General features: G+C 41.1%; 2 protein-coding genes across 6 annotated transcripts in view; both read right to left on the reverse strand.

The window, feature by feature from the left end:
• The window catches only part of si:dkey-40c11.2 (drebrin-like protein A), a 30990-nt gene extending 23208 nt beyond the window's left edge, over positions 1-7782 (reverse strand). For both annotated transcript variants that reach the window (XM_046035090.1, XM_046035089.1), the window contains exon 1: positions 7462-7782. In XM_046035090.1, coding sequence (XP_045891046.1) covers positions 7462-7547 — 86 coding nt within the window. In that variant the 5' untranslated portion in view covers positions 7548-7782. The remainder of the gene's footprint in view (positions 1-7461) is intronic.
• Positions 7783-15833: 8051 nt separating this feature from the next.
• rhobtb4 (Rho related BTB domain containing 4) lies at positions 15834-60205 on the reverse strand. Of its 4 annotated transcripts, none has more exons than XM_046035094.1 (12): positions 60164-60205; positions 59317-59455; positions 37068-37269; positions 36655-36758; positions 30966-31151; positions 29789-30608; positions 28647-28866; positions 27444-27562; positions 23574-23724; positions 23219-23307; positions 22889-22994; positions 15834-22177 (listed from the first exon to the last, which is right to left on the reverse strand). In XM_046035094.1, exons 3-12 carry the CDS (start codon positions 37257-37259, stop codon positions 21999-22001), a joined length of 2166 nt encoding a protein of 721 aa, XP_045891050.1. In that variant the 5' UTR covers positions 37260-37269; positions 59317-59455; positions 60164-60205; the 3' UTR covers positions 15834-21998. The 4 variants fall into 4 exon arrangements, with proteins under 4 accessions (XP_045891050.1, XP_045891051.1, XP_045891049.1 ...); XM_046035095.1 differs by lacking the exon at positions 60164-60205 and adding an exon at positions 59526-59690; XM_046035093.1 differs by lacking the exon at positions 60164-60205 and having other exon boundaries at positions 59317-59690.
• Positions 60206-61861: the final 1656 nt, after the last annotated feature.

The raw sequence follows: 61861 nt of genomic DNA on the forward strand, positions 1-61861 counted from the left end.
AATTGTTATGACTCTTAAAGGGAGGTACACAGTTTGTTTAGAGAGCTACAGGGGAGTGGATGGGAACATAATTTATTTTCTAACACCTGACATGGGAGGAGAGGAAAGGAGAGGAGAGGAAAGATGATAAACTCTCTAAAATCGTGGTCCACTGGGATCACTCTGGCATTTCCTGTGCATGCTGTCTCACACTGCTACACACACACACACACACACACGTCACAGTTATGGGACCATTAAAAACATGATGGCATCTCATCTCAGCCATTTCCTTCATTTAAACAATGCCGACTCTCAAGTGTCACATTTCCACTTAGACCCCGTTTGGACTGTCTACCCTGATGCCTCTCTAAGTGCTTTGATCTTTCCCTCATTCCTCTTCACACCTCCACCTGTCTTCTCACATTCCCCTTTTCGTAGCTCTGTCACTACCTGAACTTCAATCATTTACTGATACTGCTTTTCAACAACCTCTTGTCAAGACCACCCTGCTGAACACATCTGCGCTCACTGCAGTTCTTTCATTTTCCTCTCTCGTGTTGTCCTTTCTCAACTTGTTATTCTTCTATATTTCTTACCTAGTGTCCTTGCCCATTCATTTCCACCCGCTTCCTCAGTCCCTCCCCACTCATCTCCCCCACTTCATTCAGTCTCTCTCAACAAACAACCAAGCTTTCCCACCAGGGTCGTCAGGACAACGGAGCCGACTCTCCTCACCCACTCACAACCCAATCCCACCACCAGCAAGTGAACAAACAGGACAGGAAAAAGGAAAGTGGAGTTCCCAGTAAAGGGCCTGCATCCAGTGTGATTTTGCTGCAAAGTGCTCATAGTTAACCCCCAGACTATCACGATTGTGACCATGGTGATTCTTGGAAACTATGGTAAAGAGGGAGCAATTGCTTAAGTAACTCAGCAAACCCAGGTGATGATTCATTTTTACCTCATAGTGTCAAGACAGCTATGGGAATAACAGAGGGGTGTGTCCTTATTGAATTGTCTCAGTGTCTGTCTGTGTGTATATGTCAATGCACACTTGTATAAAATATGTATGAAAGTGTCAGTGCGTGTGTCTGATGATCTCATAACTGTGTAATTAAGAGCAAAATAACAATAAATATGTTATTGTCTGTCAAAGGATTTAATGGCTGTCTGACACTGCTGATGTTGTGCTTGGCAGGCTCACAAAAAGACAAGCCACAGCAACACAGAACATGACGAGACGTTTCAGCATGCACTTGGTTCCTTCCTTTTACCACATTCAACATTTAGTTAGCTAACAATGCCCAAAAGAAAAGAGACAGACTTTTGAAGACACCCTAACTTTTCTTTCTAGATTCACATAATTGGTTGATTTCTGGCAATAGGCAAAGCAACGCACCTCCTATCTCTCCAACAAGGACCTTTAAGACCTTTAATCTTTCGTAAATTAATGAGGTAATATTTTTTTACACAGCTGTGTGGGAGCCACTCTGGAGTTGTGTAAGCAGCACAAGAGAACATTGTGCCTCACTATCAACTGCTTCAACACTTTGCAATCCAAGCATGGCAACAACAGTAAGATAGGTAGCTGTCATACAACAATATGAGTCCCAGTGTGGTGAGTGCCAAAGGCTTGGTGTCACAGATCATATCTTTGGCAAACTCTGCAGCTCACAAGAATATATTTCTACGATATCATATTGTTACTCAGACATCCATTAAAAGTGCCTCAGCTGGGTTTAGGAAACACACACCATGCACGACATTCATCCTCTAGCCAATGTTTGAAGAAACGATGACATAAAGATGTTTTTAGACTATCTGACACACCCTTGGAAATCCCACTTTGTCTGCTGCACTCAAGGCCCATTAGTTAGATTAAACAAACAATTCACCTCAATCCAGCTTCTACTTTTCATAGTATTTGCATGAAAAATCCATCTGGTTTCAGAAAGACACAGCCAATGTTTTCCAGCAGTGTCTCAGCCTTGATCGTGAACTGCAAAGGGAAACAATAAGATATTTGTTGTGTTCACTGCTGTAGGCAAAAAAAGGACAGATTTCCAGTGGAAACAATGTGCAGAGGGCATCTAGATTAAGGTCAGCTGCTCTGAGGCACTTGAACAAACAAAAGGAGGATTTGATAGAAAGGTCGCGCGTGAGGACATTATTGTTCATGACAATCTTTATACAAAACCTATACTATAATAAAAACAGAGATGCCACACACCGGCCGGATACAATGCCTTTTTCAAGGTAGCACCTCTTTTGTGTTAATATTCTTTATGCTATTTTGTTCCCAATAGAAAATTGACACCGTGAAGAATAACAGCACTGCAGTGACACCGAGTCATGAAACATTAATCACCAACCTTTTGCATCTTATATGGGGCAATTACGAGTCACACTTCAACACGGTGTCAATTTGTGGTCTTGCACCTAACAGTTTGCATGCTAAGGAACCCAAGCATACAGAGACACACACAACACACACATACAGTATAACCTTCTGTAGTCACGTCTCATCATGCCCGAGACCTACTATTACCCTGCAGCTTCATCTTAGACCCCAGTTAAATCTAAACAACGTTTAAGGGTGTAGTAAGCAGTTGTTTAGTGATTACTGTTAGAATCATTCTCTAAGTTCATCTAAACAGAGATACATATAACAGCCATTACAGCCATCATTGTCATCATCTTCCAACTTGCCACCCACCGACATGCTCACACAAGCAGCTAGGTGAGCTGAGGGCACCCTTTTGTAGAATTTGCGAAACATGTCAGGTGCAAACCTTCTGTCTTTGGGAATTATGTTGGTTGTGTGCAATAGCTTTTAAAATCCTTTATTTAACCAGGATATGCCTGCGCCCTAATGTCACACCAGACACACTTCAATGTCCCAAGTACTGCTCCGTTCAGCCCAAGTTAGTGCTCAAGTGCCCCAGTCCTCCGATCAGGCCAAGTTCCTGTCTTGCTACCTCTTGCAGCTGTGATGTGACCTTAGTGTAAAATTACTCCTAATTCTGAATCTTTTGTCATTTTCACTGTTGCCCCTTACAGAGTGTGTGCACACCATGTTATGGAAGGCATTCACGATATTTGATTTTAGGGATTATGCAATATTTCAGTAAACATCTTATATACATATACATCTTATATTGTAAGTTTTTCACTACAACAAAAGTGTGATGAGCGATATGATGCTCGCTGCCTTGGAAACCGGTGGAGATCAATCTTACACAGATAGCTGCAAAGTAATATACAAGAAGCAGAGAGAAAGAGAAAGACAGGGAAAGAGAGAAAGAGAGAGAGAGACAGAGAAAGTGTGGACTGGGCATTGGTTCAGTGTAACTGCCCGTTGACTTTCCATTTACATATACTGCTATTTATATCAAGGATAGATCAAACGTGTCCTGTTATCGTTCAGCCTGATGACAACACTGTGTGCTACCTTTGAATCCGTACCGTGACCAGCCAGAGGAAACCAACCAGACTGCTTGTTTTCCTTCTGTGGGATTCCACAGTCAGGTAATGGATTGTGAAGGATTTGTTTTAACGTTAAAAGCTGGACAATAGTTCATGTGATGACAGCTAGCATTAATATGCCATTTAGTCTCTTTTTGACAGTTGGGTCTTTGAAGATAATTAAGGAACTGAACAAAAAGCAGAACCTGTGCAAGGAAGTTCAGGCAGTGAGTAATTTCTTGATAACAGTGTGATGATAATGGTTGTTCATCCTTTCAAACAAGAAAGCACCTAAACACATGCAGAAGCACTTAAGCATGTGCATCCACACACAATGGCAGCCTTGCGTTTCACCATCCCCCCTCCCATCCTCTCCCCACACCCATAGGTGTATTCCATGTAGCACGTAACTTTAGAGGAACTTTTCAGGTCTTGGTTAATCATGCATGAGCCTGTGGAAATTTTGGCAAGTAGCAGCAACACAAACACTGCGGGCCTATGCTGAAATAAAGGATCCCCCATTTATCATCAACAGGACAGTCCCTTCACAAGAGATCAGAGGCCTACTGAGGAGAGGATAGTGTGTTGCTTCTTAAATGAAAATGGGTTAGCTCAGTGACTTATGTTTCCCACCGACTGTCAGCCATTTATACAGTGTTACTGAAATATGTGTTGAAAAAGGTGAATTTCTATTTCAAACAATGCTAAAATGAAAACGTAATATAAGTAATTCCATGACAACTACCATTTGGTAACAGATCACTTTGCAGCTACTGTTCTGCCAAAAGAAGGTCACAAGTGAAGCCTTTATAGCATTTAACAATTGTTCCTCTTAATTCTTACATGTTCAAATTTATCTGGTGAAGTTAAATCTGGGCCAGTAAGAAAAAAACACCCCAAAACAGGATTCATGAATGTTGTCTCTTTCAGCAATCTAGTAACAATTATATTACAATATAAACCACCTAAAAAATTCTTTAACTTCACTTTCTAAGCAGCTTCCTTTCTTTCTGGAAACATGGCTACAGCACGTTTCATTCATGTATAATAGAACCAGACTTTCAAACCAAAATGAATGAAGACCAGACTGATTGGTTTCTGAATACTCTGTCTGAACTCAATCATTTTGTTACTACAATGAAATCAGATATTTACTTTATGTGTCACTGCCTATTGACTGTAATAGCCCCTGCAAGAGAACATAGTGAAACACGTAACACATTCTCAAAGTGTGGACAAGAAAGAAGCCTATGTAGAAGGTGTGTTCAAAGTCACCAGGGCCCACAGATGTCTGGATACAGCCCACACCCAAGTCTGATGAAGAGAGGTCAAACTGCTCCACAGCTCAATAGGAATTCCCATCTGATATGCTTTGCAAGGCTGAAACAATGCTGTAAACATTTTTCTAAACTGATTTCTACCCCTCTTTTACATGCTTGGCTAAGCTGGTGCTGCACTATATTTGCTAGTTGGCAGTAAGGCACCTCTGGTAATTCATGCTGCTTTGGAAAATTGCTCTTATTTACAGGGTTGCATTGGCTTGGAGTTGAAAATGTGTAAAATGTGCTGAGCGAATCACTGACTGGGGTATTTTATTGAAATGTACTCATCCTTTCATATAAAATGAAGAGCAAGGGCTTACATGAAAGATGTCAGCATAATTGCTTACAAACATTTCTTTTTGTGTGTGACCTTACCTAAAGTGCATATTTGAATAGTTTAGTTTGGTGAAAACTGGACATAAATCACAATTTCAAGAATTAGACAGTGTCCTTCAGAACACACATTTTCACTGCTTCTCTTTCTCTCTGCCTCTCAGAGCACACACAAACACAAAACACATGCAGACTGTGCAGGATTCCAGCCTACGAGTGAGACACTTTGTAATCCTCAGCGGTCTGGGAGAGCAAAGAGAGACCTCCAAGGCTGTATGTTGAGCAGGGACGTCTGAATGAAGGATGCATTGAAATTGCTCCTCTTTTTTTCAGTCTAACCCACAAAGGATCTGTTTCCCATTCAGGACACAAGGTCATTAGATAATACACACACAGACCTCAAGGCCACACAGTAAGGGCAGGGTCGTTCAACAAAACAAGCCCCCTACCCCTCTCCATGCAATCTTCACAACACCCCAGACTCACTTTAATAGTCTCTGCGGGATGCATAATGCACACCCAGAAACAAATTTATTCACATGCAAACTCATAAAATCCCTTCAACACACACACATAGACACATGCGAGGTGGGTATCTGTTTCCGTGAGAATCATGACATCATCCTGTCCGCTTCCCACCTCTCTATTTAGTCACAGTAGAGTTATTTAGCTTTCTAAGTGGGCTCAATGAATGTGGGGAGATTTCTCTCTTTCTTTTTGTTTTTATTACCTTGCACAAGTGTGTGTGTGTGTGTGTGTGTGTGTGTGTGTGTGTGTGTGTGTGTGTGTGTGTGTGTGTGTGTGTGTGTGTGTGTGTGTGTGTGTGTTCATTGTTTGACAGCCGGTGGGCTGGCAAACCTTTAGAGATTTTCCAAATGTAAGAAAGAATGGAAAGTGAGCATGTTCTGCCTGGATGGGGAACTTCTTTCCACCCCATTCATGAAGATGTCAGATTTCAGTTTTTCAAGGTTAACTCATAGTCTTCTGAGTTTTGCCAAGTTTTCATGGCATCATGAAAAGCCAGGAGGAAGGTAGGACGATAGTGGGCTGGGTAAAATGTGGCAGAGAGAGATGTGAAGCAGAGGAAGATGAAACAGAGGTGGACAGACTCTGTCCTCTACTTCTGAGCACTTGTGTGGGCTTGGGCCTTGACCTGCTTTGCTAAACTATAACTTCATCAAAGTGAGTGGATACATGGAAAGAGTGGGGTCATAGTATATCTTATTCTCCCTGAGTTTAGCAAGCGACAGCATGGCTGTGGCTGGAGATGACAATACCACACACGCAGTATAAGCGAAAAAGAATATGGAGAGAGAGGATGAGACAGACGGGCCAAGTTAGAGATTGGTATTGTTTGGAAAAGCTGGGTGGGTCACCATAGTTACAGACCTGCCAAACTCTGTGACAAAAGGACAGAAAGAGCAAAGTGTCAGGTGGTCAGGTTATGGCATGATATGGTCTCATACATGCCAGAGCAGAGTAAATGAAACAAATGTGTTATTCCAATGTGTTAAAGAATCAAATAAAGTGAGCTTGTTCTTTTGGTATTTGCTTATACTGGAATTGGTCAACTGGTCTAAATACTGGCTCTGTATATGTTTCAAGGTCACTCTGCAGGTTGGTCTTTAAAATTCTGTTCCTAAATAACCTTTATTTATTGTACTCATGGTTGTTATTGCTCAACATTTAAATTAGTATTATTGGTTAGTAATGTGGATGGTACTCATGCGTGCTGTCGGTCAAATTAAAGCCTGCCTGAAAACCAACCCCTCTCAGAGATCAGCACAACGGCAGAAACATGATCCTCAGCACAAAGAATGAAGCCTTACAGCTCCTGGGGGAGAATAGCAAAGTCATGGAGCGCAAGGCCCGGGTGAGGGCAGCGGGCTGCCGGCCAGGTGCTGCGCTTTGAGCCACAGCAGCCGCCTGACGTGCGTCCCGGACGGCAATCCACACCTCGCATCAGCTCTCCAAGGGGAGGGAGAGTCAATACATCCCTTTGTAACTAAAATACCCTGCATGCTTTTCTCATCGCTGGACTTGTAAATAAATATAGATAAGGTTGCGTGCTGTCCCCGTGCTGGCCACCTCCGTATCCCTTACCGGATTAATTAAAATCCAGACTTTGCTTATGCAACAGGCAACCTGGCTATGCGCAAACGGCTCGACTCGTTCAGTGAAACAAGATGGAGAACATGAAACTTTCATGAAAGTTACTGATTCTACTTTTCTTCGTTATTTTCGATTTATAAAGAAGCTAGATCATAAAGTTGACATTTACTCGTTTATGTTCTGATGCAGACAAAAATTAGTCAGTTATGGCAGGCAAATGCAAATTTGTTCAAGAGCACTATGTTACCAGTTGGTGGAAGAACGGGGGTTGAGGATGTCCTCTTTGGCCGTGAGCAGTGACAGGCTGTAGGTATCAAGGTTGACCGTGCTCATGATGGCAAAAGTTTCAGACTACTCCCGCTGCTTCTCTCTTCACTGGTCCCGACGGTTTTCGGGGTTGGAGTATCTGCTGAAAAACAGCCACAGCGGGAACACTGAGGGTCGTTGACGGCCGTGAAAACAGCAGTAAAGGTATGCAGGTTCATGCAAAATGGGCTTAAGTTCCAAATTCAAGAGGTCTGTGCTGGCGCTGCGCACTCACAGCGTGGAGGAGACTGCGACTGCACACTGGTCTTTGTGCAGCGGGGTAGAATAAGTTTTCACTAAAAAGCCCCACCTCCTGTTGAGAGAGTGGAAACCATAATGACTTCACTAGCTGGGTCACTTGGAAGAAACGCAACCACGCTTCACGTACAGATCATAATTATCTCATACACTCCCCTTATCCTGATATTTACTATATCCTAGTATAGGAAGGCAACTTACTTGCCCTTCAACTGCCTTACACTGTGACTAACATGCACTTTGCTGTGTTAAAGCAAAACAGAACACTGGAGTTATTGCACCACCTCACCACTATTTACACAATGCTGCTAGCAAATGAATGATAGCAGAGGGTCAACAGCATGCGACAATCCAATAAAATGATTTATTTTGTGAATTATTGTAAGTTAACAGGATTTGTTGATGTGGTTCAGAGGGGGCTAGTGGGGAAGTGCGGCAGCTTTGGATCTGTCAGTCTCTCTTTGTCTCTTTTTGTCTTTGAATCGGCCCCCACTGGCCCTTGGCAAACTCCAAAGAAGCCATTTACAGTGCAAGCAATCTCTGGACAAACCAAAGAAGGGCTAATTTCATGGGAACTGAGTCTAAAGCAGGCAGCACATAAAAAAAGAGCAGGGGAGGCTGTTTCAGTATTTAAGAACGGTCTGTTCAATGGTTGCCCAACACTTACATACACACAAACTGACCAAACGCTCATGCATGCACACACACAAACACTGCCATGCATTGATGCTCAAGCTCACACACATCTACATACACACATAGGCCTGCACATTCACTGGTATTTGACTGTGGGTCAGTGGCATGGGGGTTTAAGATCTTGGATTATGGGAATGTTCCTGAGCTCTGTAATTTACTTAGCAGCCATTTTTAGATAATCCAGGACAGATGTAGAGGATAAAATTCACAGGTTTTTATTTTCTGATGTGGCAGGCTCAGGCTGGATTTGACTTCATGAAATCTGATTTTAGGTCACTTTTCCTAACAGTTAATACTGCTAAGATTTGACCTGGAAACACACCACAGTAGCTAATGAGTAATCCTCTGGTGAATATGGGATTGACACAGTCACCCAATGCAATCACTCATGAAAGTAACCACTTCCTTTTGAGGCAAAAGGTTTCCATTTCCATCATTGTATTCCCCTTCCTTGAGTTGCATTTTTCACTGTCAGGGCTGCAGCTGGTTTTCAATAATGCCAGAGCCAGGGAAACAGTTAATTGGTCTACACTGTAAATACAATGCAAATTTTTAATAATTCAACACCTTTAGTATTTAGATTAGAGGAGAAAGAGCCACTGTGAAAGAAAGGATATCAAGGAGTAAAAATAATGACAACAAATCTGGCGTGATGCTTTGTAAACTGTTAAGCCTCACTGAATCCATTTGTGTTTCTCCCCAAAAAGCCCACATCTGGTAAACCCTTACTGTAAGTTGTGTGAAAAATGTTGCAGTAGTTGTATAATCAAGCATGCAGCATACATAGACTCTGCTATTTTGGCCAAAGCTTGCATGCCAAAAGGACAGGGGGCATGACATCCCTATGCCGCTATTATTCTTACAACTTCCTGCTATTAGAGGCTCTCCTGCCCTTCCAGCCTCTCAGTGCTTCTCCGTGGATGTGATCTGCAGTGCTGTTATGCTCCACTTCAGAGGACTTTGGCATTTCCTTTGCTGGGGTGCGGTGGCAGCTGTTGTTGGAGATGGGATCTAAATGTGGGAATGATTGTATGTCCAGTGGGGATTTGGATATGTGTGTGTGTGGTGGGGGGGGGGGCTACAAATGGGGATTTTCTCCTCATTTACTTTCTTACTCTTTCTCTAATTCACATGCTTTTTGTCCAGCTTCCTGCCTTACTGACATAGTCTAAACTAACAGTGTGTGGGTGACGGAGTGTTGAGGGGTCCTGTCACATGCAACATCCTCCTTAGAGCACTCTTAAATTCTAAATCCATTCATGAACAAGTCTGTTCCAAGTCTGTTGACAAAATGTACTTCTGCTACCAAACAAACCACTACCATGTAGGCATGGATTTGTTCAAATCCTGTTTTCCTGGGGAGTATCAAGGCTTGTGTGGCAGGTTTATGTGTTCCCAGACCTGATGGGTGGTGTTAAAAGGTCAGATATGTGGCATATGTGGTATATCAGGGGTCACAGCTTGAGCCTTGTCCTCCTGTTGTCCAACACATATTACACCAATAATATGTTTTTCCATTTCCCCTCTCTGCATGCTTTGAGAGGCCAATACCTACGTAACTCTTTATGTGTGAGCAGCATGTGCTATCATATTTGCGAGTGTATGAACAGTTGCAATGGTTGTAATCTTCTGTTCAAGATGTCATAAATATAGCCTTTTCTATGACATTATCCCATTGCCTTGTGAATCTATTGAATTTTTCTTCAGTGCATGTTGTGCCATTTGTGCCAGCTGCATTTCAAACAAGTCAGATCTGGCTGTACATGGTATAATTTTTTCATCCCATGGAAATCATCAAGTACTGTAGCTCGTGTCGTGATTATTAGTGAGTTATAGAATAGAATTTAACCAAACGTCAGTACATTTTACATTTTTATGTTACTTCTTTCAATAAGAGAATGCACATGTTTTTTTTTTACTTCAGCAGACTAAAGACACTTTGGCATAATTGTCTCTCCTCCTCCTGTAATGGTAATGCTGATCTCAGCGGAGGAGTTGTGTTATTGCTTTCCTGGAGGTAGATAACGAGGTGGATGAAGGAGAGGCTCACTAATGGTGATGATACAACTGATTAGAAGTTAGTCACAAATGGTGTGCCAGTATCATAGACAGCTGAACCAGCAGCTGATCTTTCATGATTTAGCCTTAAAAGACATTTGAGGTCAATGTGGGTGTCAGACAGGTGTGAGAAGAGAATGAAACATCAGATATATGTTGCAATGATGGAAACAAAAGGCACTGAGAGAAAAAGAGAAACCTCGCCCTGAATGACACAGAGATCAGAGGTCTGCTGTATGCAGATGACTTAGTGTTGCTTTCACCTACTAAAGAAGGTTTGCAGCAGCAACTTAATCTCCTGCAGAGATTCTGTCAGACCTTGGCACTGACTGTAAACACAGCAAAGACTAAGATAATGATTTTTCAGAAACAATCCAAAAATCAGGTTTACACACACAATTTCTATTTAGACACCACTGAATTACAACATACAAAAAAATACACTTAGCTTGGCCTCAACATTACATACACAGGAAACCACAACATAGCCATGAAAGATCTGAGGGACAAAGCAAGGAGAGCTTTCTATGCAAAAAATAGGAAACATTAAAATCTATATTCCAACTGAAATCTGGTTAAAGATTTTCCAATTTGTACTAGAACCAATTAATCTATATCACAGTGATATTTGGGGACCAAAACAATCATAGAATCTTTGCACAGCAAGTTCTGTAAGAGCATCCTGCAGGTGCAGAGAAGAACACCAAATAATCTGTGCAGGGCAGAGCTCAGCCAATACCCCCTCCTTTATACAAAAAAGATCAATAAAATTTAATGATCACTTATATTCAGTTAACCCCCAGACATACCATCACAAAGCCCATAACATGCCAAATCTGAAACCAGAGAAGAGTCCCCTGAGCCAGCTGGTCATGAGGCTCTTTGGTTCCTCATGCCACGAACTGAGGACAACCAGTGGAAACTCAGACTAGACTGATAAATAAAATTTTCAATTTATTTATTTATGTTATTTATATTTATGTTATATATTTCATGGGTTTATTTGTTTTGGGGTTTTTTTACATTTCACATTTTTCTTTTCTTTGATACTGATTTTTTAATAATATATTGTTGAGTCTTTATTGATCCTAAACATAAATTTACTTCTGTATACTACTGACCTACTGTATGACACACACACATACACACACACACACACTCATTTATTTTTTTTATTTTATTTATTTGATTAACTGTATTGAATTCACAGCACATTCATACACATACACACGCTTATTTTATTGATTTTATTTACTGTATGAATTGAATAGTTCTATTTTATTATCCTTGTAGCTTTGGCAATATTGTTCTTTCATGCCAGTAAAGAAAATTGAAATTGAGAGAGAGAGAGAGAGAGAGAGAGATGCTTTTATTTTACAATTGTTTGGCTATATAAATGTCTGTTTCCCATACCAATAAAGCTACAATGAATTCGAATTTGAGAGAGAAAGAGAGGTCTACACATTCTCTCTGAATCCATGTGTCTTCTGATCAGGCCTCCAGGTGAGGTCACTGCTCAGCTATGCGCCTTCACAACAACCCTGAGATATCTTTCCCTTGAGCCTGAGTGTGTACATGACTGTGTGTGTGTGTGTGTGTGCGCATGCGTGTGTGTGTGTGAGTCTATGTGAAATATGACAAGCATAAACAAATATCATGGTTATGTGGAAATAAAAAGAGACCAAAGTTCGCTGTTAAAAAGAAGGAGCTCCACGTCTGCTTTGCCCTTAAATTAGACCACGGTGTCAGGATGACAAAGTATTCATAAACTTTACTTTGAGAGGCCCTGATTTAGAGGTGCATGCATGTGTGCGTGTTGGGGGGGTAGACAGTTTTGTTTATGGAGCAGACCTAGGGGAGGTCTGGACCAACAACATGTAGATGAGACACACTTGGAGGAGGGTGAAATATACAGAGGAATGTGCTGTCACTCTTCAACCAATAGACCTCCTTTGTACGTTTGGTATTACCGGTTGGTTCACTTTTTTATTGAAATGTCCATGGCATGTGTGCTTGTGTGTGTTTGAGTGTGTTATTGTGTCCTTAAAAGCTTTACAGCTTTGAAAATACATTCTTGGCTTTGATCAGCTTAGATTGTGAAAACTAAAAAGTGCTGTCCCAGGTTTGATCAAGTCTGAAATGTAAATCTGCTTCCCACTCCTCCAACATATTCTTTGAAGACCTCCCTCAAGAATCAGCAAGATTACAGTTTTTTTTACAATTGCTAACCAGCATTTACCTAAACTTAAGATACTTTATCGAAACTCTTAACATAGCGATACACCTACCTCAAGCAATTAACCAAATGGTAAATTTTCTTCATGTTTCGGCTCTATCTGCATATAGTAGAAATATGAAATCCATTGTTTTTGTAATTCAGTTTCCTTTTTACTGTAAACCACCCTACATTTTTGGCTTGACAGGTCGAATGTGTGCATTTTTGGCAACAAACTATGTAACTATGTAACAAACTATGTGAGTCATCTTTACTTTAACGTACAGTAGATAAAAAATGTAAGTGACTGAATTACAGAAGTAAAAGCTTTATTAGCAACCTGAAATTGCTGCCAGGGATCAACACGTGTAAAAAATACTGTCAAATACAAATGCCGTCTGGCTCTGCCATCACGTCATCAAGAATTCTCAGTCCCGGCTGTTCTCATCTGTAACACACGATGGTGAAACAAACTACCACATGCCATCAGAGCAAAGATGTACCTCTCTATCTTCAAGAAGCTCATGAAAACTCATCTCTTCCTGAGAACACTTCCTCTTATAACACCACTAACCACTAACCTCTGCACTTCCTGTGCTCTTCTTCTTCTATCTCCCTTCAATTCTCTTGTATTGATTTCACTATTCGTTAACTCTTACTTCTTTCCCATGGTATTTACCCTATTGATGCTGGGTGTGCTAATAGCACTTACTAGTATTTATCGTCACTTGTAAATCTCTTACCGCAATGATGCTTTATTGATGCATATGTTGTTCCTCAAATGTAAGTTGCTTTGGATAAAAGCGTCTGCCAAATGAGTAACTGTAAATGTAAATACACAATTACATTGAAACAAAAAAATGCACAGAAGGGATAGAAACAAAAATGCCTGTCCTGTTCTAATCCATATTATCTCCAGCATTTGGCCACATGTTCTCATCCACATCACATCTAATGTCATCTCTCGCTGTGGACCTTAGATAGAAACACTTTCTGGTTAAGCTACTCCTCTCCCTGGGCCAAATATTCTTCTCCCTTGTTCAGACATTAGTCTTTCTTTCTCACCTCTTCTGTGTTGTTCTGTATCCACATTGGATAAACTCAACTCCAGTCCCCTTTTTGCTGCATTATGTATGTAACTGAAAGAACTTCAACACCTGTCTATGTCTCGAGCAGGCCGATGTTAAGCTATGTGTGTTTAGAGTTTTGAAAATGTAACTGTAGATTGGACAAAATTATGTTAGCGGTTGTAAAAAACTGTAAACTAGCTGATTGCTTCAGCTTTTACCTGTATGGCCCATGAAGAGCCCCAATAAATTCACACTGTGCTATTCTATAATGTAAGACAGTGTTTTGTCTTGTGCTCTCAAAATCAGATCATCTTATCTGAGGGAACCCTGGAAAATGAGAGCCAGATGTGGTGATGTCAACGCGTGTCTCTGACTCTCAAGTTGTGTTCTACGAGGCTGCGGTCCATGAGCAGGGGTAAGGTTGGTGGGAAATATGAGCACAGCCCACAGATCAAGTAGCTGACGCAGCATACAGGTCTGTAATCAGTGCTCAAACCGATGCTTGTGACCATGGATGATGCTGAGGTCGCTGCAATAAACACACGCTAGTAAATTCCTGCATTTACTAGAGAATGAAAGGAAAACTATAGCTTTGATAAGAGTTTCTTGGTAGGTAGCTAACTGGTGTGTTTTCCTGGAAGGGTCTGAATGACACACACGCTTCAAGTTGACATGTGGACAAAAAAATTCCACAACCCGCAACTGCCACACCTTCCCTCGTCACTCTACTAAAGTTACACATCGTCAGCCACATCACTAAATGTCACCATGGCAACACTCAGCCCTCTCCCCCCATGTTTCTGTGGCTTTCTGTGATCCTTTACCAGACTTACTCTATTAAAAGTATCAGCTCACAGCATGTTGCCTCTGATGATGCATTTGCTCAGGGAGCCACTTGCGCAAGTTGCTGACTCAGTCTTGCTTTCATCCAAAGTTTCAGGAAAATGTAATGTGAGAGGGAAACTGCTTGGAGATTTTAAAGACAGCTTTTAATACCGAAACTGAGCAAATAAAGCCTTAATGATGACACAGAAGCCGATTGTGTTTTGTAAAATTTGTAAAGGTTAAAGTCAAGGTCAAGTTTAAGCTATATTTTAGTAGTGCAGGGAGTTAGTGCAGGGACCTCCTGACAGCAGCTCAGTCGCGTGCATGGTATATCTGAGGCTTTTTAAAAAATAAAAAAAATATGTTGCTTTAACATGTAGAAAACAGATTATGAATGAATATTTTTTCTGGATTTCACACTCTATGTTGCGTGGTTGTTTTTTTCCACTAGGTGGCAGAGCTGCATCAAACTTGCAGTGTGTGAGTTTGCTTGCATTGTGGGAGACAATGGGCCTGGAATCTACTGTGTTTGTTTGTTTGTTTTCTTTTTCATTCTTTGAGACTTTAATACATTTTAATATACTGTAACCAAGAGTTCATTTGAAAAAACAGATCTGCATTAATTTTCCTAAATTAGGTATTTTAATTGTGTACCTTAGGGAATCAAATATTTTACATTTCAAAGTGATTTGCTAGAACTGGAATGACCAAATCAGATTATTTGACGCTGGTGAGTATTGTGATGTGAACTGGTGATTCTAATAAGTTGATTAAATATGATATATCTATACAAAATCAATTAAATAATATTGGAATGGGGATCTGGATGTTAAAGGTTTCAAAAGTTTCAACAGGCAGCTAAAATTATCATCACTTAACTTAATTGCCTGTTTTTGTATAGCCCAATGTTGTATTTAGCACTTTGCACTGCTGTCCATTGGTAATCATGTGGTTAAATTTAAACAAGTGTTTAATCACATATTCTGAAACTGGCTGTTCTGGCTATTCTTGATTTTACAAACTCTATAAACAAAAAAAAATAATCCATTGTCCTATTTTGGAAATTCACATTTTTCACATTATTTAATATACATCAGGCGCTGTATCTTAAAATTGAGTAACAAAGTGGAACAAAGAATATACTCTACTCTATGAATTACAAAACACACGATAACAAGCATGTGAGACAAGTTCAAAAGATTACCAGTTTTAATAAAATCCATGTCAAACATCCAAATGGCAAAAAAGGAAAAAAAAAACTTTTTTTCTACTTTTGTTTTTTGAAATTTTGTACAAATCACAGTGGTTCAAAAATATTACAAATTTTTTGTTTCAAAACATCGTTTGCACAGCAGCAAAACATTCTGATTGTTGTATATTTGCTTGAAAGCCCTTAATAGTTTGTGAGTGTGGTGTGCTCTTTCTTTTGCCTTTTTATTGAAATACACACAATAACATGAGCAGTAAATGTAAATAAAACTCACGTGAGTCAATGGAAACAAAAGTGCATAACAATACTATACAGTATATATGATCCACCTAAAAAATTACAGTACAGACCAGGGGTTACTCACACCATGTGTGTCTATATAAACACCCCCCCTGTCCTGGACCTCCCTGTGCATACAATCCTAAGTATACACTAGCTTAGTAAATAGATACAGTGTGGTGAACAGTTATACGGTGAGAGGTTAATTCCAGTTGGGACTCATATCAATTTACAACACTGTACTGTACTTTGGATAACAACTATCTTCATTAAAGCATAATACATATAGTTGTCACAGGTAATTTCCAACCAGTAGTTCACAGATGTTGTTCCCCAATACACTGACTTTATGTATGATTGCAACACAGTTAATTGCAGCTATATAGTGGAAGCAATAGGGTATACTATTGAATTTGGCTTAGAAAGAAAGATAATTAAATAATTAATTAAATTTTGATCAACAAAACTGTTAGTATAAATACTTAGCATACTTATCAAAAAAAGTATTAGGCTACATAATAGAAAGTGCAGGCACCTGAAAGAGTGGGAAAATATTATTTTAAAACTGCTGGTTTGCTGGTTTCTTGGTCATTTCATAATTTTAGTTATTTTTTGCTTAGCTTTTTACAAACTGAACTTGTACAGCTCTGATCTATCTTATCATTGGAAGAGATCATTATTACAACAGCAGGAAACTATGCTAAGATCCTGTATATTAAAGAAAGCTGCCTACTTTTAGTTATGTGCTCGCATGTGTGTATTTCTTATTTATTTATTCTGAGCCCAGAAGGCTGCAGGTGCAGTGCCGTCAGCCTGTACAGAGCCAAAAGAGATTTCACTGAAGGCACAGGAGAGGAGACAACAAAGACTAAAAACAAGGCGTTCTCTCAGTCACTAGGCATCACATTTATAAAGACAGCTTAGGCTGGCTAAGAAGGAAGAAAACCCCTACCTAAAATAAATGAGGAGAATGTGACAGTAAAAAGGATGTGATAGAACAAGACAATCCAAATGAATACCACAACCCTACATCCAACATCAGAATATGACTAGATGTAACTTTGGTCTGTAGGGGTCAATACGAGAGGAAATATTAATGGCTGAATGAAGCCAACAAGGTTCTAAATTTTGCATCTCCATCTCTCCATCTCTCCCTCTCTGTATATCAGGGCTTCTCAACCTTTTCTGACCTGAGTCACCATTCATATTTCCCACAATTGTAAATTTTCACCCCAACAATTAGAGAGTACTTAAGTTGCCGTAAACTGGAGGTATCCAAATATCCCAATAACATTACAGCAATTGTAAAATACATTTCAAACCTACAGTATTTAATTTATTTTACATTTTAATTTAACTTTTAGAATTTCCCTATGACTCCATATACATATCAAGTGACCCCAGGTAGTGTCCCAGCCCCAAAGAAACTTTGCCATAAATAGAGAAGCCTATACCTAACCTCAGAAACATGCATCATGTTTTACCCAAGTCCTCTGTCATGTCTCTTTACATGCAGGCTAAACCCAAACGTTAACACTTGGCATTCAGCCATTTTGGACATTCTTAAAATATGTGCATTACAATACGTTCAATTGAAATTGAGCTTTTTATGCTTTTCAGTTTTATACATGTAGGCCTACTCAATATCTTTAAAAAACAACAAGAATAAGCTTGATTTATTGTATTAACCACAGTAACAGCATAAAAGGAAAAGCAATAACACTGCACAGCAGCAATATATCCACTGCATTCATTTTTCAAGCAAATGTATGTAGAATGTCCCAGCATATTATTTAAAGTTTTATATTTACTGTTGCTACGTTAAGCTGTACTGAACTAATTTAGTAGAGTTGTGCATAAAGCCACATAGCAAGAAGAGAGCTACTTTGGGGTTCAGTGCCAACTAGATCTTATTAAAGAAGCTGGACAAGCAATGTTTTTCAGCTCCTCTCTGAGCACGTTGGGGGAGAAATTGGAAAGACTTCAGTGGAAATATTGTGGTACAATCATCAGGTTTAAAAACAATCTTACATAAGGAACATATCATTCTAAGCACAAAAAGAGATAGTCATAGAGAAAAAAGTGCATTCCAACACCAAGTGTCATTTAAATGACAAAGTTAGGCCACCATGCAAATGAACCACATTCCAAAAGTGGTTGCATCCTGCCAGCACAAAGGCCAGTCAGTGCTCATCAATAAGCTTTGCTTCAGTGGTTTCGAAGTTACACTACAGGAATCAACCTGTTGCCCATTTTTATCACTACCTCTCAACCACCTTGTCAGTGGTTGAGAGGTAGCGGTGAGTCATTTTACATCCAAATAACTACCAATCTAGAAAACATACTAATCAAAGGCCATATAATTAGACCAACTGTACTACACTCTATAAAGACTTTAATTCAAGGCAATTTATCTGCATAAAAACAAGCAGTAGGCCTAAAGATTCTCCACAGGCATGGCTCGAATTGACTCAAAAATCTCTTCAAGAAGCCAAAGGATAATGGTTGAGAGTGCATAAAGCAACACCATAACCACAACCCATTTTGCAGTGAAAACATTATCATAGCCATTGTCTACTGCATCACGTCAACCACTGCAGAGCCTGTCTGCAGTTTTCAACTAAGATGTTAAAATTGTAAAACTACTTTTTTGTTTTGTCCAACTATAAGGCACACGGACCAAGAGAAGAGGCTTAATGGGTCATGCCAACAATTAATAAGACAAATCTAATAGCCATCCCTTCTATGGGGAACTAAAACGAGGCTATAGAAGTCCATCAAAACCTGTCCTCGAACTTGTTCCTCTGTAGGTCTCATTTCTAAATTCCCAAAGCCCTTCACTGGGATGAGTTTAAATATCTATGATGTCATTCCAAAATATGTAGGTTGCATGTAATGCTGACTGAGACATGTTCACTTTTACTCCACTTTTATACTTTTCAGAGTGGAATCAGCTCAGTTCTCACTTGGGTCTCGTGAGATGCTATCTGACTTCTATTTTGGTAGCTGACAATGACTTTAACACACCTCCCATGTAGAACGGCAGAACGCACCACATGTCTCACACAATCTATGTAACTCCTACAGTTGCTGTGGTAAAGCTGAGGGGCTCAGACCCATAAATAGAACAACTTGCTAATAGAAACTCATCACCACAAAGTCTCTCGTTTTCACATTCTGTCCTAAAAGCCCAAAGAAATTAGCACCCTTAACAAGAAAATCTTATTTCCGCTCATATGCAGTTATATATCAGACCGTCACTTGAGACAACACTCACAATTGCAAATTTAATCCAAAGTAATACTACTTTCCTGGTTAACAAGAAAGTGAAACAGATCAGACCGTTTTTAAATACAATAGCAGAACAGGACATTACAAGATTGTAACCACTTTATGTAAAATCTGAAATCTACACATTCTAAAATAAGTGACCTATTATGACTTCTTACATAATGGAGCATATGGAGAAGCAAAATTAAAATAACAATCTCAAAAAATCTGTATTAAATAAATGTCTGTTAAGTCACTATCTTTCACCAAATGAGGTAACACAATGGTGATTGAGCCTATGATGAAAGTATTGCAATATTTATATATTTGTGTTTGTGGCAAGATTCCTGGAAAATATGCTGTATGAAGTTACTGTTAATGCAAACAAAATATTTCCTACTGCTGCAGCTTCATATTAACAGCATTTTACTGGCAAACATGAGTTGACTTTTATTATGAAGTAGTCACAGGAAATGCAATGTGTTTGTCAGTGAGCTTAGCACTTACTGCTATTGTTCACAACCAATGCGTCCACAAAACAAGACAGCGTACAGCATTTTTGTCATTTTTTGACAGCAGATCGGAGCTGCAGGCGACAGTCTGCATACCTTTAACCTCTCAGCAAATTAACCAACTCTTTCGACTGTGCCTTGCTGTTTGCAGACTCATGCTGTGTGCAGCATAAAATCTGATCATGGTTGCTCACAGAAGGGTAGGAAAACGCAAATTATTGCCTAATTTTTTTATTAATATGTTTTGCCCCTAGAATTATGTGACTTGTAGTATCAAACCGCATGTGTCGCAAAATCAGCCAGGACTGAAATCTTAAGGATTTCCACTTTAAAGTTTAAAAAAGGCTTGTGTCAAATTTGAATACCATCATTAATTTCTGCACGTTCATCGCAGGTAAACACTAAACAACTAGACGGAAGCTTAAACTGTGAAAATAAATTGCACGCGTCTGTGTGTTCATGTGGACACTGTCTAATTGTGTCTTAAGCACCATTTTCAATTCCAGCAGGAGGAATGGAAGGGAATGTCCAGCAGTGACACTTTTCTCCTAATACCACAGACTCAAAACACCACCACGAGGAGGGACTCAATTTTTATATGATACTACCTCCTTTTCCTACAAGCCACTTGCTCTTTTCTCCTCCATCTCACCACTAAAGGAAGCAGAAATGAAGAAAGTGAGGAAGATAGAGATCAAAAGAATCACAGCTTTGGTATTCAGAATTAGGTGGAAATCAATAGTCAGGTGTAGTTTTTAAATGCACTAATAACACTGTGCCTGTGCTTTAGCTTTCTTTTGAACACTTTGCAAGGATTGAAGTTGTACTGATGATCTTAATAATTGAAACTAGAGTGAAGAAACTCCAGGCATAAAAAGTCCTGTTAGTGTGAAGGTTAGTGTCGGGGCCCTGAGCAGTGCTGCCCCTAGTGGTGTAGGAGTGTAAAAGGCAGGCTAACTGAGGTGCTTCAACGCAACCTGGTGGTCATGGACGCTACAAGCTCATTTGTTTAATACTGTATCCATCATTTCTCCATGGTAGAGGTCTCAAGTAAGGCTAGCACTCTTGACCCCCATCATTGCTATTGAGTGGTCACTTTGAATGTCTCTGAAGTGCAGCTTGGTTAATCCAACTCATTTTGCTTTTTTGCACCCGTGGTGTGTAGGAGGGGGTGGGAGGTGCAAGAGTGGATGATGGACACCAAGGACCACATTAGTACTAGACTGGAGGCTAACAGCTATGATCAAGCATACTAACTTGCTAATGGTTTTAAGGTTGCTCTACAATAACAGTCCCATCTTTGTGGTTGCAATGGCAGTCAAGGTCCTTAACACTTCCTGGGAGTACTGCACGCCATTTCCCCTGATAAGAGTGTCCTAGAAGGCGCAAAAAAAAAATATATATATATAAAAAGGTCAAATAATATCAAAATAATTATAATTACATTGTAAGTGTCAGTTCCTGGGAATCCAGTGCTGGTTTTAGAGGGGTGGATCTTTTGCACGGGTCTGTGTGTGCACGCTAACAGTCTGCGTAGAAGTGAAGGCAGAGGTAAGCTCCCTGAGAGGAGCTGCAGTGGTCAATGTGTAATAGTCATTAAGGTCAATGTGAAGGATGGAGACTGAGAGAGATAGAGAGCCCTTGCTCCCAGTCCAATCACTCAAAGGCTGGGACACTGTGAGTGCTGGTGGAGGGACAGAGCTCTTGTGGATGGGACAAGGGGCTGCACTGCAACGCTGCAGGCCCTTATAGATAAGGGCATCTGGGAAGCACTCAACTTGGAAGCATCTCTCAATCATCATAACCACACACATACAGACACACATCCACGCACATACCTTTCAGCTATGCCCACGCTTGTCACACAAGCATACCAAAATGCACTCAGGAAGTCACCCACAATTATAAAGAGGCACATACAATCCCCCAAACATGCGGTAATTCAGGCATAGTAGCACTGAGAGTCATTTCTCCACTAAAAGAGGGTTCAAAGCCGACCTCCTCCTCTATATGCATTAGAAGGGGGTTAGTTATCCTGGGTGTGATAAGCCAGGTCAGGATGAAGAAGTCAGTGGAGGAAACCCTTTAGGAGACGTGCGGAGAGGAGGACGGGTGTCTCCAGAAACACCAGCCCCGTTTGGTGTGTTGCTTGCGTAAGATCTCCTCCTCACGCTCGCGCTCCTTCTGAGACCGCAGATAGCGGTCCTCTTCCTTCAGGAACCACACAGGAGGCCAGCGCTGCTTCTCAAAGTGCTTCTGGTTTTCTACAAAATGGGAGACAAAGGAACCGAAATGGAGATTAAAAAAGAGAAAGATTTCCAATGTCAAAAAAAAAAAAAGACTTGAAAGATTTCAGGTGTCATTTCAGATATGCACTGACACAGTTAAAGAGAGTGCATGAGAGAACCAACATTTTTAAAACAGGACAAATCATCAAAGACAATAATTTTTGCACAGTAAGGAATAATAATGTCATTAAAAAAGGGTGAAACAATTAACAACAATAAAGGTGTAAGGACAAGTGAATGAGGAAATTAAGCGATAGAGGTTACTAAAGATTATTGTACACTTGAAACCCATGATATTAAAGTGTCAGACTTGCTAGCAGTTGTTGAGGTTTATTGTGGTGAACTACCATTTATAAAAATTGTGTAAAATGTATTCACACCTCAAGAAATGTGAGGATAGATGTTGTACATGATGCAAGGGGCTCCTGTGTTTCTCGTATAATTTTTATACTTTGCGTCAGTGTTTTCAGACAAAAAAATAATAATTCCGCCCTCCCACTCCTACCAAATGCTTGCTATGAACAAGTCACAGCATGCTACAATTTCTCGGTAGTGTGCTTAACCCAGAAAAGGTTTTGTTCAAACTAGCACTGCAAAAGCAAATTTCTACTGAAGGGTAAGCTGCATGTATGAAAGGGCTTTGGGAGAGGCAGATTATCAGGGCCAAGATAGGCGAGGTGTCTGTACCTGGAGACATGACCTTCATGTCTTTGGGAAACTTGCGGCAGATGCTATTATAATTAGTGCAGATGTGATGGAGACACCAAGTTGACAGTTGTTTGGCATTGTGGAACTGGAAAAGGGAAAAACAGAGGAGGAATGAGAAGTTATTACAGCTGTGAAAGAAGAGCCAAGACTAAAGTTAAAAGGTTAGATGGGAGACAAAATATAAACAGACTGAGATCAACTTTTATCAAATTATGGTGAATAATTATTCATCATTTAAAATAAAATATACACCTTAGATTATAAAATATTTTTTATTTAAAGGACAAAGACAATTTTGCAAGGACAGACCTGTGCAAGCTCGAGATAAGCCAACACCTGTCCATCGATGTCACCTCCTTTCACTGCCAACTGGAGAAGCTCATCCACGGCGTGCTGTTCTGAAGATGTACATGGACATAATCATGTTAATATTTACTGTTTAAATGCACCAATGACATGGGCCTGCATTTTCTTCTCAGTCTGTCTGGCAGTCTGCGTTAAAAACAATTCACTGCACATACAATCATTTACTGAGACACTGATATAAGGCTGTGCACAGATAAAACACTGTCAAAATCATAGTCTGTCACATATAGTCAGTGCAAGAAATTCAAGTAAATATTTTGTTTGCTTTGTAACATTTCTAATACTTCAGAGAGTTTACCTGTGAGGGCAACAAGGCGTGGCAAACAAAGACGGTTGGCCAGAATAATTAGTTCCATGGGCTCCAGACCAGGACAGGGTGTCAGCAGACCGCAGTACAGGAACTCCAACACCCCGTGCATACAGGCTGTAGTGGTGTTAGGAATGGAAACCTGGAAAATTAATAGATCAAGAGGAAACAAAGAGGTAAACGAACATTTACAGTGGATCTATAGGAGTTCATACTAAGTCAATAAACATTGCATGTGTGTATTTTCTCCTGCACTTGCACACTTGTGTTAAGATACAAAATAATATGTTGACAAATGTATATATGCTATATTAAGTGTAATGGCTAGACATGGGTGGGGTCCAAAAATCAGAAATATCAATGAAAGCAGTGCAGTGGGTGTTTGGAGGTAAAGGGCGGAGGACATGCTGTTCGGGTCATTCGCTTTGATCTAAGCTCAGATGAAAGCACTGCCTTGGGGCTAGTGATGTGAGCAATATGGCTAACACTAAAGACCCCAAAACACTGTGACATTCAAGCACCCTTATTGTGCATTAAAGCTTCATGCAGATTCAGACCCTTTTCACAAATGAAAAGCACATAATACGCACGTTACACTCCTATAATTACTGTTACAGTTTGTAATGTGTTATAGTGGGGCAAAAGTTTAACTTCAATGCCACACCAAAGTCCACTATAAAAAGCAATCACCTGTAATGACCTCTAGATGTCACCATATCATCAATTAGACCTTAGCTACACCAAAGGCACAGGTCATGCTGCAGTATAGCCCAGCATTCCACGTTGGGTTGTTAAACAAATAAATGCATACAAATTAGCAAGACCTTTTTATGATTGTAATTACTGTTAGTCAGGCCAACAGCAATTCAGTGGCAGGTAATGCACCCTAAGCCCAGGAAGGACGGAAGGAAGGCAAATGATGATGAGAGTGATGACCTGACCCCTCGAGGAGCTCTCTGAGTGTACCCACTGTGGTGCTCTTCAACCTCCGCTCCCATAACCAATTAGCAGAATGTCAGCTTGGCGTGACCTATCGTTATGACTAAAAAGTCACCAAGAGAAGGTTGGTCTCTTTAGCTTAGAGCTCCAGCTGGAGCCAGGAAGCATTAATGAGTGGACACATTCACAGTAACAGGACATTTATGGATACGACTCATCAGCTTTATTGACAGGTGTTCTTTTGCCCCCTCAGACTGCTGTCCTAGAAGTAAATTAATAGTTTGGTGCAAGTTTATCTTATTTGAAAAACAACAATCAAACCTAATGGTGAAAAGAAATATAGTCCCCAAAGGGCTTAAAAAAAACATCACAATTGAACATTTAAAGATGTAATGAGTGTAAAATACATTATAGTTAAAACTCAAAAAATTGTGTGGGTGAGGAAAAAGCACTGAGTCACATAGCCGCCACCACCAGCACAGATAAGGTACAAAGTTTAAGATAAAAGTAAGAAAATTGAGGTCATTCTTCCCCTACAGTGAAAAAACTTCAGCAGATAAGAATTTCAGTTAAATCTGCTTTTTTGTGACTGAGACAGGAGCATAACAGGCTTTGACATTTTCCAGGCTAGGCATCTCAACATGTAACACTCCACTGGGATGCACACTCACATGGTGAACACAAAACCACAGGCACACACCTAGAACATAATCCAGGGGTGTACCATGACACACTCTGCGGTAAGTTTTTATAACTGCCTGCACAGACAGCAAACCTCAAGACATGTCTTTAGACTCATGGTTTCTGATTGCTTTTCAATAGATTTTAGCTTTTTCAACTATGTCTTAGTTTTTCACAAACATTCTTACTGTATGAAATGTCCATAATGTTGCTAATACCAATAATAAAACCAGGTGATCAGATGCTCCTCTTACAGTTATAGTTACAGGTTCTGTGAATTTTCATACAGTGGATTTATATCATGCTCTTCCCAAACCTAAGAGAACAGTTGTAATATGTAGATGAGATGATGTAGACATCAACATGTTTATTTTACAGATCTATGAATATTCCACTGTATAAAACTGAGTGAATGAGTAAAAGTTGAGAAGTGGTTAGTGCATAGATATTCATTAACATTCATAAGTGCTTTATGCTTGATTTAATTTAGAAATGGACTGAGACCCATCTTCAGCTGCACCTTGTATACTTAGTTAGGTGGCTCAAACACGTTCAACAATTATATCCACTAGATATCACTGGAAGTCGTTGAACAATAATGTTTAATTATCACCCTTATTTACCAGATCTCATTTCTCTTGTCATCCATTTTCACCTATTTTTGTAAATCTCAACATCATCATCTCTTAATATTTTCTCCAGTACTGATTCTCTTTTAGAGTAATTGGATAGAACAAGACCATCTGATGTGTCAAGGTTGCTCAATTGTGTTATTGTGTCCTGAGAGAGCTCTGCTTCTACTGAATTTAAGTGTTTTAGCAAGCTTTTCTGCTCACATCTACTGACAGTGCTTCTCATTTGTGAAGATGTGTGCCTTAAAAGGAATAAGATACATAGTCCGCAAATAGCATGGCAATTCTGAAACTGCAATCTGTACATTAGCAACACTTTACAGGTTACATCTTTGTCTGTCTCAGAAGGAAAGAAGTAACCTCTAAAGCCACCAGAAAACCCGATAATTGCAGCTTGCCATTACATAAGATCAAATTCACTAATTAGCATTACAAAGTTTTTCAACTAAAAAATGTAGATACATTTACATGCAAACACAAATACACTCAAATACACTTGCTCATAAACATAAAGGCTGACAGTGTCATTGCGCAGTCAGTCTTGTCTCCAGGGTACCTGCCTTCTATGCTGTGCCAGCTTCATGCCATAAACAATGCCACTATAGTCACTAACATGAACCATTTAGAGTAACCATAGACACCGGCAGCCCACCAGCAGCAAACACTGTGCCCCCTCAGTGATGCTGATGTCCTGTTTTCACCACCGTCCACAATAGCTGTAAAAGCCCACGCACATGGTGTGTTCTAGATTAAAATCTAGACTATCCACATGGAAACACACAAAAATAAATAGTTTTCTTACCCAGGTCTTTTCTTTAAATATGCCTTATACAACCTTGAGTTTTACCTAAACTGAATATACACATTTTTTTATTCCTGGTCTGTCTTTCTGTTCATTTCCAAAGATTACTTCCAGTCCCTTGGGCCTGAATCTGCTCAACCTAACCCTGCTGACCTTGAAAGTAACCATACTCCAGGGGATCTGGTTCTGCAACACAGTCCGGGAAGCGTCGACTTTAAGACAGCCAGAGATGTGAACTTCCTCTCTGGTTGGGTCAGGTCCGGTGCACACACCCTTCCCCTGGAGGAGCACCAAGCGACCAGAAGCTGAAGCTCAGGTGAGAGCATACCTGATGTAACCAGACCTGCCACTTAGGAAATGCTGACCTGCTTTCACAGGCTGTGTGTGTGTGTGTGTGTGTGTGTGTGTGTGTGTGTGTGTGTGTGTGTGTGTGTGTGTGTGTGTGTGTGTGTGTGTGTGTGTGTGTTTGTGTTTCATGCAGGTGGGTGGGTGGCAAACAATGGCCTCAAGCACCCTGAGCTGTAGACCTTCATACTAGATGCACTAAGTGTGAATGCAGACACACATGTGCAGGTTATACAATGTCACAAATACATCTACAAAGTAATAAACCTTTTCCAAGTAACCCATTTACATTTACCTAATTTACTGAACCTTTTGTCAGATGTTACTGCCGAGTACAAGTGTGCGATTAGGTTGCTGCTAAAGGCTGACCTGAGTTTACTGTTATACATTTCCAAGGATTCAGGACACAGAAACTAAATCCTTATTCAAAATTTAAGCTCTTCCAGGTATGTCTCAACTGACCTCCTCAATGTAGCTTTCCATGAAAGAGCCACGGAACATGGCAGCCATCCAGTTGCAGCTGGAGATGAGCAGGGGCTTGTGGGCCGGGAGGCAGCCATCGTCCAGTCGGAACACCACATCTAAAACCGGGGTGGGAAAAGAGCATTCATCTCGTGGAGTGCCACAGAAGCCCAAGCTACAGAAGAGGAAAGACAGACAAGGCAGACGCACAGACACACACACACACAGGCAGACAGAAGGCCAGACAGACACACAGAGACATGGACACAGGTAGACAGACAGAGAGATAAATTGACAGAAGGACAGAACAGCATTTGACACAGAGTAAGGGAAGGAGAGCTGACGCAGGGTGGTAGATCATCGAGTAAATCCTGTGTGGAATCTGGGCTTTGGTGGAGAAAGTGTCAATAGAGAACACAGTAGCTATGTTGGTGTAATCGTAACGTTGTAATCGGCTACATCTGAAAGCAAAATAGTTAATCTATCTTTAATTCATTCCTTGAATAATAAATAGGGTGACGCAGTGTTTCTACAATTGTTCACTTAGCAATATAATCTCTTATAAGCATTTTAAGGATTCACATTATTATAATCATGAAGACAACAGAGAAAATATAGAAAGAAGTGAAGGCTTTTTTCAGGGACAGCAGATGTCTGGCACTGGCTGCAAATGCTGTGATAACATGCACACATAACAGCTTAGTTCAGTTTAGTTTGGGGACCATGTACATAATAAATTAATCTCAAACCAGATTTAGCTACCAGCTAATTTCCATCTGTAGTCCCTGGGCAGGTTATGTTAGGGAGACACACAACACCACACAAACACAAGACACAGGAAGCACACAAGAGCGAAGACAAGACAACCAAGCAGACTGAAACAACAGCCATCAAATCACTTAATGACTTTAAAAATACTTCAGAAAACAGATAAACTACAACATACACAATGATAGCAAATATTCACTGGAAAATATTCACTGGCAGATATGTGATCAAATGTACACAAAGTGTACATTTGATGCATATTTTCATAATCCTCTACCCCTCCCACTCTCTCATACACGCACACACCAAACACACACACACACACACACACAGACAAATACACAAAACTTACTGATGCATACATGAAAAATATCTACAATCACACCAGTGCTAATGAAAGTATTGGAGAACCAAATGGTTGGCACAGTGGTTTACCAGCAAAGGTCCCCTTATTGAGACACTCCTTGATACGATTGGCTCTGCGGACATGGAAAGCCTTGGTGATCTCCTGGTTCATGAAGCTCTCTCTGTTGAGAACATTGGCCACCATCATCCGCAGGTCAAACACCTCAAGTAGCTCTGCAATAGTGGCCACCTGCATCAGATCCCCTCTGCCCTCGTCCAGATTGCCGGTGTACAGATACTGAAGCACCGCCTGAAACCACAGCAAATGGAGAGGTAAAACATACTTTGGAATAAAATTTAAACGGTTACCGCTTAAATGATAAACCACAGTAAAATTCCTGAAGGTTAGTATTACGCTTACGCTACGTTTAAAATTTTACTCATTAAAACCGTGTTTGATTACAGCCCTTTGAAAAAACTCACAGTAAATACTGTCCAGCATCAACCAAAGTTAGAAACGGTCTATGCAGGATATGTTAACTTTTGGCTCAATGCATGTGGGGACTCCAGCATGAGGGAAAATGTAATGGTTTGTCTATATATCTTTTTAATAACTTGTAAATTCAAGCTCTCAGTGTTACTTACTCTTATAAAAACCCTACATGTTGTTCTGCTGCTGCTGTATGCATCGTGTGTCTGCAGACTCTATTTGCCCATCACACATGATAACTTGTTATGTAGTTCAGTCTCCCAACCACCATATTTTGTTCATTTTAAATATGGCAGTCTTCGAATTGGTTGTAAAAGTGTTTGAACTGGAGAATCACTATAAACTCCTACACAAGACTCAAATTCAAAAAAAGTCAAATGTTGGCTCATTGCAGTAACTACACTGTCTTCTTAAGACTTCTTTGTATTTATGTAAATTGTGCATGAGGTCACAGCACATACTTTATAACTTTATAACATCTTTAATGATAATGCACATTTGATGTTGTTTTCATGTGTTTAAAGAAGGTGTTGGGTATTATTATTTTAATGTTTATGCAAACAAGAAGAGCACAGCACTGCTAATTTTATTTGTAGTTTTCAATATAAAACTTGGTGAAATTGTTTCATTGTTTGTTTAAGTAGGTTTTTTAACTAAATTCACATCAACAGAATTGTGTTATTTCCCCCTATTATAATGTATGAAAATATTTCAGTAATCTTGTCACTTTTAAGTCAATCACCTTGAATGGTTCTTCCTGTATAAGTGCATCCATGGCTACAACTGTCATGAGTCGTGGTCGTCCGGTCATGGGATCATCAACATGCTCCAAACACACACTCAGGAACCCTCTTCCCCATCCTGAAAGAGCTCGACCAGTCCCTAGTGATCCCAGGGAGTACAGTGCTCTAGAGGGGAGTGCATTATCACTCTGGGAAGTCCTCAAAGAGCCCTGCTGGAGCAGCTGGGGTCGATTCAGGCCCCGCACTCCTCCATCAACCCCGTCCTTATCAATGTCAAGGCTCTTAGTGCGCCCAGCTTGCTCCTTGGCTCCTCTTCTGCTCTGCTCATCTTCCTCCCCACTCTCTAAGTTTTCCTTGTTTTCCTGTTCCTCCCACCGTGGCCCCATACATGATCCACCAAGATCAAGGGTGAATAGGTCATAGAACTTGGAGCAGGAAGTAGCCAGATAGACTTTGTGTGCAAAGACGCGAGTGGTGCCACCCTGCAGAAGGAAAAGAACATCTGCACACAGTGGCTGGCAGAAAAGGGAATCAGGGCCCTCGCCCTCTGTGGGAGGGGGGTCTGGGATGCCTACTATGGGGCGAGGTGGGCGAGGAGGCAGGAAGGGTGCCTGGAGAAGGGGCCTCTGGACCTTTTTCAGGTGGGACTTCCAGAACTGCAGGTGACGACGGGAGATGAGGGCAGCTCGGATGGCATTGTCAAAAACATCTTTGACGCCAAACTGGGCAACAATGCTGGTCTCATAGTAGGGAATGCCAAGTTCCTTTGCCACCTCATGGCCTCTCTCTGGTGGAAGGATATCTGTAGGCTTGATGGGTCTGTGGGACAGGAATAGATAATGATGATAGTATTTAGATAAAGACTGAAGTACAAGTAGGAGGGAGGAAGGAGGAAGTTGAGTATCTCAACACTATTAGAAATGTATACAAAGCAAGACCACAATGTGTTCATTTCAGTACTCATTTACACAACATTTACTTACACTGTATTTATATGATGGAACAATTGAGATTACAGTTAATGAAAAAAAGAACTCTAAACAGTTATCAATGCATAACTATAACTGATCATTGATTAACTGGATCAACCTCATGTGCAACCTTCACTGAAATCCACAATGGTGCATGTTCTATCTGAATTAGTCTATTAATGTCTGATGTCTGACGGTGTCTCACTTGGCCAGGGGTCGTCGTGCACGGTTAACTGCATCAAGGTCGGCATAGCGCAGATCCAGCTGGCAGCCAACCAGAATGATGGGCGTTCGGGGACAAAAGTGCTTGATCTCTGGGAACCACATGGTGCGTACGTGGCGCAGGGAATTGGGATTAGCCAGAGAGAAGCAAAGCACCACTACGTCAGATCTACAGGTAAAGGAGGGAGAGAAAAAGTCTTCATTTTACGTATATTTACAACATGACAGAGATCATAGATAAGATTAGAAAAAGATAGCAGAGGAGAGTTGATTTGTTGTGTCAGCAAGAGAGCAAAAGATGTGAGCAGAGAGAAGGTATGTGGTTTTTGATCAAGTGAAGGGGACAGAAAAGAGAGAAAGAAAAAAGGGGTCAGTGCTGAGTCACTGAACATCTTGTCAGTTTATGTTAAAACATGTGTGATATATGTATGGAAGATGGTTGTTCAGCTGATGCAAGGCATTATGGGAGCAAGGACAATGCCATCAAGAAAGCTGGGGTCACAAGACGTGTGTGTGTGTGTGTGTGTGTGTGTGTGTGTGTGTGTGTGTGTGTGTGTGTGTGTGTGTGTGTGTGTGTAGGTGCTTGTGTGCATGTGAGAGAGTCTGGGCCTCTGGGCTGGTGATCTGTGTGGCCCATCTTTTCTCTCTCTCTCTCTTACGTAAATCTTCCTAAGCCCTCTAAGGCTCCTTGGACCACAAAAAGAAGACTAAGAATAGATCAGGATCCACACATACAGACACACAAATTCATTTCCTCAACCGATGTGTTTGTGCAAGCAGACAGCAGTACTTAAATCTATTCTCCGGTGCTGATATTTCTGTAGCATGTTTGTGCATTAGTCTGTGTTTGTTCTTAAATCCAGCTCTGTGTCAGTGAGACAGATCTTTTAGTACCAGTACAATGCCGACAGTGCAAGAATCTACAATCTACAAATCTACAACAATCAACACAAGGTTTTTGACCCCAGCAGCCCAAGGCCAGGCGTATTTTGCATTAGCACCACTTCGGTGACTTGCATGTTACATTAGCCATCCTTAGATAATGCAATTTATATTCCTGTTTTTGACGTCTGGCAGGCATACAGTATTCAAGACGTGAGGCGCTAAACCACATCCTGAACTTGACAGCAGCATTATACACTACTGAAACAGTTCTTCTTTCCCAGGGGCAAAATACCGGTGCTACAGCAAACAAAATAAAACTATTTGCTGAGAAGACAAAGGCTACACTTAAAAACAATAAATAAATATCTTACCTATTTGTTTTCTCTTGTATTTAATCTTTAAGTCTGACTTTACTTAGATCAAATCAAATAAATAGGCCGGCAAAGAGAGGTAATTCCACCTGTTTTGAAAGAAGTCTCAACAGTGATTGAAAGTCTTAAAAAAGTAATGGGAAATACATTGAAATACACTGAAGAAAATTATAAACGCAACACTTTTGTTTTTGCCCCTATTCATCATGAGCTGAACTCAAAGATCTAAGACTTTCTCTATTTACACAAAAGGCATATTTCTCTGCAATATTGTCCACAAAATAGTATAATATATACTATAATATATATATAAGTATAATAGTAATAATAGTGAGCACTTCTCCTTTGCCGAGATAATCCATCCACCTCACAGGTGTGGCATATCAAGATGCTGATCAGACAGCATGGGTATTGCGCAGGTGTGTCTTAGGCTGGCCACAATAAAAGGCCACTCGAAAATGTGCAGTTCCATCACACAGCACAATGCCACAGATGTCGCGGGTTTTGAGGGAGCGTGCAATTGGCAAAGACGTCATAACTGACTTGAGTGGGCAAATGCTCACATTTGATGGCGTCTGGCACTTTGGAGAGGTGTTCTCTTCACAGATGAATCCCGGTTTTCACTGTACAGGGCAGTATGGCTTCGTGTGAGTGAGCTGTTTACTGATGTCAACGTTGTGGATAGAGTGGCCCATGGTGGCGGTGGAGTTATGGTATTGACAGACGTGTGTTATGGACAAAAACGAGATACTGTGATGAGATCCTGAGGCCCATTGTTGTGCCATTCATCCACGACCATCACCTCATGTTGCAGCATGATAATGCATGGAAGCTGAAAACATCCCAGTTCTTGCATGGCCAGCATACTAACTGGACATATCACCTATTGAGCATGTTTGGGATGCTCTGGATCGGCATATACAACAGCGTGTTCCAGGTCCTGCCCATATCCAGGGTTAGAGTTGAAGAGGAGTGGACCAACATTCCACAGGCCACAATCAACAACCTGATCAATTCTATGCGAAGGAGATGTGTTGCACTGCGTGAGTCAAATGGAGGTCACACCAGATACTCACTGGTTTCTGGACCCCCTCAGACCCCACCAATACAGTGAAACTGCACATTTTCGAGTGGCCTTTTATTGTGGCCAGCCTAAGGCACACCTGTGTGCAATACTCATGCTGTCTGATCAGCATCTTATGCCACACCTGTGAGGTGGATGGATTATCTTGGCAAAGGAGGAGTGCTCACTAACACAGATTTTGACAGATTGTGAACAATATTTGAAAGAAACAGGCCTTTTATGTACACATAGAAAGTCTTAGATCTTTGAGTTCAGCTCATGATGAATGGGGGCAAAAACAAAAGTGTTGCGTTTATAATTTTGTTCAGTGAACTTAGGAAATCACATAGCACTGCATGAAATGACTTTTTACAAAGGACATTCTACAGGTTCTACAGGCCATCTTTACTTTCACTAAGGTAATCTCTGAAAAGATCCTACCCCCAAGGAATATACACTCCCAAAGCATTACATCACAGCTCACACTCGCAAACACATAGGAATTCCCATTAGCACTTTGTTAAAGGATCATTATCATGGCTTAGTCTGTTTGAGGTCATGTTATGTGTTACATGCCTATGCTCTTGTGGTTAGAGGAAAAACATTTTTTTAACAAACTAGGCTTACTGCCTATGCTTGGGCCAGTACATCTTTATGTTAGTGTGACACTGTACTCCATATGACATTGTAGAGACTAAGGGAATGCACTTTGCAGGAAACAGCTTTACAAAGGCTTCTAAGAGGGCTAAGGAAATTTTAGCCCCATACGGCTTTTGAAGCTGTCTTGACCTATCTTTCAGAAGCAGCTGTTTGAAAGTCAAGTGTGTGAAGGTGAACATTAAAAATTAGTACCAGAATAATCCATTACAAGTGCTGCTTTGCACTGAACTATTTAAAGGTTCAACCTGCAGCCAACCCAGACACCCTACTTATTGTAGTCATTAATATGTAGTTGTTCTTTGACACAATCTAAACATTAAGGAAAGATGGACAGCTGTGACAGAGATGGTCAGTTGGCCCCTCCCCTTCAGTGTCCTCTTTACATTAAAATACAAGTGACACCATACAACAGTATTTTTCAATTTCATTTGTTTACTTCTGCATGAGCATACAGAGCGTGTTTTTACTATTGCACTTTTGTTCAGGCAGGTCAGGCAGGTCAGGATAACGTGATTAGAGTGGCCTTAAATGTTTGCAACACAGAAAAAATAATGTCTGAATGAATAGGAACTATGCATTAGGCTTCAAGTGTGACAATATACAGTTTGTCAGCCAGTGTGTGTGTGTGTGTGTGTATGAACATACAGGTTTGTGTTGTATGTACATCTGAATGACAAAGCTCATGTGAGTCAAATGAAAAGGCAAACAAGTCCACTATGCTGTCACTAATAATTTACCACCAGCACTAATAGATAACAAATGGCTCGACCAGTGACTGTTTTTATTGTGTGTGTGTGTGTGTGTGTGTGTGTGCGTGTGTGTGTGTGTGGTGGAACCTAACTACAAAGGTCATCAGTTACCAGATTATGTAAGAAGAGAGACACAGGCACTCACACATGCACAAACACCACAGGCATGTCCAAAAAGAATGAGATTTGCGATAAAGAAATTAACTTGTCTCATGCAGGCATATGTGTCACTCTGCAATCACGCAACCTGGCATGACAACCCTCATCAGTCAGTAAGTCAAAACACTATTGTGAAAGTTGCTAACATCAGAATCACAAAGACTTTACATATAATGCATGCTACTAAAACTGCTTACAAGAACAATGTTTACAAGTCAGTACGGCATTGTTTTGCTTTAAATACATTTCTTAAGTTGCAAAGGTTAAGTTTGGCTTAGCCTATTTTCAGGCTGAGATGGTTTCCTCAACCAGACTGTTCCTCTCTTAACAAAGCATGTGATAGTCTGGGTATTATCTGACAATGTGATGTTTTGAGTTTTCAACATCAACAAAAGGCTGCAGAATGGGGGGAGGTGTATGAGGGTGAAGGAGAAGCAAAGTGTCAAGGGCATAGAGGAGGCTAGTGACGGAAGTTGAGTAACAGGGTAATGAGGGACATGGGGGAGATGAGGGAAAGGGGAGGTGAGGAGAGGAGTCTGGATTGGAGTTGGAGGAGAGGGCATGGCTCAGATGAACGAGCGGGCGAACAGAGCTGGAAAAGGAGGGGAAGGAGTTGGAGGGGAGGTTGACGCCTGGAGCTGCAGACGTCAGGGAGGCAGGCAAGCAGGAAACAGCTGAGCTGGCATTGCGTCTTTATCAGCTGACTGCAGGCTGACAAAGCATACAAGACATTCGGACAGGCTCGTACACACATACCAAAACACACACAAACAGAAGCAGACTGTGCAAATGTACAGACACAGAGAGAGTGGAAGAACACAAGAGAAGGAAATTTGAGCCACAAACTGAACTACACACAGCATACAAAACGCACAGTCTGTCATGCAGATACACTTGCAAAAAGGTGACAGGGCGACACGTTACACAAAGCACATCCACCCACACTTGACTGATAACTCACGGACTGCACCATGTGATATGTACATGCATCTGTGTATAGATGTTTGTGAAGTCTAAGTGCCTGATTGTGGCTTATGACTAATTAAGGGACACATTAAAAGATTGAAGATATAAATTAAATAGATAAAATAGCAACATAGAGAGAAATTTATTGTTTCACAAAAGACAAAAAATAAAACACAAAATAAGTGAATTTCGATAAATACATGAATTAATAATGGTCTATATACAGTACTCATTTAATGATGTATGAGGTGTATCTTTTCTGCGTTACTGTCATGTGGTCAAGTTTGGTCACTGTCATTTGAATTGGTAGTTGCGGATTTTGCTTTGGCAATAAGTACTTCTGCTTTTCATGCCAATAAAGCAGCTTTAATAGAGGCATGGGGAGTAAGAGGATAGAGTGATGATCCAATCATGTCTGGTGGAGGAAGGATGTAACAGCTTGAGGGCAGAGTTCAACTAGAAAGCGTGGCAACTGGATTACACAAAAAACAACTTTGGGGAAAGTAAATGTTATGTGGACCTGTTTATGTGGGTTTGACAGATTAGTTACATTCTCATTGTAAGTTATGTTCTCCTGAACCAGCCAACCAACAATGAATTTGGTCACATATTAGGCCTAGAAAAATGTGTCAATGCCTTACAAATTTTACAGCCAATCTCTTGGCTGCACCAATTGTGAAAAATGCAACATATTGCAAAGAAGTTAACCTTGTGGTCGGCCAGTAACTGTGTTATTAGGTCAGCAACTAGGTTCTGGCAGCTAGAATGTCCGAAACTGTGTGTGTTTGTGTGCCTGTTTCTGTATATGTATCTGCTCACCTGCCATAGGCAAATCGTCTGTCTTTGTGATGATCCCCAAATGTGTCCCAGAGCCTCAGGGACACACTGACCTCATCCACTACATCACGAGATCTCTCCAACACCTGCAACATAGACGCATATCCCTGTAATCAGGTCTTAACTTCATTGTGATATTTGTGTTTTTAGTGGAATTGAAGGATTATGCAATAACTAGGCTAAAGGAAAAAAAACACTGCACAACGTCAAACTGCATGGTCAACATCTTTGGAATTAAGTTGTTTTTCATAGGCCTGAAAATAAATGTTTTTACCTATGTTACAAATGCACAGTAAACAGAATTAGCCTTAGTACCATGTCCAAAAGTGTTTGTCTAGGTGATGCTCTTTCCACACACTGTGTGGAAGTGTGTATATGTGTATGTATGTGCCCACCTCTTGGCATACACGGTACTGGTCGATGGCCCAGACGGTTGGCACGTGGGTGGCAAGCAGCTGATATTGTGTGAGGGTGGCATTGCAGGCCCGGGCACAGATTAGTCTGGTCTTGCCTACTGCATTATCCCCTACCACCACACATTTAATGGTTTCCACATTGGGCCGCTCATAGTCTGTGTCTATATCCATGGAGAGGGCCCTGGAGAACAGGAGATAGGAGCGAGAGAAAAATAAAAGAGGTTAATTCAATATTCATGGAAAATTAAAATCACATTGATAAAGCATCCCAGGAGGAATGACACTGGATTTCAATAATGAAAGCAACTGGCATCAGGTACAGTAGCTTCTAACTGCTTTGTTAAGGCTCTAAGCACCGGTAGCTGTACTGACCAATTTACAGAGTCTTCTGCCAAACTCCTCAACAGAACACATGGTTCGCAGGCTGAGGAATAGAGGGACTGCAGAGCTATTTCTGTAACAGCGCACAGTGAGAGAGAGAGAAAGACAGACAAAAAGAGAGACAGTTCCCTTGAGCTCACCGTCCTTTCCTACCCTTGTCTGTCATCCCCATATCTGATCCCCTTTTGATGCACTGATAGCATCTTCGCTTCAGAGAACACATAATGCAAAGTGATGAAACATCTACCTTGGCAGCACAAATGACAGACAATAAAATCCTTCATAAAAGGCATTTGTAATTAACTATTTTTAGGTCATTCGGGAGCCCAGGAGGAGCTGTGCATCACCTTTTGGGGTCAAACATATTTATTGTAGGCATGCACAGAGGAAAAAACACAACAGAAAAAAGTGTGGTTGCATGTTTGACCACCTGTCAAATCCTAACCTTAACACAAGGCGGAGGTGGTTATGTACACAGCTCAACTGACTTCCTCTTTTTAAACCACACATCACTGTAAAAGGCTTAGCAAGATCCCCTTTCCATAAACTGCTTACAAACATTTCTGACATGTCAATGTTGTTACCCATGTTAATACTACCCATTTTTTTAAAAACATTCCAAGAAGACTGTTCAATTGCATAACCACCCCCCACACACACAGTTAGACCTGTAGTCAGCTAATCAGTCATCCATCCAACTAGTTCAAAGACTCACCCCACGGCCCCATAAATAGAGCATCTAAAACATTCATTAAGACCTTCTCTTCTTATTCCATTGATGTGGATGCTGATGTCCAGCACTGACATATACCAGCAGCTAAAAATGGCATCAATTCATCGGACACATGGGTCATGCATGCACCCCTGCTATTCAGCCATGACCTACTCTCCACATCCTCACACACACCGACAAGTTGTTCATAATACCACTGCTGCTATGTAGAACTTATTTATCCCCCACATAATTCAGACATCACTTTCCATTGTCAACAACAACAAAAACATCTTTCCTGTTAAAAAAAGTCCCAATTACATCAGCGAGGAAGTAAAGCGCAGAGAGCCTACCTTTGTCTATCTGAGCTGAAGAAAAGTCTCTCTCAAAGAGGCTGTTTCCTGAATGGTCCATATAGAACAGATAGAACTGTGCCTTTGAAAGTTATAAATACCCTTTTTTTTCCCTAGTCACCTGTCTGGCCACAACACCTTCAGAGGCACGTACTACAGGTAGAGGAGAGAGATAGAAGAAGCAATAAAAAGTAACCACAACCTTGCACTTATCTAACAGCTAGCTCCCTAATGGTAATGGCAGCTGCCAAAGCAGCAGTAGGCAGAGTGTGACAAACTACACAAGTGGTCCTGAAAAACCCACATATGTGGCAAAGGAATTATGAGCAGAACAGGACAAAAATGAGAGGATGCACAGTATTGTTAATTCCCAGAATTTCCAATGCAATAGTAGATAAGTAAAAGGGATTGCAAGAGAGACTAGACAGGGAGGGGATTATTAGAGTCTTAGAGAGAAAAAGAGGGACTGTCAGCCCAGCATTACAATCCGTCAGTCATGCCATGGGGATCATAAGGGCAAGACCAACAATAACTAAGTCTGCTCAGGTGATCAAATCAAAGCTTTTCCTGCTGATGCTTCTTTCTACTGTCAAATGTGTGGTTCTCTAACAGAAAGAGATAGAGGAGGGACCTGAGTACAGTTGTAGATCCTCTACTTTGACCCACAGGGAGTATGGAAGTCAGTACATGTATGTGCATGTGAGCGTGCTTGTATGCATGTGCATGTGGTAATGAGCTTAGGGACGGTCTGTGAGGCATAGAATGATGAGGAGCAGTGATGTAACCAGGAGGCGGCATTGGTGACGGTGTGGACATTTTCTCAGGGGGATCAAGAGTACCCGGCTCCCAGATATCATCCTCCATCTGAGGCTCTGCATCAGGCTCCGAGCAAGAGTCCAGTCATGCATCAGTCCACACACATAACACAAATGCCTACTCACACATCACTGAACTTGATAGATATGCACCTGCTCTCAGGTTTGTATTTGAACCTTATGAGCTTTCACAAACTTCAACAATTATTTATAATTGCATGACTGAAGGATGAGCAGAAGCCAGAGACTGTGAGAGCAGAGTGGTGCAGCTCAGAGTAGTAAAAAGAGAAACAGTAGAGCTCAAGTTTCATTTTTAGCCAACAATCTATAGAGAACTATATAGAGTAGTCTACACTTCATCTGCTGGCCAGTGTCATCTTCCCAACAAGGCTGCAAGGACAATGAAGACTCGGAATGTAACAAATAAATGTGTGTGTGAAAGAGAAAATGAGATTCTGCCCCAGTTTTTTGTGCATGTGTTATAGTGACATATTGACGGGTGTAGGCAAGACCACAGTGATAGGAACACTGTGACAGGAACTCAGACGCCCACTCAACACACAAACGCCGACCTTCTGGTTTACTCTAGAATGTCACGGATTGAGTCTGTGTGTGTGTGTGTGTTCAGCGCAGGAGGACTAGACAGACAAAGAAGCTCATGCATAATTTGGTCAGTGCATCTCAGTTTGGCTTTGCTTTAAGGCCAGAGGGGGTTTCATAAGGAGATGGATTACAGATCTCTCTTGTTGCAGACTTCCTGGCATCTTTACCTTTTGTTTTTTTATACACACCCGTTGCTTCCATTCTAAATCCGTTCATTTATCCCTCTGTCTGTCTAGCTCTGTCTGGTTTGTTCCCAGCTGCGCTGACTCAATCACACCTTCTGACCCGCTGACAAACTCCCTCACTCTCTTTCCCATTCTGTATTCATCCTCCAAATGCAATGCTCCAGCTCTCAGTTATTCCATCCTTCACTCATTGTCTTTTAGTAACCTCCCTCCACCGCCCCTCTTTCATCTCCTCTGCCAGTTTTACTCTCACATTCGACTTCATGCCCCATCCGCTATATTTATACATGACCTCACACTTTTCTGGATAGCAATCAAGGAGCAGCATTAAGCACACAGTCCTCCCACACCCGGTCTACTTCCCCTTCTGTCTCCCTCTCTCTGTTATGTAACACCTTTAGCGATCCACTGGCAGCAACTGCTCGTCCCAAAACCCTCCATAGTGGCCAACCCGCTTCTTTCTTGTCCTCTTCCTTGGGGCTAGAGTTCACCCCAATGCCCTAACAAAGCCGCCTGCCTCTCCGCTTCTTCCACCCAGCCCTGCAAAAATATGACCTCAATAACCACCCACTTTAAACATGGTCCAGCACTTGCACACTCACACAAAGCAAAGGGGTTTACACTATCATGGGCTTGACTGCATAGTTAAAGTGTCCATGTGTAATTGTTGGGAGAAATTATGGTTACACGTGCAATCATGTATGCAACCTAATTCTTTTATAATATTTATTCTCAAAATCTGCTCTCGTGGCAGAAAGTATCTACTCATTCATACTTGTGTATGCTTTTAAAGTGTATATGCTCTTGTGTGGGAAGGAAAGTGTGTGTGTGTGTGTGTGTGTGTGTGTGTTATACGGGTGTTTGAGACAGTGACTGCCACAGGCGCAGCTGGCACAGACTGGTTACATAATCTGGTCTGTAGCCTCTGCTTGGCACCATGGAAGGCTGACAGTAGACCACAGACTCGCACACACTGGCACAGACATACATACCCACACGCACGCCGGCACGTACTTGCTTCACCTACTGCAGATGTTACGGCCTGTGGCAGACAGTGATATGTACGCATCGATCCTAACAAATGAGCAGCATTCCCGCCTGTTTGGGAAAGCCTTCTTCGTTTCGTCTCTCTGCTCAAATAATGAATTGAAAACACAGAAAGGCTCCTCTTGATGCCTTCATTTCCTTTATCGCTTATTTTCCTCCTCCCCTATCCATATTTTCCACCTACTCTTTCTCTCCTTTTCTCCAGCTGTCTTAACTTATTTATCTTTATTTTGTTTTGTATTTCATGCCCTTATACTTTCCAGTATCCACTCGAATACAGAATATTTTTATACAACATTATCTCCCAGTATGCCTGCCATTCACTTTCATTTCATTCGCTTCTGCTTTCTTGCCCATTGTTACTATTTTCTTTTCAAGACTTTTCTGATGAGCTGTCAATTCCTTTGCCATTTACCACTGACAAGTAAAGTGCTATATGATTGCTTTGGCGCTGTTTTGAGAGGTCAAGTCTTAATTAAAAGGGCAAAACATTCTTGCCAAAAAAGTTTCCATCATATACAAAACACACCGGCTTTGCAAAGACAGTTTCATATTAGCACAGGTCATTTAATTACCATTGCATACTCAAAATGCAACCAGGACACAATTATCGTACATAAGATACATATAGAATGTTCTCATACTCTGCATCAGTGATAGATATGATAGCCTCATTTTTGATGTGAGAATTAGAAAGTATTTTAAGTGCAGCATTTTATGTTTTACTCTAAAAATCAGAGTCAAAGAATTTGTGAATTACTGTAACACTGAGCAGACTCAGTCAGTGACCCAAATATTATTCAAACTTTGTCGATGGAGAGGTGGATTAAGTTTGCCTGAAAGACAATATTCCAGGTCACATATCTCCTTTGGGAATGTAACAAGAGATTTAAACATAATGTAAAATCATGTTTAAAAATGGGCTAGAATATAAAACCTTGGTCCTTACAATTCAAAAATAGCCTGGACGCTAATGATCAAACTATTGTACACTATATAGTTACATATCACCAACAGTGCTGGACACAGATAAAAGTAAAATACTTTTTCACACCAAAGCTCTATGGGCCATTTTATAACATACTGGCTTCAGGCCAAAGAGGACACACACATCAAGCATAAAAGATACACACAATTGTAAGGTCTATTACTTCCATGTTCCTCCCACTAAAGCCTGATACAGGGGTCAGAACATTCAAGCAAGCCATATAATGCTGGCTGACTCTTCCATGTGGGTCTGTCAGTGCTGCACTATGTTATCTCAAAGCTGTTGACACAGTCAAAGCGTTTGGCATAGTGCCTAACCAGGACAATAACTAGCTCTGTTCCAGATCCATCTGACGGTCACAGTATACATAATGACAGCCCCCATCATTGAGTCACCAACAGTAGTAGTGACAGAAGGTCAAAAACCAAACAAAAAGTTTTACCAGCAGGCTGAAATAAATACTGAATTTAAGAACACAAAAGGAGGGGCCACACTAACAGGGTGTCCATTAATAGACATCTTTTCAGGAGATAAATATATTGGCCAAAAGACAAAGATTGCACAATATGGAAGAGAGGTGTGCCAAATGGTTTCGCAATGATATGATTTAATGCTGATGATGGGAAATGAAAATATTGTCAATTCAAAACTCCTCATGTAGAATTACTTTTGTTATTAATTTCCTTATAGAAGTGAGTCTTCCCCCTGCCACCAGCTACTTGGGTAACACGAGCCTTCGGATGACGTCATAGCCACAGGATCAGTATTACTGTGTGTGTGTGTGTGTGTGTGTGTGTGTGTGTGTGTGTGAGTGTATGCGTGTGCGTGCGTGTGACCATGCGCGCGCAGGTGCCGTTTTGCAAACTGAGATTCTGCACGTTATCTATTGTCTCAGTAAATAGGCTACTGTAGCATCACCACACTCATCAATGAAAAGCACCTCGTGTGCTCCCTCCCCTTGCAGCCATTCATAACCACCTGGCTCATTCATATTTTTTTTGGAAACCGATTCCACAATCAATCTATTGTAGCCTACTGCATTAATTGTCATCGATGTCTGGGGATAAATGCAGGATACACAGCGCGGTCGTAACATGTCGATGTTGTATTCAGGCAGGTGAATATCAGCCTGTATCCTAAATGATGCGCTGCTAAGTCTTGCATAACGTGCCATGCCCATCAGCTGCATTTCAACACTGAAAGGCTCTAATAACAGCAGTCTGTGCAGCACGCGTGGGATTAAAAACTAACAATAATCTTCCATTATAACATCTCTTGCTTAAAAGTTTTCATACATGTGAAATATAAGAGCCACTGGTATTATTGTTAAATCCAATAAAGTCACCAAAATGTGAATTTAACAGCTACAGTCGATGATCTCAGAATATTTGGAGAAAAAGATATTACAAGCTGTGTGTGGATTGTTTTGTGCATAGCAGGAATTGCACTGCTAGCATGTGAACCAGTATTCCTGCAGCTGGGGTCCCTACCTTCCGACGGTTCCGGAATTGACCCACATGCCACACTGCTGGTGGTTCAGCCGGTCACTCAAACCGGACAAAGGCGCGCCAAGAATGAAGAGGTGGCCGCGGTGGTCCCGTTGTTTGTCAAAGAGCACGTATAACTACAGACGTAGCACAGGACCTCTGCCTTGTCACATCCTCCTCTTACTTCCCCCCGCTGCCTCCTTAATCTAACGTCTCACGGTCGTCAACAAGTGGAGCACTCGCTGCGGCAGTCCTGATATAATGCTTTGATTTTAAACGGAAGCTTTTTTGGATGAAATCTAAACATAACTAGCATAAAGACTGCTCTAGTCTGAGCCACCCTGCTTATGTTGTTGTTTCCCCAGCTGATTCCCTCTGAGGCACGCCTCCACGACTGCGCGTCACGCGCAAGTCACCCAACTCATGTTGTGCTGCGTTCAGGTGCGGTCAGAAAAAGGGACATTTTCAGTAGAGCGCAGCTCGCAAGTTATTTCGATTATAATCGATAGGCTACATGGTTACTTCTAGCCGTGACACGATGGTAGACTAGAGACAAAGAGGAATTAATGGAAGAATTTATAGTAGAGAACGCTTATACAATAATTAAAATATCAAAGTCAAACCCTGGCGTTTTCATTTTCACTTACAATTTCAATTTTGCTCTGTTTAGTGACTTCTAAAATTAAAATCAGCCATCAAATAGCTTTCTTCTACATAAATGTTAACCACCAAAAGCTATTGAACGATCCAAACAAGTTGCACTGACTTCAACTGTCCGATATTTGAGCTGAGGAGGAGCATTTTAATGTGTCATCAGAGATTAGAACACAAGAGCCAATCATATCTGCAAAGCTGTGCACTTCCTACCCTGTTAACTCACAACATCCTGCAATGCATGCTGCCTTTTGTTGGTGGAGCACTCACATCTACCGCTGGGCTGGTTATAGATACTCAATCCCATTATGACTCTCAGCTGTCATTATTAGGCTACGTAGAGAAGAGGGATGGTGAACTTAAAAGAAAAAGAAAAGGCATGGCAAACATTTACTAAAATAAATAAAAATCAATGATTATTGTGTAAAATTAGAAATATCCATCTGGATTTATCTTAAACTCACCTTTAATCCCTACTCATACATATAAATCATGCTCTGTCAAAACTATAATCCACATAAATGATGTAATAGAGTAGTTATTACTCATGGGCAATGGAGAGAATTTTTTTTCTATGGTTATTCTGGGTGTTCAGGCATAGCAACTACCTACCACATAGCAACACATGAGTATTTCTACAAAAGCCAATACAAGAGCCAAGAAAAAAAGGCAGATCATGGATTGCTGTGGAAAGTAACCCACCTTTTACCCTCATATTTTTCCAAGATCTCAATGTCTGGGAATTCATTTCTGTAATGTTAAGCTGTACCAGAGAATAAAAATGCTGCCATGTCCCCAATAGGCAAAAAAAAACAACTAAATAAATGTGATGTTATCCGACTGAAGACTTTGCCCAGACATGTTACTGAGACACAACCTTCTTTTGAGTCCATCTGGCTGTCGTTATAGCCATGCCTGCAAATTGAGATAAAAGGTGAAAGTGGAATTTGTATTAGATTACATTTTTGATAACAATTCATTGGGGATATTTTCAGTGTTTTGCCATGTAGGGACCCAGGACAGTCTGATCCACCAACTTTCTTTCATGACGGTGGAAGACTGAAGACAGACATCTACTGGTACAATCTGGTACTGACCTCTCTGAAATAAAGGAGTATAAACTCTGTCTGCTACATTATGTCAGTGCTGTCATTCAAGGACACTGCACAGAGAGTTACATCTCTGTCAGATATCCTAGTGTAGACCAGCAGTGGCTGTCAGACAATATGCCGCAAATCTATTAATTGACTCTTGGCCTCCTCAGTCTATCCCTGCAAACTCGTAAAGGTATGTGTTTTCATGTACATGTGCTCTTGCACACAATATGCAAAAGCACACAAATGATAACACAGCACCAACACCACAATTAAGTGAACAGAATTTCAACGTACAATAGCGGAGATGTCTGTTTTATTTAATTGTCCAGAGTTGTCTTGAAGCCATGAGAAAACACTGCCCCCTGACCTGGCTGGCATGGCCAGAATGAAACAGCATGAAAGATGGGCTGGAATGCTGCTGGGGATAGCAGGGGGAAATGTGGAGAGGCAGCCCCTTTGTTGGAGAAGTGCACTTGTGAGAGAACTCTCAAGCAGCACAGGCTGAGGTGATGTCTGGCCTTTTCAGCTACAGTTATACAAAAAGGACTGTGTGGCTTTGTTTACAATCTTTATGGCTCTTTTATTAAGTGTGTGGGAAGACTACTCCCATAGCTTTTACACTTTGGTGAGATTAAAGTTGGAAGAATGAGCTGAGATCATTCTCTGGCATGACTACTTCAACAAACAGGGTCCTGCTGCTTGGACAAACACTCAGTTTAGTTGGCAGTATATTCAACCCCATCCAATGTTCCTCAGGTTTTACTGAAGGATTGGTACGTTTACATTTGTTTATTTAGATGAAAACATTTCGTTCAAGTTCAGTAAATCACAATTAATATCCAATATGACTCAGTTAACAAGTATTTCCTCTTCAAAGTACATTTCAAGAGAAATTACATGGTTAAATGTATCATTTGGTTTGCTGAAAAGTGATACCAAGACGATACCCTTTTCCCTTTTACAATACTTTCATCTTACCTCTGAAAATCCACTCACTTTTCATCACACATTCAGAAAAAGGCTTCATTTTGCCATCAACAATCCACCATTTTAAAAATGTATCACCAGTTATTACAAAATAGTCGCTGGTGTGTGAGTAAAATCCTCCACTTGTTAACATTATAGTGCAAGTGATAGGCCTCACCTCAGATGGATTGATTTCAAATGACATCAGGAGTTTATTTAATATTGAGCAATGGATATCAGGTATCATTTTCATGGCCACAGAGCATCTTTGAAGGAAACTCTTCGCTTCTTCTCATCCCCTCCCGTCCGCTCCTTCACTGACCCTATTCTCACCCCTACAGCTCGCCCAAATACCCAACAGGCCAGCACACCCCTTGTCCCAGCACTGTACTGGAACTGTTCTAAAGCTGTCAAAACACTCAGCTTCTCACACTCCCCGCATCCACAGAGAGTTCGCTTCAAACACACACTGTCCCAAGCACTAATAAAAACACATACACACACACTCGCAACACACACTCAATGAAAATAAGTCTACATGTAGCCCAGTACATTGACACAAGTAGGTCAGAGCTGCAGTGGTCTTCCAAACAGTCCTCCAGCACCATGGAACTGATAACAGTATCAAAGATTAAATTCTACCTTCAGCCCTGACACACACATGCAAACACACACAAGAAGAAACATTATATGCCACGTGTATGTATATAGATCTACAGAATGAGATCATTAGCTAGAGTTGCCCTTGACTTTAACCTTCTTTGGATATCTATGACCTGGATGACTGAGAACCATCACAGACATCATTAGCTTGTTTTTTTTTGGCAGGATGACTTTAAAACACATTTTTGTTTTGCAGAGGGACAAGAAAAAATGCAACAACAAAGGATTTTAAATTTGTTCCTCTGAGGAGAAAAGGTCTACGGTGTGAGAAATATGACTGGAGGCTAAAGTTAAATGAGTTTGTGGAAAAATGGCATTCCTAAAAATTCCAGACTAATTCATAGAAATACGCATACATCTATGTCAAACTCTGACTTTGAGTCTCTTTTTCACTCCCACTCTTAATCTTTATCTCACATACATACACACACACTTTGACATGCTGAGATGTGTTGCCAGAGCCGGCACCCTGGCATGAAACAGAGTGTGTTTTGTAACAGCTGGCCTATTTGGCGATGGGTGATGGGCATGTTAGCAGAGTGTGAGTTTAAGTGAAAAACATTCAACGCCAGATAAGAGACAGACAGAGTGCAAAAGAGAGAGAGTTAGGCAGGGGACATTGTTTACTTGCAAGGTTATCAGTAAACTGTCTTATCTACAGTCAGCCGGAAAACTCTATTTGTGTGACCAGCTGTTGTTGCCTCATTATATCCTAATGAAGAGATATCACTCAATTGGTCACAATAGAAAAAGGAAAACACTACAACAGAGAGAAAGGCAACAGAACACTAGTCAGAACGCTACATGTTATTTTGTGCAGACATACATCCTTATATCTCTTATGCGCAGTAAAAGCAGATTATTGTACAGATTCATGTCAAAAAGGCTGTAACAGACCATTTTAATTAGACCAGGTAAATAACCCTCGTGTTTTATTGGCATCACCATTTCTGCATTCTTTTGAAGTACCAGAGAAACTATACAAAAATGTTTCTTTGTATCTAATAAATATTAAGTAAAAAGTCCACAAACTGGGTGGTAATTCTTCCTCTTTGAAGTGTGGTTATGTTGAGAGATAATACTGAGTCAGCTGTGAAAAATATATGAATGTATATGTACATTTTTTGTGTACTTTTAAAACATCAGTCATCTACTACAACGCATATTTATAAGCTGCTGTCATAAAATGAGAAAAAGCCATGAAGCAGAACTGGGTATGATTAAGATGTATGAGCTATTTAACGGTGTCCAAGGTTTTCAGCATCCTAAACAGAAGATAAGACACTTTGTGTTAACATACTTTTCACCAGGTATTATTCCCTCAGTACCAGAGTATGTGGAATGCCCGTTTGTGAGTCTGACTCCCAGACTGTAGAGTGTTCATTGACACAATACTGATGTATGATTGAGTCAAGCCTGTGCTGGTGACGATGGGCCATGATGGTGGAATATGTCAGGAATGTAAAGTGGCTTGAGGTCCTGGGCAAAGGCTGAATAGAGGTGGGAATAGCTGAACTGAAGGATAGGATGGTACGAGGGTGGGATGAGTGAAGGAGAAAACAGCACTGCTGAGGGTGGGATAGGTGGAGGGGGCGGGGTCTCTGTTTTTAACTGCCTGCTCTCTGCCTGAGAATAAACAGACCACTGATTATTATATTAATGCCAACTTAAATGTTTCACAGTGAGGTGTCTGGCTCTTGCAAAGCGGTGCCTGAGATAAACAAAAACACAGTGCTGCATATACCTCACTGTCCACAACTAGTTGCCTCCCGACTGCCAAATCAGCCAGTTTAGAGTCATGTGGCATCTGGTACACCCAACCACCACCAACAACAGCACATCTGCCACTATCAGGACATACCCATGTCAAGTTACCTCAGCTATCTCGTGGCTATGGTTTTCCTGGCATGGCCTCAGGTGCCATCAGTAGTTAAAACATCTCAAAGTAGGACACACGCTTTGGTGTGAAATTCAAGTGATTCTGTGGGCTTTCTGTTTAATTGTTTTCTTGTTTGTATAATATCCATGCCTGTAATTTTACCATCCAAAATCACACCCTAAGACAGGAGAGTGTCTAGGGACACACAATGTGGGGGGAAAATAAGGGGGTTAGAGAATTTGAAGGGTTGGCTGCATGCTCTAAATTCCTGAGTGGCAGAAATGTTCTGTGATAAAGGCAAACTGTGCATAGTTGAGGGAATGAGTTAGGTATATGTTGTGTCCATGCTGGCTTGAGGGGGTTCAGGTTGCACAGGTATTTCTTGCTTGTCTTGCTATGCTTAAGTTCATGTATGTATGACACATAAGACATACATGCGGCAAGAAAAACATAGAGGCATATATGCAGACACAAATAACTCCCACTAACAAACACAATTTTAATATTATGTGCACACACAAACAAACAAATACGCACACTCTGCTGGATAGAGACACACAGGTCAGTAGAGGTGCCTCTTATGCTGTGGCTGTCAAGTGGCAGGGCTAATCTTATTAAGGTTCTCTTCAGCTGCTGCTCCTAACTCTTAAAGTGATAGCTCACTTTGCTGGGAAATTAGCACATTTGAATCTAAGCTTTTTAAAACCTGAGATGTTTCCTTTTGTTGTTTGAGCACAATTCGTACTGTATTAAATGTACTAGATGTATGGGTTTCACATGTTCTCCAAAAATTTGAAGCAAATGGAGAGTGAAGTGAAAAATCTACATTTGCATTAAAATATCAACAGATACGCAGATATTCTGTGTAGATCACAGTAGCTGGATGACTCATAAGTGGGCACATGTGCTAGATAGTACAGCTAATACTCCAGAAAAGTGAAAGATCTCACCTTTGGAAGTGAGTGCTGAGTCAGTTAGCTTGGCGGATTCTTTGACTGCACAGGTATGAGGGTATTAGAGGGATGAAGATGAGCTAGGTGTATAGGTCAAGAGCCTGACTGTAGATGACGTCAAGGTGGGGTGTGTGAATCAGGTTGAGGAACGAGACAGATATGGAAATGAGGATGAAGATCAGGGAGGAAGGGAATATAGACCAGAGCTAGGGTAAAGCTAAGGACATGAACTGCATAAGCAGCTAAAGACGACAACTATAGAAAGAAGAGATAGAGACTGAAAGTCTGATGTGATCTTGTTGGCAAACCAGTGAGCCTGGTCTAAAATCCCTACTAAAAATATGAATACTATCTGAATGCATCAGTATTCAGGGTGTCCAATGTTACCAATGGTGTGCATTTAAATACCAATGTTTATTATTTAAATATGAATAGTGCTGTCACAATGCACTTGTAAATAAACAGGTGTAGTATATCCCATAGTTATTCAGTATTATCAGTATATACTTTCCATTGTGATGTTGGACTACACACCAAAAGGCAGAAAGACAAATAACTGCAAAATGACTGAATGAATATGTTGAGGAATAGAGAACAGACCCAGGACTGGCACATGACGGTGGGATTCTGACTCACCGGGGTCATAATGATGTCAAACATCTCTGCTATATCATGCCTTGAACAAGTTTAACAAATGTAATCCACTGAACATGTTCTCTATGCCACATCCGATTGGATTTATCACACTTTACTCCCCAGATACACGGAGGATTCAATGTCAGCTTGAAATTGATTTAATCCAGTTATAATCCCTAGTAATTTCTTAATATGTTCTTTAGCAAATCCATCAGCAGGGATAAGGGGGGAGGTTATGTGTCTTACATGGGATATTTTATTCCTGGACCGTGTTAATATGGTGATAGCAAAGAAAAAGTAAATGGTTGGGGTATTAGAATCACTGTTTAGATTATGTAAAAGAGGAAACTCCACATGTTAAATTAAAACAAAGGGGTGTCCCACTTTCTTATCATCCTACCTCTTCTAGTTTTTATTGCATTCTATGATGGATTCTATTGTATGATGGATTTTCTTTTTCTGAATAACTGCCGATGCCAGTATGAAGTGTCCAAAGTCCATTCTCCTTTATTCAAGGCACTGAGACTAAAACCAGGTGTTTACTGATGACCTGTCAGGTAGCTGAAATACAATTGGCTGTTCATTGCATCACTGTAGCTGCCCTGTTAATAGTCACCTAATGAAGGTCACCACGTAACAGAAATTGAAGATACATGTCTACTTGCCATTTGTTGTGATACTCTGTGCTTTGTAATAGTTTTTAAGGTGAATAGGTTCTATATGTAATCCTCAATAGAGCCAACAGTATCAAATGCCTTCATTCTATTTAAGTGCAGTGATAGGTTACCATACCAACATCATGCTCTAGAGCCCTGTACGGTACATTTAAGAGCATTATTGACCAGCCCATTAATGGCAGATCAATGGGTGGCCAACAACAAAGTACTGTAATTTGTGATCTCCCGGGGGGTCTTTCCATCAATACATGAAGTCCATTACTGGTTGACACCTCACTGCTACCTGTAGAGATGTTGGGAATGCTGGTAACCTCTCTGAAATGTCTGCAGCCACTCTCACAGTCTGGTGAGGATGTATCAGAGTAAACTATAGCTGAGACAACAAACAGGAAAAGGTGAGGGAGGGCAAACAGAGCTCTCATTACTCTCGTATAGGAGGTTTTGCTGCTGCAATGTGGGGCATCTAGTAATGTATTAACACACAGGGACAGCCATATTGCTAGATTATTAATTCTTTAAAAATGTATAAAATGCAATTAAACTGTACAAAGTTCTGATCAATGTGACAGCAACCAGGAAAAGAGGCAGTAGTGAAGGAAAAATGCTTAAGTTGTGAGGAAAGAGATGCATTTGGCCTCAGCACAGGTCAGTCAGTATTCCAGAAACAGCTTGATCAAACAGAGAGTGAAGCCAAGTCAAACACTGGACTTCAGTCTGACACAGAGAAGCAGAGCTGAGGCCCTGCCGAGATCACACTGCACACAGTCCGCACATCAAGCCAGCACACTCTGACCCCTTAAAATTAAGTTTACCTGGGATGTTATATACTGCATATATCCAGTATATGTGTGTATATATATACTGTTATGTTCCCAGATATGGAAATAGAATTGCAGTATGTAACTGCTATAGTTAGGTAAAGTTTATAAAACTGTAAAATATATTAGCTCAATACAGTTGTTTTGTTGTTAGAACTCTATAACATCCAAATTGGTGTTCGTGTAAAAGATTAATATCTATCTTTTTCAATGTGACTAATCCTAAATATCTATATTGGTATCGAGCTAAGAAATCTCGTATCATCCATCCATCCATCCATTGTCAACCGCTTATCCTGCGTACAGGGTCGCGGGGGGGCTGGAGCCAATCCCAGCTAACATCGGGCACAAGGCGGGGTACACCCTGGACAGGTCGCCAGTCCATCGCAGGGCCACACATAGACGAACAACCACTCACGTACGCACTACGCACTCACACCTAAGGACAATTTAGGGTAGCCAATCAACCTAGCCTGCATGTTTTTGGACGGTGGGAGGAAGCCGGAGCACCCGGAGAGAACCCACACAGACACGGGGAGAACATGCAAACTCCACACAGAAGGGCCGGGGCAACCCGGGGTCTGAACCTTCTTGCTGTGAGGCGACAGTGCTAACCACCGCACCACCCTGCCGCCCCATCTCGTATCATACTGCCTCTATTTAAAACACACTGTTGCTCACAGATACAGAAATAGAAAAGAGGAAACAGAGGGGAGGGAAAGGAGTGTAAAAAGCAAATATCAGAGACAGACTGAGACATAGACAGACAAATAAACCACATTACAGAGAGCCAAGACATAACAGGAAGGTCCTTTGCTGTGTTTACTTCAAATAGCCTGCCTGTTGTTTATCCATTTGTGCTGCTCTGTTTGTTAGAGTTCCTCATATTGTATTGCACTTGCACAAACAAAAACAAACCCGTTGTGAGGTGAAAACCTCGCATCTCACAGACAGAGCAAAACAACAATGTATTTATCTCAATGGCAATGCAGTTTTTGATTTTATCCAGTAGGGCTTTGAGTGGGTGTTTTAACCCTGAGAGGTCAAACCATTTTCTCAGGCAGCAGAGGAGCCATGTAATCCTTCAGCTGGCCTGAAAGCACAAAAATCACCAAATGTGGAGATGTGATTTTCACCTGACACCATGTGGAATGCAATACCCCACATTGTGCTTCAATCTGTCAAAATGGAGGTCAACATGCATGAATGCCATTAAACAAGACAGCACAGGCACATTCACACCCACACACACAAACACACACAGCTGATACATTATGCACAGTGGGCATCCTAAAATAGTGTGATGGAAAAATCTATACTGGTGTCTGGTTATTTCTGCACTGCCACGACATGGCCTAGTGATACAACCAGCATACAATAGTCACCGCATACAGTGACCACATGTCATTCACCTGCCAAGCTGCAGAACGGTTACACAGGCTTTAATCATTCAAATAAGGGCAAGGGCCAACGGTGTTGAAGCTCTTTTGGATGGTGCATTACTGTTGATCCCAGCTAATCCGAACCACTTGTGAACAGAGGTCATTCAGACCAGAGAAATATTCAGATGAAACACACAGATACTCTGGAAATTTGTATACAGAATGTAACATATAATCATATCAAAATGTCCTGTGCTATTTTTGACTTTTAACCATTTAGTTTAGAAATACATGTCCCTACTGTTTTACTTATCATTGTGTCGAGGTGGAAGTAAAATTTAACATTAAACCATAACAGCCATAATGGAGCATAACAACACTGAAGAAGTCAATATTTCTGCATAACAAGACCTCTGTTGAGAAATGCATCAGTATTAAGTAGCACATGATTTTAAATAGGAGAGACGATTGACGATATTGATTAAATATTAATGTTCAAATGAGAGCAATGTACTCTAGTGGGAGGTAGAGAAACAAAGTCACTGCCAAACTGTATGACGAAGTGAATGTCCTTAAATGACCAAAACTGATTTATCTAGTTGTATCTAGATAGAAGCTAAAATTCACAACATTTTACCTGGTTTAAGTGTGTTGCTGAATTGTAATGAACCAACATAACTTTCAAGTTGTATTACGTTTTCCTGTAATTTTTTTTACTTCAGGGAAAGGCCCCTGAAGTATGCAAAGACTAAAATTAGATCCAAGCTGAAACTGGCTAACCAAACCACATAATAAATGGTGAGTCAATTTCAGATTTTCATGGGGGGAGCAAACCACAGAGACAGGAGTCAGACTAACACTGACTGGGATGATGACAGAGTTCTCATCTGCAACTTGCTACCCTCAATCAGCAAATCTGATTCATCCATTCTGGTGTGTGTGTGTGTGTGTGTGTGTGTGTGTGTGTGTGTGTGTGTGTGGAGAGAGAGAGACAGGAGAGAGTGTCAGTGAGGTTGCATCAGCCTCCCAAAACTGCAAAAATTCCGGCATCCCTCGATCAAATCACATGTGACTGATTACGATAGATTAAAATAGGTGTGAAGGACAAAAACCTTTACCAGTGGACATGTACACACACAACAAACACAAAGGTCCTGCTGTTTCATGAGTGGCTTGGCCAACACTGAAACTGGTCTGACCCCGATTAGCAGGAATGGCACCCTTGGGCGTTTCTCTCACTACAGATTAGTTCAAAGCCTCCAGCTCTTACCAGAGAAGAGACAGACACACATAGACAGGCTAATAGTGTCAATGTGTTTATGTCTATATGAAAGTGTTTGCAAACATAGGTACGCAAGTTCATGTGCTTCTCTGTCATTGTGTCTGTATCTGTGTATGTCTACTAATAAGTATGGGTGTGTTGGAAGTTGTTTGGATGCATACAGGCCCTTTGACTAAAGAAACCAACTAACCATTGTTCTGGTGTCCCATTAACACCAGAAATCTGTGCTAAAATGATATGAGGGCAAATGTCTACGTGACATTGAGCATGCAGTGGCACCTGCAGGAGTTTTTTTTCTCTCTCTCTCTCTCACACAGACAGTCACTGAAGCTGCCGAAGGTGCTAATTGGGGGGTTCTTAATTCTCAATTAATGGAAGCTACAGCTGCTGAATAGTGTGTGTGATGGGATGTGCGTTGCTGTTATTACAGGAAGGCAGGTGGATAGATATGCAGACAAGACGTGAAAACAAACAGATAGGAGAAGAGATAGGCAGCCAAGGATTGAAAATGAGAGACACTACAGTTAACCACATTGTGTTAACAACACAGAAGCCAGACATATGGGGCTGTATGGTCTCATGCAGACATGGAAAGTGGTTAGCGCATGGAGCAGCCTCCTAAGTCCTGTAGGGGATGCGGTGGTACCCCACAATACACACATAACTATCTTTATAAAAGCCTCAGACCTCCTATGGAGTGAAATGTGATCTGTGATTGCAGAACACATGCCCTTGAATACCTAGTTGGCATATCATCAGCCATATGACTTTGGAGCCAATTCACCCAGGGGATCGGCTTTCCGCCACAAATGAGAGGAGCAGATGCTAAAGAAAGAGACACCCAGGGATCAAATTGCATACAGAGCTGCACACATACAAAAATATGCATGCATAATGACACGCAGATGCACAGGAAGATATATTTGTTGCAGCAATACATCCACATCACCATGATACACAGAAGCGCACACACACAAACATGAACATAAATAGATGTGAGCTACAGCCAAGCCACCAAGCTGTGCCTCTCGGTGTCTGTAGCATAACATGCTGTCTCATTCTGAACACACAAGCAGACGCACACATATGCAAGTACCTGCCAACATTAAGTCAGTAAGTAACAGACTTGGTGAAATAAAACAGAAAAAAGGGCTGAGGACATAAATATTTAGATGCAATCACTTACTGTATCCATGGATTAAGGAGTATTAATCTTTAAACACTATTTAAGTTTAAGATTAAAAGGGTGTCTATTTTGAGTTTCTAGCCTGAACCCTCAGGGCCCATGTCAGTCCTTTTCTTTTATATCAATCCGCCAGCCATCTTCTTTAAAGAGCAGCCTTATTCCTCTTCAGCTGGAACAGTAGCTGACCCTACCTTGACCCTGTCCTATCTCGGGCCTGTGGTAATCTGTCATTTTGACAAGTGACACTTGGAAAAGAATTAAGGCAAGGAACAAGCACTAAAGTTGAGTTTCTGAGGTGGATTTGAGAAACTATTTTGACATACAGAAAAAAAATCGTGTACTTTTGTTAATTAATTACAATCCAGAAGCACTGACCATACCAAAAATAAAACGTTTTTTGCTGCGATAAACCTTTGGCCCAGTACTCTTTCCCCATATTCTGTCAACAGTGAGATTGTGCAATACGCCTCCCTATTAGAGCAGCCTGCCTGGATCTCTCGATACAAGCCACTGTCAGACCCTGGCCTCAGCCCAGACAGGAGCTGTCCGGGTGGCCACAACCAAAAGAAGACACCCACCCCGAAATTAACTGGCTCTCTTATCTCCCCTCGGCCTCTTGGTCTTGCCCTGCCCTCCCCTGTCCTCACTGGCAGCGCAACACCTTCTTATCCAAGTCTTTCACCACACACCCAAACAAACAGCTCATTCCCTCACACATGAGTTGTCTGGCCTTGTTTAGGTGTGTTTTACCTCCTGCATACATGAAATCATGTGACAAGCAAGGTATAAGTTGTACGTCAAAAAAACAGTGGCAGGCACATGTGTGTGATTTTATATGAATATTGTTTTTATTATTTAGTGGACCAGACTAATAATGACATTTGTTTGCTCACTTTAATTCAGACCAGCTGCAGAGGCCTATTAAACTAATCACACATATAGTAAAAATAGAGAGAGTGGGAGTGCTAGTGACACAGTGCAGCAGATTACCACATTAGAGGACGTTAGGTGAAGACAGATGTTGAAAGGAGTTTTATATGTGGATATGTGGAATAATTTCTGAAAGAGTTGGTGGGGGGGGGGGGTTGCTCTGAGAAGCTAACAAAGCTTTTACTTCACCCCTGACCTGAACAAAATGTCTGGAGGGAAGAAGCAGGAACTGTTTTTATTTCAATTTCTTGTATTTCTTTCCTTACCCTTTTTTCTGTTCCAACTTAGAAGAGGGAGCGGGTATGGATGTGAGGTGAAAGAGGGTTCAAGCAACATGTTACGCCCTCTGATTAATCATGTATACAGTCCTATTCAATCTAGAGCCTGACATACTCTCTCTCATTTGCTCCCCTTTCTCAATCTCTCTTTTTCTCTCACTCCCTCTGCCTGCTCTGCTCTAATTTCCCATCAGCCAAAACCCCTTCGTGTCCCTCTTCTTTAGGATCTGCACTCTTTTTTCCTCCACTCTTTCTCTCCACAGCTCAATTTCTTTCTTATTCACTTTTAAACAATCTCCATCTCTTTTCTTCTATTCTCTTCTCGTCTCCTCTTCTCTTCTCTTCTCATCTTATCTCTTCTTCTCCTCTCTTCTCTTCTCCCAGCACATAAGGCCTATGTTCCCTAACTTTCCTCTCACTGTCTAGCTGTGCTTTCTGCTCTTGCATACACATTCTTTGCTCACTGACACCCTGTTTAAAAAACAACCAGAGGCAGCCAATAAGAGAGAAACAAACTGTACAGTTGCCATCACCAGCACAATCACTTGCTTCTCTCTCTTTCGCTCTCTCTTGCTCCCACCCCACCACCACCAACAGGTTTGCTCTCTCTCCAAAACTTACTTAAAAGGACAAACATCATGTGATGCTGGTAAGAGAAGAAGACACTGTTGTACGGTTACTGTGAGTCTCTGTTGGTTTTATTTTTCCTTTTCTATGTGTGAATGCCTGTGTTGGAATCCAGGGACGTGTGTGTATGTGTGCATTTGAGTGCTTCTCTGTGAGGTAATTACAACTCTCCATCCTATCTTACACGCATGCACATACAAAAAATCTTTCCCATGCAGACATCTCACAGCCCCCAGTCCTTCTGGGTCCAGTTGAGGGAGGCATGGGCTCGAAGTAGACCATCTTATGCGTGTGTTTCTGTCTCAGCCTGTGTGCGCATGTGACCGAATACGTGTGTGCAACTCACACAAAGATACAGCTTCTTATATGACTCCCAGCTGCGTGGACTTGGCCCACTAGTCGGCCATCCAGCACCCAGGAATGTTCAGTGTGCAACCCTACTGGAAAGCCCCAGTTACCCACACACACTCACGACCTCCTCTGGATTCAACTTACTCCTCTGAGGAAAGGGAGAGGAATGATCCTCACCACAAAGAAAGAATGTTTCAAATTCCACAGCTGATACAAAAACACAGAAGAATGGGAAAGAGCGGAGGAATTGATGTCAAGTCTTTCAGACCATCCCCCCACACCCAACAGATGGTGGGTGTGGGGGGATGGTGGGTGTAAATGAAGAGAAAGCAACAAAAAAATGAGGAACTATTCTACTCATTTGTGCATTGTTGGTGTAGCTGGGAACTGGATGGTTTTGTAGCTGTTGTCAGACATACCAAGTGTCCTTCCATGTTTTGGCTTTTGTGTGCTTTTAGCACATACAGTAACTACAGCAGCCACTGTTTGGCTCTGCAGACACCAGTGACTCTACTCCTCAGCCATGCCTAGACTTTTGCAAAGCACAGACTGACTCACTGATTGTTTATCATCAAGGAAAACCTTATTAAAGTAGATCCTTAATCACATTAAGGATTTTTATAAAAAGTATTTTATTTTATTTATTATCATTCCACATTGTAATATTCTGTGTGATCACTAGAATCTCATTGTTGAGTATTTCATTTTTGACTTAATATAGTTATAATTTAAAGAAAAAAAGAAACCACAGTACAACAGACAATAAAAGCTGTCACGCATAAAAATATTAAACTGCCCCTTTAGGGCAGAAGCCACATGACATGGTGTGCAGAGTTTGTCTGGGGCTGACTTAAAGTGACACACCCACATTGGTTTCATAAACTTTACCGTTTACCCTGGTCTAAGCATTAAACATAAAACATAATTTGCGTTTTATAACTTAATAAGATTTTGTAAGTATAGGCATCAGACAAATGACAGTCCAATGCACTTAGCCTACTCTGAGATGCCTAAGAAGTCTTAGCTGATATCTCCCAAAAGACTCATAAACGAGCACCATCCGGAGCAGAAATAAAAACCAGGCAGTTCAAGTTCAACCTGAGGTTTGTCCAAAAGTGCTAAACTGTGAACTACCCAATCGATTCGTTATGCAACCCTAAGCCTATCTACTGAATCCACATGTGGTCTGCATCGCTGGCCGCTGTGTTGCGAACATAGCTACAGTTTAAATAACAAGTTAAAACATATAGTATGTAAAATATTTCCCGTGGCCCCTACCTTTGAAAGACATTCACCTCTGGAATCAGTTCAGGTCTCTGTGCCGCTCGACGTCCACTTTCGGTTCACACCTCTCCGCTGCTCTTTTCCCCCTCAGTTTATTCTGGGAAGTGCTCGTCTCTCGCTTCTCCCCATTATACTGCAAGGCACAAACACATGCGATCACTTCAGAGCATTCCTCCGTGTGACTACATCTAATCACAACTCACATGTTTTAACACTCGCAACGTTTCAGCATGTGGACTTCGTCCTCAAATTATCGGCTTCGTTTCAAACGCGCGTTTAGTGAAGATCTGCCAGGACTGACAAGAAAACACTCCAGAATGTTGCAGCCGGGAGACGCCAGGAGGAATGTAATTACATGAAGACTGCTGCATATTGCAAAACCTGCAGACATGCTCTTGTTTGCAGGCCCCCGCTATTGTGCTCTGTCTGGACTGTTGTCCGCCTGTGGTCCTGATGCGAGTTTTCACGTTCCTTTGTTGTTTCTGTCACACCTACAAGGGGAGAGCACATGGAGGAGGAGGCCCTTTATCTTGACTTTCTTTTGTCTGTTTGTTTGTTTTTTAGCGTCGCCGAGGCTGGATGAGTTTTCTTAAAAAAAATATTCGATATTGACTTTATATCACAAATGCACGAGGGTTTTTTTCCACGAATTTTGATCAGCTCGCATGCAATTCAGCCCCATCACATCTGTCCGATCTCATCGCATCTAATCTCTAATGATTTCCATTTATTTGATTTGTTTACTTATCATATTACCAATGACTATCCTGAAATAAAAGTCCGTCTGCCTTTTGTTCTACCGCACCCTTGTTTTCATCCCCCAAAGTCCCCTATCACCAACCTTTCGCCAGAAGTTTAGTCCTCACTAAGGATCAAGCTGCCGCCGCTGTCTATGTCTCTTTCTCCCTCTCTCCTCCCCTTTCCTTCTCTTGTTGTCTCTCCAAAGCTGTGTCAGAGCCCAGTTATGTTTCACTGTGGACAAGCCTTCACCCACAGCATGCCCGCGCCTATCAACTGAGCGCAGTGACGACAGCCTCATTGCTAGTCATCAGTGCCACACCCATCCATTCATAAAGAAGAGAGTGTGCCAGCTTCCAGGCCAGACGGTGCGCACGGTGAGGAGGCAGAGACATAACCATTTTATTCCTATAGGGACTGATAATATGGCTATTTTCGAGTGTCCTGGGTGTTATAGCCTATGCCTCACATGTGTGCGTCTGATATTCTTAATTGGGAACTTATACTTAGTGTTTAGTGCTTTATTACATGATCACTGCAATGTTTGACTTGTCATACCATTTTAAGAAATTCAAGTCATTTTTTACCAGGATGAAAATCTTTATTTACATAGCTTTATTTACATTACACAATTCACAGTGTCCATTTAGTTGAATAAATATTTTTACACCCTTGTTTTTACCCTTTTCTACCCACTCAATATATTTTGAAACTATTTGGGTGGATGTTCAAGTCTAGTAAAAGCTCTTGTGTAGTACAAAAGGTCTCCACCCTAAGGGAGGATCCTGCCTACAACCATTGTCCAGCGCAGACACTGAACTGTAGCTCTAAGTAGAAAGAAATGTTATTGTCATGTCTGTGTTATTCAGACACTGTAGTAGCCCAGCTTGTTTATTAATGTTAATATAGAGACAATTTATTAGATTACTTTTTTTGATCACATTCTTAATTGGACTAACCATTCTGACACTACCGGAGTTAAATTCTCCGCTGGACCAAATTATTCAATGAATCATGACAGCAGTAATGGGAGCATGTAGAGCTGTACTATTACTTCTCTTCTCCAGCAAATTTTGCAACTCAGTCTAAATGTCTGAACCAACAACAACATTTCCAGTCCCAACCCAGCTTTTGCAAACAACCGTGGTGCTGACATGATGCTATCTTTATTCTACATCAGTTTTAACCGTATCTTAAGTGGCTTAGACCAGGGGGTTTCAAAATGTGAGACTGTGGACCTCCCTTCAGACAAAGCTTGGAAAAATGTGCCCCTTCTTTAGTTAGCCTTGATTTAGCATGTTTATGTTACATGTTCACATATATATAGACAGAGACAGACAGAGTTAATCCAAGACAGACTAATATTGCTGTTTGACAGCACCTAATACATAATAAAGTTCTGTCCTATGGCATTTATTGTAATGTTGGGAAAATCTACTGTTATCTCTCTCCAAATCACTCAGATGTAGGCTTTTCTGTAACCCCTTCTGACAATTTATGTAATAACTAATGTAATATTTTTTTCACTGAGCCTCCCACGAAAGATTTTGGAGCTCCCCTTGAAAACCTCTATCTTAGATTAAAAATGGTATCATGATTGATAATCTGGGGATATACCACCATCCTTCTGTGTGGGTTCCTTTGGGTCGTTTTCGTGTGCAAGGACCTCTTCAGTTGTCACCTACTGTAAACAGCCAGGCAGATTGTGTGAAGCTGGTGTTTTCAAGGTTTTTCTGAACTCAGTTATGGAGATCTAACCAAATTACAAATGATTAAATGTCCACTTAGAAACAAGCAGTGG

The sequence above is a fragment of the Micropterus dolomieu genome, linkage group LG21 (genome assembly GCF_021292245.1).
Source record: "Micropterus dolomieu isolate WLL.071019.BEF.003 ecotype Adirondacks linkage group LG21, ASM2129224v1, whole genome shotgun sequence".
NCBI lineage: Eukaryota > Metazoa > Chordata > Actinopteri > Centrarchiformes > Centrarchidae > Micropterus > Micropterus dolomieu.

Coding starts and splice junctions, on each gene's coding strand:
- rhobtb4 (XM_046035092.1), bottom strand. CDS start 43,691: ATGTGGGTCAATTCCGGAACCGTCGGAAG. Junction 30,609..30,965: donor GCACGACGACCCCTGGCCAA/GTGAGACACCGT, acceptor CCTGTCCCACAG/ACCCATCAAGCCTACAGATA. Junction 23,725..27,443: donor TGGAAAGCTACATTGAGGAG/GTCAGTTGAGAC, acceptor TTAATTTTCCAG/GTTTCCATTCCTAACACCAC.